The sequence below is a fragment of the Pelodiscus sinensis genome, chromosome 3 (assembly GCF_049634645.1).
Source record: "Pelodiscus sinensis isolate JC-2024 chromosome 3, ASM4963464v1, whole genome shotgun sequence".
NCBI classification, from domain to species: domain Eukaryota; kingdom Metazoa; phylum Chordata; order Testudines; family Trionychidae; genus Pelodiscus; species Pelodiscus sinensis.
In genome coordinates, this window is record NC_134713.1 from 86999645 (window position 1) to 87071733 (window position 72089).

At 42.6% G+C, this 72089-nt stretch overlaps 2 long non-coding RNA genes across 2 annotated transcripts; both read right to left on the reverse strand.

Annotated features, from left to right (window-relative positions):
- Positions 1-4034: 4034 nt before the first annotated feature.
- On the reverse strand, positions 4035-46135 carry LOC112547256 (uncharacterized). The gene is made up of 3 exons (XR_003090993.2): positions 45665-46135; positions 22326-22445; positions 4035-4739 (listed from the first exon to the last, which is right to left on the reverse strand). It is a non-coding gene; the product is annotated as an uncharacterized LOC112547256 (long non-coding RNA).
- Positions 46136-46615: 480 nt separating this feature from the next.
- On the reverse strand, positions 46616-58319 carry LOC142827625 (uncharacterized). The gene is made up of 3 exons (XR_012902321.1): positions 57878-58319; positions 57136-57199; positions 46616-47669 (listed from the first exon to the last, which is right to left on the reverse strand). It is a non-coding gene; the product is annotated as an uncharacterized LOC142827625 (long non-coding RNA).
- Between the last annotated feature and the right edge of the window lie 13770 nt (positions 58320-72089).

Consider the following 72089-nt stretch of genomic DNA (forward strand, 5'->3'; position numbering starts at 1 on the left):
CTACCCCCTGAAACTTCTTCACAAAGTTGACCATTCTTAAGAATCTTTGTCATCTGGTATAGCATGCATGTGATTGCCATAACTCAATTAGGATATATTTGGATTCCATGTTCTTTCTATCTTTCTCCCAACTATGATACCTCAGACACGAAAGTTACATTTCTGCTTATTTAATTTTAATCCAACTTCTCTAGCCCTTTTCTGTGTTCTCTGTAACCTATAGTCATGTTCTTCTTTTGTTTTTCCCTAAATCAGAATGCCACCAATTTATACGTTAGCAATTTCCATACCTTTGACATTAAGTAAGATTTGCGTCAGAAGCAGTTAAATTCTTTATAGTCTAAGCATAATCCCAGGCAGGGGTGGGGAACCTTTTTTGGGTTGGGGCTGCTGACCCACAGAAAAATCAGTTGGGCCCAGGCTAGTAGATTTTGTGTTCTCCAGCCCTATGGGGGGGAACAGCGAGGGGACTGGAGTGCCAACACAGGCTTCCCAATGTTGAGGGAGCGCCCCGAGTCTCAGGAGCCAAATGCAAGCACACTTTAGGTTCCCCACTCCAATCTAAGGTGTTTCCATCTTTCTTGTCTACAATTACTAATGAATGAAATTCATTCTATAGGCTCTTCTACTTTCTTGGTTATCTCTAGTGCCAATAATCTGTCTAGTTCCTCTTTGATTTTTTTTTCCTCCAGGGCAGGAGGAATATTCTTAGGGGAATATATGATAGGAAAATAAGGCTCTGTTAATTCAATCTGAAAACCTATTGGCAATTTTCCTTAGCTCTTAAAGACATCTTGAAACTGATCCTCAATACCTGAATCCCTTTATTCCTCTAATGAGTATAGTCTCTGTCCTAACACTAGAGCTTGACATGTTTTCAAGCCCAGGATAGGCACTTTTTTTTTCTTTGCACATATGTTTTATTATTTCCATCCTATTTTTTTAACCTCATCTCTATGTCATATTTGCCCAGAGTAGGAAGGTCTCCAATGTAAGCCCTTAACTGTACTCGTCTATTGTCAATATCCCCCATTTTTCTCTATGTCCTTTGCTTAAGCATTTGCTTAAGCAAATGTCTAGTTTAAAATTCACAGAAGTTCCATTCATTCCCAAGGTAATAGTCCAAACGCTCGGTGAAGTTACTTCATTCAAAGCTCCCCAAAAAAACTCTTGCATTGCTAGCACTGTTCTCCTCTTGGTACACAGGATGCTTACATTGTTTCTTTCTTTTTCTCCTTTTGTTCCTGCTTGCACTCTATTGCAAAATGATTGACTTCGTTGCACTGGTTGCAAAATATTGTCCAAAGGCAGGAAATTGCTCATGTCTCTATTTGCACCACACTTTGGGCACTTCTTTATGTTGTCCTCAACACATCCATTTCTTGCAAACTCAGTTTTTGCAAGCTTGTTGTACTGCCTTTCTCCTTTCTCTTTTCATTGAGGGTTTGTGATTCTGTCCATCAAAGCCATATCTTGTTTTCCCTCCGAAACTGATAAATTGTTCTTGTTCACCTTGGCATATTCTGACTGCTTTGCCCAGGTTCAAATCTGGATCTTCCAACTGTCTTTTTCCAATCTTTAAATCTCAAGTACCCATTGCTATTTGACCTCTGATTATTGAACCTGCAAGCTGTCCCTAACTATGTTTGGCTCAATAGTTTGAAATGTAATTATAATCTTTTCAGACGGTTCTCCTCACTGAGTTTTCGTGTGAAATGTATATCTTTCAAAAATGTAATTTGTCTTGGTGGCACAGTAGTCTTCCAACTTCTGCATAACTGTCTTACAGCAGGTTTGCTCTGCCTGACTTAATTATAACAAAATACAGAACTATGTAGCACTTTAAAGACTAACAAGATGGTTTATTAGGTGATGAGCTTTCATGGGCCCGACCCACTTCCTCAGATCAATATATGGAAGAAAATTGGCACAACCATATATACCAAAGTGATACAATCAAAAAAATGAACGCGTGTGAAATTGACAAATCAAATTTGAGAACAGAGTGGGGGTGAGGGCAGAAGGTTAGTGTCTGTGAGGTAATGACATTAGGGGTGATAATTGGGGAAGCTATCTTTGTAATGGGTAAGATAATTAGCATCTTTGTTAAGGCCCATTCGTAAAGTGTCAAATGCTTAAATTTGGGTGCACATTGGAAAAGAAACAAATCATGAATGTTTATCCTATGAGTGAAGATGAGGGTGCGAGGGTATAGCTTGAAGGCAAAGAAGACACCTGGCAAGAAAGTAAGCAGACAGCATTCATGAAAATGAGATCTCAACCAACCTTGATTGAAAATACAAAAGAGAACTTTGGGTGAGATAAACATTTTTAGACAAGAGTTAATTTGCTTGAGTTTTGTCTCCATGAAGCATATTATCTGTTTGTTTTATATGCAGTTATTGTTTCCAATATCCTCACTATCTCTTAAATGTCAAGACTTTAATAGTAAACGTACTCTTGTTTTCACTATAAACAGATCTCAGAGCTATGGTATTATGCAAAGAGAGCTGAATCTTACAAGCTCTTGTGCAGAGTTCATACAGGAACTGCAGGCCTGGCATTTCTGTAACTGTTGAATGGATAGGAGGCCAGACACCATAGGGAATGCTTGGAGAAGATTTGTGGTATGTTAGGTGCCATTCTGTAATCTGTACAGAGGAACAAAGGCTGCAGAGGCCTGGAAGGCAATGCTTGGTTTGCCAGAGGCTGGTGGTTTCAGGGAGCTGAGCTACAGAGAAGAGACAAGATTGCTACACAGGAAGGTCAAGGCCTCACAGCTATGGGTACCCCTGGGGAGCATCACAGGAATTACTGAAAAGATATCCCATCTGTAAGTCATGGGAACAAGCCATGGGGCCTAATACTTTGGTACAGACAAAAAATACCTCATGATGTTGTCAGTAGTGACAAAGCAAAAGAAAAACAGAGAGAAGGAAGAAAATGAAATTCCTTGCCATTTTGGTAAAGTTAAGAAAGTTTCACTACATGTCTTAGCTATTTCTAATTCCTGGGGATGTAATTTTCTGTTGAATGGGGGGGGGCAATCTCCCCCACACACACACACTCACACATTTTAGTTTGTCTCCAAAACTTTTCATATGTGATCTCTAGCCAGTGCTGCGGTGTCTCCCCCAGGGCCACTGTGGAACTGGACAAGTCAGGTCTCACCTGCCAGACAAAAAGCAGCAGCAGCAGCCTGAGCCAGGGCTGCCCCAGGTTGGCCACTGGTGAGACTCAGCCCTCGCACAGCTCCTGGGCACCTGAATGACTGCAGAAGTGGGTTGGTCACATCAGGTTGCAACACCCCTCAGTGAAATTTGGTCTGGCCATCCCATTATAATGATCATGGGGGGTGGCTGGACCAAATTTGAGTGATGCCAGAACCCTGCAGATCTGGTTGCCGTGTCTCACAAATATATTTGGCACACCACATAACACCACTCAAATTTTGCCCAGACACCCATCTGTCAGGCAGATAAAGAGCTCTACTAGGGGGCCTACTTAGAAAATGGAAGTTATGGCTGTTCCCCTCCCCCCATCACCACTCCAGGCTTGTATCCACAATCTCCTCCCCCCTCCCCCCGGCCTCTCTCCATCTAAGATAGGACAGACATCCCACCTGTCTATCCCCCTCCAGGATGGAACCAATCCACTGACCCCCCCCCCCCCCCCCAAGAACAGCTATGGCCTCAGTGGAGAGGCAGAAGTGGAGACACTGACAGAACCTTGCTGCCTGTTCTCCAACTTTATTTCTGAAATGATGCCACTTTCTATCAATACTGGATGAAATGTTAATAATTGCACAAAGTTACTCTATATTTTGTCTATGCTAGTAAGCTCTGTAAGTCTGTACTTAGTCTGTGCTTTGTGTAGTGCTTTGAGATGTATGGAGGAGTATACTGGCAGAGTATACTAGCAGAAATAGGGAGAAATCAAAGAGGATGTGATCAAAAATCACGGACAGATGAGATTTATTTCAAGGTACTCGCAAGTCTATGAATTTTACATTTGACTCCTTTTTTACAGGACCAACTCTCAGTCCCAGTGAAAAAATTAGTTGAAGTCAGACTTCAGTATTTCTGAAGTCAGCAACACCCTTACTTACAATGTGGCAAACAGTAAGCCCAACCGGCCAATAAATTTGTTAAAGAAATTATTTAATCTCCATTTACAGGTCACTCAGTCGTCTGTGAAAGTGCATGACATAGACCAAAGGCAAAGGAATGAAAAACAGCAGGATTAAAGTGTCACTTTCCCATGCTACTGTGCCCAGGTGATTTTTTTACACCCAGGAAAAGAGGCAGTCCAAGGTCACTTGGTATTAAACCTGCACACTAATGACCTTATTGATTGCTCCAAGGAGCCCAATGATTGGGCAAAAGGCCAGGGCACTTCAGCGAGCAAAGCATCTCAATTAGGTACAAGCTCTTTGCCAAGTTCTTCAGGCTGCTACACATGATGTGACTCCTTCTTACTTTTGATCTCATTCCCTCAAATCCTCTCGAAATCTTAACAAATGGGACCAGGCACAGAGTGGGTTAGAGCAGAAACTGAAGGAAACAGATTACATCATACAGCAGTTCTTCTCTAACAAAGCACCAGTCATTCTGTTGGAGTTGGAGCTTTTTCTTCTCCAGTCAACTTGCAGGAGAGAGAAATTTTCACAGAAGTTTAATTAATGGCATCAGGTGATAGACCTCCAAGGACAGCATGTGTTTATGAAATCAGGTACTGTACTGTTAAAAAAAAGCACAAGAAATGAGTAAAGAATTACAATGTATCAGATGTATGAACATTTGGGAAAGCGAATGTCACTTAGAGTAAAAGGTAGCACTTTTAATAACAAAATGTTAACAACTAAAACTAAATTATACAGTCTCTGTCTTTTATGTCCAGCTTTTGGGTGGGTAGGTGTTCAGGTCTTGCCTTTTCTCCAATAGCTCCATATCTGCTCAAAAGCCCCACAATGGGCTACACAAACTTTATCACCAAGGAGGAATAAATTATTTTTTAACTTTTGAACAGCATAAGACATTTGCACAGCTCTTTATAACACCCTCCCCCCCTCAAAATCAAACACATGGGTCCCTGGCCCAAGGAGCTTACAGTCTAATCATGCAGCTCACCCATTGACCCACAATAATACTCCCATCTTGATTAGATAGTGTCACTATAGAGTCATGCTTTGCTACCACAGATCTCCTTATCCAGAAAACAAAGAACTAAGGTTAAAATTCAGCCCACATGAAGACGGCCAGATTAAGCATTCCTTCCCACTTAAGCCCCCTGTGAAGGGTCAGAACTACTAGTTGAGCAGACACGAGAGATGACTAATCCCCATATGTGCTGGTTTCTATGCAGGCCTATGTGGGACTGGTACAAAAGGGTGCTCTGCAATCTAGTGTTACCTGCTTTATATATACTGGGCTTGATTCCAATTTTCTGTAGTAATGCCACTGAAGTTAGTGGAGTTATAATGGTATAAGAAAGGGGAGACTGCTGGTGACATTTTTCAGTCATATAAAAAGTACATGGGGCCTACCATCTATGATTCCTTGAGCTGTAAAAATGCAGCAGAAGCTGCTTATTATGAACTCAGATACATCAGCTTCTTTACCTAGTAAAGCTGGGCCAAAACCAGACTTTGTATCAAAATCTAGATTCTGATTTTTCCCTCCATTTTGCTACCTAAAGTTTGGGGGGTATTCAAGATTATGGTGCGGCCCCATTGCAATTTACAATGAAGTAAAGTTAAAGATCCAAATAGTTACTAGATTTGCAAAATTGAAATGCACTGTGAAAGCAAGTTTCTGCTCACAATAAATATCTTGCATGGAAAAAAGTTATTTCACTTTAAGTAGGTTCCTCTGTACACTAAAACTGTAAACACTGTTGCTTGTTACTAAGTAGAATTAAGAGAATATATACATGAAGCAACTAGTGTTCACAAAATAGTCCATACTAGGTAAATCTATTAGAGATGAGTAGTGTCTTGACTTGTTTTGACATGAGATTGATTTTTGTTCACTGTTTTAAGTGGGCTCCCATAAGTCAACATAATGTACTAGTTTATCCAATTCCAAAGGACATCAAGAGATGAAAAAAGACAGGCTGCTTAGTAATACAAAATACATGTTACCATTTCTAGCCAGCATACAATTAGAAGACCTTTTCAAATATTTTGCAGTTGGTTTATGTCTTTACATGCCCAAATTTGGCCATCAGTTAAGTGTGTGTACGTAACAGAAATTGTGTTAATGCTGAAATATTAAGGACAAAATTTTCAGCCAGATGTCTTTTGGCCATCAATTGTGTTTGTGCACAAACATTTTCTCTTACATACCTGAACTTGGACAGAGGCAAAGTTTAAAGTTCTAACACCTGCAAATGTGTATGTCCTGTGTATCAGTATACATAAAATCCTTGTACTACATTTTATAATGAAAATTCTAGCACAGATACTAAACAGCAGTTTGAGTGTGCATGCAAATGTTTATACCTCCAGAGAGTAATCACATATATGTGACTGTACAATTCTGCATATGCACATGTGAAGAGTAAGAGCCGGAAAATTATGTCCCATATATTTGAGTGACATGAACAGTTAATAATGTTAATTAAACAATCAAGAGACTGGCTGGAGGGAAAGAAGTTTCAGCTCTTTTATTTAGCACACTGACTAACCTGACTGTGCTCAGGCTTCTGGAAACATCCAGCTTACATTGGACATGCTCAGACCATAGCTATTAGCGTAGTCACATGCGTACCACTAATGCATAATCTCATCTCTATAATTTGCCCTATACTAAATCATACATATTTTACAAGAGTCAGCAACTCACACAAATTGCATCAGTGGAGGTTGAGGTCTCTTGTTGGAGAGCAGGAGGCCTAGGGAATTCAACCAATAAAGACAACAACATGAAAAAAGAGAGGCTTCAACAAATATAAAAAAGAGAGGGGTCTCTGGGAAAGAGAGGTGGAAAAATGGGGAAGGAGATGTCCTGAAGGCTAAATTGAACTAGTTCAACAGCTGAGATGGGGGCAAGTCTACACCACAGTGCTCTCTCTACATTGGTGCTGCTACATTGTAGCTCAGCTGGGGAAGATGCCTTGTGTCAACAGGACAAAGCTTTCCCATTGACATAATTATTCCAGCTCTGCGAGAGGCTGGAGTTATGTCAGCAAGAGAGCATGCCCCACTGAAATAGTGCCAGAGTGAACAGCCCTCAGGTCGATGTAACTTATGTTGCTCAGGGGAGTGTAGGCCAGCCTGGAGAAAGCTTAGGAGCTGGAATCAAAAAAATGGAAAATTGGAAAATGAGAGAGAAAGGCCCTGTCACCTGGAAGAAATAGTGAGACAGCAGAGAGGGAGAGACATGACTTTGACAATGGAAATTTGTTTCATGTACCATATGTTGGATAAGAGCATGAAAGAACTCCATGCCTGCAAGCAGAGCCGGTCTTAGGAGTAGGCTGAGACTGCATTTCAGTCCAAACTCCCTACTCCTCCCCCCAGGTTTCCCCAACCCTTTTTTTTTTGGTCCGGTATTTTTTTAAACCATCTGGCAACCCTACGGGCAAGCCGAGTGGTCGCCCAGGGCTGCCAATTGGTTAGGACTGGCGCTGCTTGCAAAACTAAACTAGCTCTTTATGAAGACAATTGTTTGCAGAAGTGTTGGAACTACAAATAGCCATGTGTATTATAGAATTAGATTCCAGCCATCTCCTTTCATCTGCCTGCTGATTCTGTATGGTTTTATGAGAACAATTCCATTCCAGGTACAATCAAATCCTTACCTTGCTTTAAGTTATGATAAGAGGAAGCTGCACATCAAATTTGGTGGTCCTAGCTAGCTCTTACCATTTAGGAGGAGTTCTTGAACAAACAGACACACAGAGAGATGCACAAACACTCTCAAATATATACAGGCAGTACCCGGGTTACGTACAACATAGGGACTGTAGGTTTGTTCTTAAGTTGAATCTGTATGTAAGTCGGAACTGGCATCCAGATTCAGCTGCTGAATCTGGACACCAGTTCTGACTTACATACAGATTCAACTTAAGAACCCCAGGCGTCCCCAAGTCAGCTGCTGCTGAAACTGATCAGCAGCTGATTCCAGGAAGCCCGGGGCAGAGCAACTCTGCCTCGGGCTTCCTGTAGTCAGCCGCTGGTCAGTTTCAGCAGCGGCTAACTTGGGGATGCCTGGGGCAGAGCAGCTCGGGTGCTGCTGGGTTGCTCCAGTAGCGCGGCTGCTCCTCGGCGCTACTGGAGCAACCCAGCAGCACCCCAGCTGCTCTGCCCCAGGCGTCCTGATTGAGCCACTGCTGAAACTGATCAGCAGCGGCTGAATCAGGACTCCTGGGGAAGAGTAGCTGGGGTGCTGCCGGGTTGGTCCAGTAGCACCAAGGAGCGGTGCTGCGGGACCAACCGGCAGCGCCCTACCTGCTCTACCACAGGCCCTGGGCTTTGCTCCACATTTCCCTGGTCTGCTGAGGGGGGCACTAGCTGCGTCCCCCCCAGCAGACCAGAGAGACGCGGAGCAAAGCAGAGGAGGACCCAGGCCGGACCCGCGGCGCTTCCAGATCAGCTGGAAGCGCCAGGTCCACCGGGTCCTCCGCGGCTTTGCTCAGCGTCTCCCTGCTCTGCAGACCAGGGAGATGCTGAGCAAAGCCGTGGAGGACCCAGGGCCGGACCCACGGCCGCTTCCAGATCAGCTGGAAGTGCCGCGGGTCCGGCCGGGTCCTGCGCGGCTTTTCTCAGCATCTCCCTGGTCTGCAGACCAGAGAGACGTGGAGCAAAGCGGCGCAGGACCCAGGGCCGGACCCGCGGCGCTTCCAGCTGATCTGGAAGCGGCCGCGGGTCCGGCCCCGGGTCCTGCGCGGCTTTGCTCCCCGTCTCCCTGGTCTGCTGGCTCCCGCAGCAGACCAGGGAGACGGGGAGCAGCTTTTCTTGCCCTGGAGGAGGCGGGCGGCGGGACCAGGCGTTCGTATCTGCGGATTCGACATAAGTCGGATCCGCGTAACTCGGGGACTGCCTGTAGCAGATAATCTGTAACATATCCAACATTAAAAGTCTGTTAATTAACTGAAGGTCATCCATATAATATTTTATAGTTAACATTTAGCCAATAAGAGAAATAATAAATATAAAAATGTATAAAAACTCAGAGATATGCTGATTATATTATTTTCCTTAAGAATGACAATAAAATGAAGGCAGGGTAAGGAAATCCCTTTTTTAATTTGGTTAGGAACAGACATGTACAATTTGAGCAGAAAGATCTCTCACCATAAGGCTTCCCTAAACCAGGTATTTAAATGAATTTTCAGATAATGTATTTTAATCTGAAAATGTTTCAAGCAATTCATCACTTACACATGAAAAGACCCTTGATTTTGTATGGCAGATTTTATTCAAGACCCTAAACTGAATTAGCTGTAAATCTGGTAGTTATCTGACAAGAATGGCTTTCTGCCGAAGATTATGCAAGTTGGTGACATCAACAGAGGTTCAGACTCCTCTAACTATACAATCTCTGTCTCTCTTAAATCCTTGCAGAAGTCACAACAACCATTGGCAGCACTCATTTAGCTTGATCCTTAAAATTTGAACAACAGTAAAAACCACAATAGAAAAAAAATGTGCATTTCATTCAGATTTATAATGTTAAGCCTCAATTTATTGTATTTTTGCTTCCAAACTTTCTACAAATGAAGCAAATATTTGTGGAACTATAATTCTTTCTAGAACAAATTTAATTATTTGCCTGTAAAGAGTTGTGATCTGCTTTAATTTTTGTATTAGCTATTTTTAAAGAAGGAATTGCAAAAGGAATGTATATTGCATTTCAGATTAGATGGATTCAGTGGTGGATTTAGATTTTGTGGATTATCCCTTCTGATTAATTTTACCAAGACAAAATTCTGCTCTTAATACCATCCTTCAATTCACTCCCTAGAACATACTTCCTACAAGCACTGAATCCACTAATCTATAACAACCCTGCACGTTGCAAGCAAAATGTTGCATTCTTATGAACAGTGTAATACTTCACTGCAGTATGCTACTACATATCTATATAGCCTGTAGATCTATGATATTCATGAGAGAATCAACACATAAGAGAGAGTGCATTATAGGATGATTCTGAGAGCAGAATTTTGTCTTGGTTAATTTAATCAGAAGGGAGAACTTGAATTTTTTTTTCAAAATATACAGAAAGGAAGGCTGCTTTCCTGAGTTTTGTTAGCAAACTCCTTTGTATAAAATAAAATTTTAATCAAAGAAAATGTGATCTCTAGACTCTCTTCTAAAAATGTTTTCCATTCCCATTTTCCTCCAAATTATTTCCATTAGCTTTAGTCATTTATAAAATCAGACATTCAATTCAGTCTGTTTTCCTGAACTCTGTGTTTCATTTTCAACTAATAGTTAAAAAAAAAAGATCAGAACAATGTAATGTGGTATGAGGAGGAAAATCTCAACATTCAGATTTTGGATTCAGTTTGACTAAAAACTCTGAAATTAATTACCTAGATCTTCAGCTGGTGTAAACTGGAATAGCTCCATGGAATTCAGTGGAGGATATACCAGTGGAGTATCTGTTCCATAATATTAATGTGAGCCTTCAAAGCTTTCAAATCCAGTAAAAAATTATTTTTCTGGACCTACTGATTCTAATTCATCTACAACAAGTCTCCCTCAATTTATATTAATTTAAGACGATTTTTGATGCACCTTCTTCTCAGGGCCTTCAGTGATATCAGTGGAAAGATTCCCCTTAACTTCACTGGAATTTGGATTAGGGCCATAATGAAGTGTTGGGATTTTTGGTTGGTTTGGTTTGGTTTGGGTTTTTTGAATGGGTGAGGTTGTCATATGTTTCAAAGAAATGTAAGCATACTCATACAATTTTTATAACTTCCTCATTCGCAGCTTGAGAGCATTAGCTTTCATGGTATTTCTGGCTACTCTACATCTGGTTAGAAGCAGTTGGAATGAAAAACATTTACCAAACTTCTTTGGCTACAACATACAGTTGTATGAAAACTGAAGTATTCAACACTGCTTTCACGTTGGTCGTTTGGAAAAAATGGAAATTTAAATTAAATTAATGGAGATTGCCTATCTCCTAGAATTGGAAGGGACCTTGAAAGGTCATCAAGTCCAGTCCCCTGCCTTCACAGCAGGACCAAGTACCATCCCTGACAAATTTTTGCCCCAAATGACCTCTGCAAGGATTGAATTTACAACCCTGGGTTTAGCAGGTTAATGCTCAAACCACTGAGCTATCCCTCCCCAACTCATAATGATTTTACGAAGTCTAGAAATGGAACAAAACTTGGACCGTTTATCCAAATCCACTGAACACAGATGGAATGAATACAATGCAGCCCAGATTTGAACCATGCCTTGTTTTGTAAGATGAAAACGGAACGTTGTGTATCCATAGTTCTTCATTTATTTGTTTTAGGTCACTGATCCACAATAATTGCAGAACATGTGATCACTGGACACAGTGCTGATGCTTTCCTTTGATTATGAAATAATAGTACTAATACCAATGCCACCAGAGTGATAATGAAAGCTATATTTTGAGGCCTAAACCTGCCAGATGATGTGTGCAAGTGAAAGTCCTTGAACACAAACTGTTTGCAATATGAGGTTGTTATTGAAGTATCCGATGGCCTGATGTACTTCCACAAGGGGGGAAAACCTTGTTATTACTAGTATAAGTAAATATGAAAGCAAAATAAGAAAAAAATCATTTTCATAGGCAATTAATGTCCAGAATTTGTGTGTGGGGGGGGTTCATTTCAAAATACACTTATTTAAAATGAAAAGTAAAGGTAAATTGAAAAGAATCCTAATCAGTGGTTTATTTTAATCTCTAAACAAGTATAGAAGTCTTATAGAAGAAGGAAACAAGATATGGGAAGCCATCTACCAATGAGAAATAATGTTAATTATAAGCAGTCATATAGACAGTGGACAATAGTTTATATATCCTGAAGATGGACTGATAAGGAGTTGACTCATTTTGTTTTATGGTCAGATCATAAGGGTTACTTATTTTTTAAAGATGTGCCTGTGCATCTATGTCCAAGAGAAATCTCAATGCAAGATAAGGTGGCTATGATAATAAAAATAATCAAGAAAAGAGATGACTACAACAGCAAATGTAATTAGAGAAAGAAGAAAATGAAATAATGGATCAAAAGAAAACTTCTATTCTGTGCTCTATGGTCTAATCAACGAAGTCTGTGGCTTCCATGTTTTAGTGATACTTTAATACTTTATCCCTCAATTTAAAAAAGAAAGTTTAAAGGGAATATTTAAATAAATAGTATTTTAAATGTGAGGTCTAATTTACATGCTGGATTCAGGTCTGCCTATGGGGGGCGGGGCAGGCACAGGGGCAGTTGCCCTGGGGTCTGGAGATTCAAAGAGGCCTGAGGCTCCAGATGCCATTGCTGCTGCAGTAGCAGTACCAGTGGATGGAGGACTTGGCCCTTTTAAATCACTGCCAGAGTGCCGTACTGGAGTGCCAGGCTGCTCGCTCTGGGCTGCATTAAGAGCTAAGGTCGCTACCCTCAGATAACACTGAGCTGGCTGCCCTCCACCCAGTCCTTTCCACCATTGGCCCCACTCTTTCTGGGAGCACAGAGCCTTCCCCCTCCTCACATTGCTCAGGGGCTCTCAGAAGTTGTCAGCCCTGCTGGCTGGATTCTGGAAAGTAGTATCTAGTCCCAGAAAATGTACACTCCAGTTAATTATTGAGTTCTCTCTAATATGTTTGTATTGATTTTTACAACAGTATCATATTTTTAAAGGTGTTTTAGTACCTCAAAATGCAGATTGGCACCTATGTCTACACAGAAAAGAAAACCCTGTGACTGGCCTGTGTCAGCTAACTTCGGTTTGCAGGGTCTTAGTGCCTGGACTATAGCTCAAGCCCGAAAGTTTACACAGCAACAAAACAGCCCCACAATCTGAGCCCTCTGAGCACAAGTCAGCTGACATAGGCCCGCTTTGCTATGTTGATTTACCTTTTGCGGGATTTTCAGAAGCACTAGGGTCTGAACTTCCAGTGAATGATGAAAAATAAGTTCTTAGACACTTTTGAGAACCCCACTGGGCCCCATTCTGCATCTTTAAACACCTACGTATTTTTTTAAAGATCGAGGCAGAGACCTTATTTTACTGCACACGGTATCTACAGCAAAACAGTGTCCAGTCCTTATATACCCTTCTATCATCCTAATACAGATAATAACTAACCAAATATAATCCATTCCAGGAAAATACATGAAACTCTGTGCACAATTGTGCTTAATAAAGATGTATTTAAAACAGAAAAATAAAATCGTGTTACATAGTGAATACTAGCTTAGGGTATGTCTACACTACCCCCCTAGTTCGAACTAGGGGGGTAATGTATGCATACCGAACTTGCTAATGAAGCCCGTGGAACGAGGCGTACAGATAGTTCGGATTAGGAAGCCTAATCCGAACTATCTAGTCCGTGCCGTGTGTAGCCGCGCGGCACGGGGTTCGCACTAGCCAGCTTTTAAAAATGGCGGCGCTGGCTTTATGCTAATGAAGCCCGGGAAATTCAAATCCCGGGCTTCATTAGCAAGTTCGGTATGCATACATTACCCCCTAGTTCGAACTAGGGGGTAGTGTAGACATACCCTTATTGTCTCTGTTTTATGTTCTGATTTTATGGAAGTCACCATGATGTAGTACAGCATAGCCTACACTCAGGGTATGTCTACACTACAGAGGTTTTTTTTCGGAAAAACAGCTGTTTTTTCAAAAAAAAACTTCAATTGCATCCATACTGCAGTCACGTTCTTTAAAAAAAAAAAAAGAAAGAATTGAGGGGTTTTTCCGACACTGGTAAACCTATTTCTGCGAGGAAGAAGCCTTTTTCTGAAAGAGCTCTTTTGGAAAAAGGCGTGTGTGGACAGGGAAGAGGGAGTTCTTTTGCAAGAGGAGGAAAGAGGGAAAAGCACAGGTGCCCTGGTGGCCATTCTGCCTATAGAAATCACAGCTTACATGCGAGTTAGCATCCATTTAGTGTGGACGCTATCTTTCGAAATAGCAAATCGCTTTTTCGATGAGCTTTTGTGTGTGGACACTCTCTTTCAGAAGAAGATTTTTCAGAAGATCTCTTCCAGAAAAGCTTCTTCTGAAAGAAGCCTGCAGTTTAGACATAGCCTCAGAGGAAATGGAATGCGGTATCTAACAAACACAATGTTCCTTACCTGAACTTTTACACCTCGCTATCTGCAGAGATGGGGAGAGATGTTTCTTAATGACATATTTCATAGTGACATTCTATTAGCCTTCTCTGCTGTCATTTAAATAAAAATAGGGCTCTCTCTCAGTCTCTCTTTTATTTATTTATTTATTTATTTATTTATTTATTTTGTTTGTTTGTTTGTTTGTTTAGGAAAGGGAAAGAGTTCTTTCCTGTCCACTGTTTTATCAGATTTTGTCTGATATTAAATGGCAGTGCTTCATACACTTTAAGATGGATGTAAATATTTCTCTTCAAATGCTCCACCAGTTACTGACATTTCATGACATTTCATGGAATGTGAAATGTCAACTGGAAGATCACTTGTGACCTCAGAAATGAGAGAGAAGTTGACGCCAGGAACCAGAGTCCGAGATTTAATGAGGGAAATCTTTTTGTGAGATGACTAAGCTGTGCTGAACCAAGTATTGCTGATATTATAGTGTGGTTGTATACAAACCCCACACTGAGCAACAAGGGGTTAAGGAGGTGCCTTCAGCTTAGCCAGCCCCACAGGACCCTGTCATGCACCTACTAAAGAAGGAGGAGAAGGGAGGACAGCAGATATGCTACCAGCAGCTTCAGGGAGATGAGCTGAGGAAACACAGACTCTCTCTCGAAACAACTGCCCAAAGCCCTCTTCCTCCGGGAGGCCTGGGCCTGCTCCAGAGGCAATCTTAAGAAGGAAGCATTGCCTTCTGGATTGTACTGATCTCATTTATTTTTGTTCAGACTACCCCATGGGGTTGCCATCCCTCCAGGACTGGCCTGGAGTCTCCTGGAATCAGCATCAATCTCCTGGTCACTACAGTACTGACAGCAATCCTGGAGATTTTAACAGGCTATTATAACAAAATGACATTATGTCATGCTAAGGAAAAAATCTCCTTGAATAGTTTTAGTCAGAGCTGGCAACCCTACTACTCCAACAGGGGAAAGCATTGGACTGAGCTGGCCCAGAAGGAGGAAAATGCCCTCGTGCTTCCTTACACTTTACAGCCTTGTACAATTTCAGGGAGGTAGTAGGGGCCATAAATTCCCCAGGTGTCAGATTACAGACAGCCCTCAAAAGACTCTGGGTCAGAGCCTGGAGGAATGGGAGAGCCCCAGCTTTCCTGCTAATAAGCCCCTGCATGTCAACAGACTAACTTCTAACCACTAGGCTGCACTCCAGTACCAAGCAACCCTGAATATGGCCATCACATAGAGATATAATTTTAGGACAATATCCAAACCTGTGTAAGCTTGTGCCAACCTTTGAAGCTGTAGTGGTTCAGTCATCCAAAGAGACATCAAAATACTACCCATTTTAAAAAGACAACACAAATAAGAAATCATCTATTTCCAAATTTCAATTTCCATCTACTTCCAATTTACAATTCTCAGTAAATTGCATACTGACATTTTGAATGTTCCTGGTTTATTTCTGATGCATTATACTGACAGGTCCCATTTCCTGACATGCACTGGACTAGAAAATTGTAACACTCCGTGGTTTCCTAAAACCCACATCTAAGCATCGGGGAGAAGGGGATTACTAAAAGTATGTCTTTGTAGTTTGTTTTAAAAAAAATCTGTTATTGTTCCTATTAACTCGTTGACATTGCTTAATCAGGAATTTTGATGACCTGTAATTGGGACGTACCATATCTCCTGCTAGCTAGATGATGACATTTCAGAGAAACAGAAGAACACTATATGTCCTGATGCAGGGGAATACGACTGCATTTTCTTTTATCAGAGTGTAACATAATGGAGATGACCTCTATTGTTCATTTTATTTGTCAAGAGCACACACATTGGGCCCCTAATGGGTTAAGACAACAGTGAATAACTCAGGGAATTAGACAACATTAGCTATACCTCTACATATCTAGATCACCCATTTGAATCCAGTTCAAAATAGTTACATCGAATGACTATTTAGTGGCTTATATTAAACTGGACATGTCCACATCACCAAAGCCACTGTAACACAGAGATCACTTATTGGTATTCTTGTGGAAATTCGTAAATGAAATGTCATTATTGATGAGTAGAACCCGAACAAGAGAGACAGAGAAAGAGGGATTTTGTTACATATCAAACGTATTTACAATGCCGATCAAAAGATAACAGTGAACTTCTTTGCATAGGGAGAAGTTTAAAAAAGTAGAGGAGCCATGACAATGGGTATTATTGAACAGTGATAATGGGTGCTACAGACCACCATGATTAGGAGAATGGTGGGGGGAAGGGGAAATCCTTAAAAAACACCCACTGTGTTTGAAACTACAAGACATTTTAACTTTCAGAAATCTGCTGAGTAACAACGGAAGCCAAATGAACATAATTAAACAGATTCCTAAATTATATACAACATAACTTTATAAATTCAGAATATACAAATCTAACCAGCAGAAATGTATTTCTTCTGAGATGTGTTTATCACCAGCAGGAATGTAGTACTTTTGTATATGACAAAAACATATTAAGAAACTTGATGCAAGAGACCACGAGATACTTTAATTCTGCCTCCTGTGAAGGTCCCCGTTTTTAATCAGTTTTTACTGTAATTAAAAAACAGTTGGTATCAATTGCTGAGGACTTATGAGAGCTTCACAGTGAGTTAAGGGAAGTTTGATCTCTTCAGTAGATAATTCCACTGGTCATCCAGCAGGCCTTTTGAAGTATGGGCTTGGGGTAAAACTGCTCCTGGTATAGCATGGCCAGATAGCAAGTGTGAAAAATGGGGACAGGGTCAGGGGTAATAGGTATCCCAATAAAACAAAAGCCCTAACTATGGGCACTGTTCTTATAAAATCAGGACATCTGGTCACTCCTTCCTGAAACAGCATAATTATCTGTATCATGAATCTCATGCTATTTCATGTGTTTCTTAAAGGCCCAGCTCCTACAACCAGAGACGTCCCATCCATATAATGGCTCAAGGTTACAGCCCTGGACCCCATGCTTTGGGGACACCTGCTAGTTCCCTGGCTGTGTCACTCATGGAAGGAAGCTTCGGGGAAGGGTGGAGTATGGGTGGGGTGGGGCACAGCAGGAGCAGGAAGAGAAGGTGTAGGAGCAGGACCTGGGATGAAGGAGAGGTGTCCCGGGTACTGCAATCCTTTAGGGATGGGCCTCCCTGAAGCCATGTGATTATGGGAGGATCTCAGCTAGCTCTCCTACTTGTAGAGAAAGTTTGAACATGACCCAAATGCGCCCAAAGGCTCAAATATCAGAAGGAAAAGAAAAAAAACACAATGTATTCTCTTAAAAAATCTCATGATTTTAAAATCATGATTTTCTAGTTCGGGGGATTGGCAATACTATGGACTGCACTTCTATTTCAGTTACCATGCACAAAGAATCTCCTCTGTCTCTCTCAGTATTTCAATATTTGTTCATTTCCCTCCTGGCCTCATAGTTTAAGAAAAGCTTATAATTCCAGCACAGCACTAGGCCTCAACTCAGTGAAATTCCATAGATGAGACATTATATTTTCCATACAATAAAAATGTTGGCTAAGATACAATTCTCAAATGCAAAACAGTTTACAAAAACATATTACTGTGTGGTTTGCACATATGATGGAAGTCCTTGAGGACTTTCAAAATATGTAGGTTGGGTTCAATTAAGTATGTTTTGATTCAGTATTAACCTTCACATTCAAGATTAAATGATTCCCTACATAGTTCATTGTTTCCTGTTAATGTCCTTCACTGTCTTATTGTGTAATTGTAGTTAGCTCGTCGTATTGACATTTCACATGAGACAGATGACTAAATTACAACTAGAGAATTATTACGTTTTCAAATAATAATGTCCTGCCTAAAACTATTATAAAAACTCCACTCTCTCTTGTTAGACAACTCCTGAAAAAGAGTGGTATTGGTCGCTATTTCAACCATGATGGAAGGATTTTATTTGAATATGCCTATTTGACTTCGGCATTTATAAAAGTACATAACTTGACATTTGAAAATTTCTGTTTCAGTTCTTGCTAATGATGAATTTATTGTGATATGACAGTTGTACCATCAACAACACATATTGGATCTGGGGTAACTAAAAGTCCTCTATGGTCTCCAATGGAGACTTTACATTAAGAAGTGTACCCGCAAGATACTTTTTAAAAATTAAGGAGAAGAAAAATCTATTATTTCATATGGACTGTTTCTATTTTCTCCCAACTGGCATATTGGGGGGGAAATTAGAATTGCATAATCACTGTATAAGCCAAACTCTATTCTTTGAGGCCCACTGACAGGGGAGGGCAAAGAGAGCAATTGCGATTCAAAAGGGCCCACTGCTCCTAGCAGCTACCGCTGCTACTGTGGCAGCAGCAGTGGCTGTCGCTTTGGGCCCTTTAAATCACTATACAGAGCTTAGTTTTTGTAGAGTACACAAAATAAATTAACCACATTTATTAAAAGGTGAAACAGGAATCTGGAGGGAAGGGGGGTGGGAGCGGAAGAGAATGTTCCATTCATCTGAACTGCATAAAAGCACTCAGAGCTAATGTTCCAAAGCACACTATGTACTCAGAATATAGTTGTGGGTTAAACCAAAAGTGATCATTCACACTTGCCATTCTATTAGATTTATAATTCACAACTGCATTTTGTTCCTTAACAATTATAGTAAATATAAAGAGGAGGTGGGAAAAGGGGGCAAATAGTTAAATCTTCTGCATCTTTTCATCTTTTTTTTTTTTGTAGGCTTGCCACACTGAATATCATGTGGAAAATTGGTACTTTTAATGAATAAAAATTAACAGGCAAACTAAAAAAAGGGGAAAGGGAAGGCATGCTGCTGAATACTATTAAGCTTGTGTTCTCTTGTTGGAGAAGGACATGCGTGAATCAACTGATATAAGATGAACTACACTTAAATATCTTAGGGAATGTCTACACTACACCGTTAATTTGAGTTAACTTAATTCGAAATAGTTAATTTGAATTAAGCTAATTCAAATTAACGCATCTACACACAAACCCTATTTCAAAATAGCATTTTACTATTTTGAAGTAGTGTGTCCACACTGAGTGGATCCTGAAACTAAGTTAAGACTGGCCAGAACCAGTGCTGGCAGGGCATCAGGTTAGGACTTAGTGTGTGGGGCTGCTGCCTAAGGCTAACTGAGCTCCGTGTTTAAAGGGACCCTACCCCCACCCCGGACAGACAGTTCTTAGGGTTCTTCTTAGGGGAAGAGTGAGGGTGAGAGAGGGGAAGGGGAAACCTGGGAGAAGGGAGCTGGAAGGGGGAAGCAAGGAGAAGAAGGGGGAGGAGAAGCTCAGGGCACAGGGTTGGGGGTCTCGCCAGACCAAGTTGACTGCTCCTGGGGAGTGGTGGAGGGCTGGCTGCCTGGCTTGCTGGCTCATGTTTTGGGGCCACTGGGTCAGGGGCCCCGGTGGCCACTGCTGGCTCTGGGCTGGTCGGCTTGGAGCTGGCACAGGCACTGTGGCCAGGGTCTACCCCTTTAATGGCTCCGGGGCAGAGGCAGAGGAGAGTAAGTTTTCCTGGTTGTGCCCAGAGTGGCCACCAAGGCTCTACACAGCCCTTAATTCTAAATAGCTATTTCAAATTTGGTATAACTCCTTGTAGAATGAGGTTTACCAAATTCGAATTAAGTGCTCCGCTATTTCGAATTAATTTAGAAATAGTGGTTTGAATGTATAGACGCTATTAAAGTTAATTTCAAATAACTGTTATTTCGAATTAATTTTGCAGTATAGACATACCCTTAGAGGGGTAGCTGTGTTAGGCTATGTCTAGACTACACTGATCTGGCGGAAAAAGGTACACAAATTGCACTCTGCAATTCACGTATCCTTTTCCTATAGTTTTTTCGCAGAGCCTTTTCAAAACTTTGGCCGATCTACACTGGGCCAAATTTGAAAAAAGCGTCATCTTTCGGAAGACAGGGCTTCCAAAAGAGCGCATTTGCTCTTCCGCAAAAAAAAGGTGGAAGAGCAGACGCGTTCCCCGGACGTGGCAAAGTTTTTCCGGGCTACCTCCAGTATACCAGAAAATTCCTGCAGTATAGACATAGCCTTAGTCTAACTGAAAAAAACCTAAAAAATAATGAATAACCAGCAGCACCTGTTATACCCATGAAAACTCATTTATCTATATTTTTTGTTAGTCTGTAAGGGTAGGTCTACACTGCCACCCTAGTTCGAACTAGAGTTGCCAATGTGGGCATTCGAACTTGCAAATGAATACCGGGATTTAAATATTCCGGGCTTTATATGCATGTTCCCGGGCGGGCACCATTTTTAAATTCCCGTAGTTCAAACTACCTGCCCGCGGCTACACGCGGCGCGGACTAGGTAGTTCGAATTAAAGCTCCTAATTCAAACTACCGTTATTCCTCCTTCAAGGAGGTTTAATGGTAGTTCAAATTAGGAGCTTTAATTCGAACTACCTAGTCCGTGCCGCGTGTAGCCGCGGGCAGGTAGTTCAAACTATGGGCATTTAAAAATGGTGCCCACCCAGGAACATGCATATGAAGCCTGGGATATTTAAATCCCAGGCTTCATTTGCAAGTTCGAATGCCTACGTTAGCCACCCTAGTTCGAACTAGAGGACTAGTGTAGACATACCCTAAGGTGTTGCAGAATTATTTGTTGTTTAAGTTTTTCCACTTAAATGGTTAGCTTCTGTTCAGATAACCTAGAATACTGATGCCAAGTTAGTTACGTTTGAAAATTATTTTGTGATTTCAGGTTTCAAGAAAACGCTGTAAATGTTCCACATAATGCATTTATAACATGCCCCCTTACCATGCAACAGAGGGGAAACTTGCTTCCACTTGTTTTCATTTTGGGAAGCACTTATGGGAGAAAAGAAAATGCAAGTAGCCAGTGAAGCAACAAAAGCATCGCCAGTGTTCTGGCTTTTTGAGAAGCTGCTAATCTGAGTTTATCAAAGAAAACATTCCTTATTAAAAACAAAACAAAAACAATCTTCCCATATTTAATATTCATTCTATTAAATCAGTTATGTGCTACCTTCTTAAATGTGATTGAAGTATTTTCCAAATCAGTTAAATAGTAAACACACTTTCACTTCACACACACAAAAAATCTGTATCCTTAATATATGCTCTAAGTCTAAGGCCAATAAAGCCAGCTGATTGCTTTGGAATTTTTTAGGAGGTTTAACAGCTGTACTACAATACTTACTGATAAAGAAAATGTATACTTGCTTCTTGAGAATTTCGATCTGTTCATAGTGAAACAAAGTAGAATTGTCCTAAATTGTGTCATTATTTCCAATGAAAATTATGGTATGGCATGCTTAAATAATGAGAACAAAAGAATGACCATACTGGGTCAGACCAATGGTCCTTTTAGCCCAGTATACTGTCTTGCAACAGTGGTAGGTACCAGATGCTTCAGATGGAGTGAAAGAATGGGGCAATTTATGAAGTGATCAAACAGATATATGAACAGAATTATGAGACACATAGATGAACATGATTTGTTGGGGAAGAATCAACGTGTTTTTTTCTAAAAGGAAATCATGCCTCACCAATCTACCATAATTCTTGAGAGGGTTAACAAACATGTTAACAAGAAAGATCTAGTGGATATAATATACTTAGATTATCAGAAAGTCTTTGACAAGGTCCATCGCCAAGCAAAGTAAGCTGTCATGGGGTAAGAAGGAAGGTCCTCTCCTGGACCAGTAACTAGTTGAAAGATAGGCAACAAGGGGTAGGAATAAATTGGTCAGTTTTCAGAATGGTGACAGGTAAAAAACAGTGTCTCCCAGGGGTCTATACTGGGACCAGTACTGTTCAACATATTCATAAATTATCTGGAAAAGGTAAACTGGGACATGGCAAAATTTCCAGATGATACAAAACTACTTAAGATAGTTAACTCAAAAGCAAACTGTGATACACTACAAAGGGATCTCACAAAACTTGATGACTGGACAACAAAATGGCAGATGAAATTCAATGTTGATCAATGCAAAGTAATGAACATTTGAAAATATAATCCCAGTTATACATACAAAATGATGGTGTCTCAATTTGCTGTTATTGCTGAGCAAAAAGATGCTGGAGTCATTGTAGATAGTTCTTTGAAAACGTCCACTCAATGTGCAGTAGCAGTCAAAAAAGCTAACAGAATTCTGGGAATCATTAAGAAAGAGAAAATAGAAAAGTATCAGTCAGATTGCATATAAAACCATAATACCCCCACATCTTGAATACTGCATGCAGATGTGGTTGCCCCATCTCAAAAAAAGATAAATTGGAATTCAAAAAGATAGAAAAGGGCAACAAAATTGAAGGCATAGACGAGCTTCCATATGGTTCCTCACCATTGACTCTTAAGCAAGAGAGATTAATAAGACCTGGACTTTTCAGCCTGAAAAAAAAGAGATGACTAAGAGGAACAGGACAGTTGTCCATAAAATCATAACTGGTGTGGAGGAAGTAGAATTTTTTCTGTAAGCAGGGGCAGAGCTACTACTTGCTAGCAGCCAGCTAAAAGGAGAGAGCTGCCCCTGGGGTGGGTATCCTCACTCAAATTGTTTAACTCTGCGAGATAATTAAATGTTAACTGCTGATATGTAAATACAGCTCATGTCAGGATGGGGAAGGAATCCGAGGTGTGGTTACATAAATCCAATTCAGCCAGGACTGATGGAGGATTGGTTGTTAGAATGGAATGTGATGTATTGTATCTAATTTGGACTGTTGCGGGGGTCACAAGTCATGCTACCCCTAAATGTGAGAACTGTAAAATATGACACCAGTGCTTGCAGGAGACACACCATCATTGTAAGAGGTCTCAGATGAACAAGCTTCCCCCTTCCAGAATTGAGTGAAATGTGTTGGGGGTGGCAGGGGAAGGGCTTGAGCCAGCCTGCTTCATGCCTGCCATGTGTGAGCTGTAAGACTGGTTCAATTTGCCTCTTTCCCCCTTGTTTTAAGGATAGACCTGAAACAGACTCCATCAGGTGTCTTTTTGCTAGTCCAGTGGAAGCTGGAATCTTTTGGCAGCCTAGGTGGTGGCTCAAGAGTGAAATCATTAAGAGCTGAAGTCACTGGTTTGTCCTGGAACCAGACCCATTGCAGCCAGCAAGATTGGATAGCCAATAGGAGCAGTGGCAGGTGTCCAGCAGAGCAGCTGGCGGGAATGACCAGCGGGGAGCAGGTAGCAGCAGCAGACCACAGGAGCAGCACAAAGGTGGCATGGCCTTAGGCTCAATGAGTGGAGTCATCAGGGTGATGTGTCAGGGTCCGCACTGACTGGACAGAGCGGTAAGTGGGGCATTTGAAGTGGTGCACTGCCAGCCGAAATGGTCAGGGCAGTGTGTGCGTATGTGTTACACCCAAGTCTTCAACTGCTGAGACGCAAAGTCTCGTTGCAGTGGGCAGCCTAGGAGGCTGGAGGGCACCCCGAAAAATAGTTTAATGTCTGTGACTTTACTGCTAGGACCGGGGTCTCGTCGCAGAGGGCAGCCAACAGGCTCTCAGACGCCCTGGTGTGTGTGTGCGTGCTATACACCCGAGACTTCAACTGCTGAGACCGGGGTCCCTTGCAGCGGGCAACCTGGAGGAGGTTGACGGGTGCCCCAATAAGTTTACAGGGAGAGCTTTTAACACCTCAGATTTTAACTGGTAGAATCCAAGATTCCTTCGCAGCGGGCAGGCTTAGGGAAAGACTGAGAGGTGCCCCAATGGATCTGCCACCGGGGAGTGACACAATCCAAAACGCCCAAGCTCTCCCTATACTTGTCCCTTATGATCGGCTGAAGTTCTTTTGTTTGTGTTCGGTTCGGGTACAGCAGCACGGGTTCAAGTCAGAAGCTTGACACGCACTGGCTTATTTATAGGAGAAAGAAAGAGAAAAGAAATAAAGAAACTTGGTTCAGTATATATATATCTATAAGTGAATGAGGGCACCCCACTTATTCCCAAAGTTTATAGCTAAATCACCTTACCAAAGGCAGTTTACAATAGAAATGAAGCAGTTTGACTTAAGAAAACTATAATAAAGTAACTAAACTTACAACAGAGTGACAATTAAAGTGTACACATAAAGAAAACACATTGCAGGTACAATTCTCACCCCTGAGTTCCAGACTTGGCGTGGCCAGCGTCTTTCTCTCAATCCCTCGGGAAGAAGTAGGGCGAGGTTGGGCATCCCACGGACCTCGGGAGACAATCAATACCTGCCAGCAGGTGTAGGTGATTGGAGCTCAAATGGGGTGGGAAACTCAACCCCTCTTTATACCCCTTGGGTCACATGGGCTTCTTCCTGGTCTCAAGTGGCCAATTAGGAAAAATGGCTTTGAACGCCAAGTTTCCCACGAAGGGTGCAAAGCATAATTCACACCTGGGAAGATGCAGACAATGGGCACCTCTGGTATGTGATGGGCGAAGATTCCTCTCCTGAGACAGTGCAGGCGTGTCAATTACTGACACTAGCCATCACGGCGACGGGTGGCCTCCCAGTCATCAGCTAGCCCATTTACTGTCTGGTTTCTGTTTATGGTAGAGTCAGGGACAGGCACCACACCTGCGTTCCCAGGGCATCAAAGGCTGACTGCCTTTCTCTTGCTCTCTGGGGGGGGGGGGGAGGGAAACAAGATGGGGTTTGTGTCTGGCTACAGGTACGGAGAAAGTTTGGGTAAATGAATGGAACCTTTTCAATGTTGGACTAGTAAGCCTGAGGGGCAAAGGACATTGCTCAATCCATTTGAGCTGGGATGGTTACTCGTGGGGGGTTAGGAACTAAGTTTGTGGTATTTTCCCAAGCTAATGCCATGTAACTTCTCTCCCTCTTTCATTAAAATTTATTTTCTACACTCAGATTTTGAGCTTGTGAGTGGGGAAGCATTGCTTTTCAGAGGCTCCCAAGGCTGTGTCCAGACTCCATGCCTCCGTCGACGGAGGCATGTAGATTAGCCAGCTCGGAAGAGGGAAATGAAGCCGCGATTAAAATAATCGCGGCTTCATTTAAATTTAAATGGCTGCCCCGATCTGCCGATCAGCTGTTTGTCGGCAGATCGGGAGAGTCTGGACGCGATGCCCCGACAAAGAAGCCTTTCTTCATCGACACAGGTATGCCTCGTGAAACCAGGTTTACCTGTGTCGATCAAGAAAGGCTTCTTTGTCGGCGCATCGCGTCCAGACTCTCCCGATCTGCCGACAAACAGCTGATCGGCAGATCGGGGCAGCCATTTAAATTTAAATGAAGCCGCGATTATTTTAATCGCGGCTTCATTTCCCTCTTCCGAGCTGGCTAATCTACATGCCTCCGTCGACGGAGGCATGGAGTCTGGACACAGCCCAAGGGTGTGTGAATTTCCCAGGCTACTGGGTAGGGGCTCAAGCCAGTTCTGTGTGAGATGGATGAAAAGGGACTCCTAGATATTGAATCCAGCCCTGGCTGCTGTTGTCACTACGTGGCAGAAGGGTTACATTTCCTTCTCATAACACAAGACTGAGGGGTCCCCAAATGAAATTAATAGGTAGCAGGTTGAAATAGCACACAACACAGTCAATTTATTGGAGCTACTTGAATGAGGATGTTGTGAAGGCCAAGAGTATTACAGGGTTCAAAAAAGAACTAGATGAGATCATGGAGGATAGGTTAATCAATGACTATTAGTCTGGATGGGCAAGGATAGTGACCCTATCCATTGTCTGCCAGAATCTGGGAATGGGTAACAGGGGTAACAGGGGATGGAGACAGGATACTAGGCTAGATAGACCTTTGCCTGACCCAGTATGGACATTCTTATGTATGACTTGTGATAGGGGGGGAGGCAGGCACAGCATCACCCCAGAAAAAATGCTACTAGAATTATCAGCATGAATTGTTCTTACTTTGCCAGATTTGAATGTCAGAATATTTGAATGAGCATCTGCAAAAATTCTTTGAGATGTAAAGGGCCTAGAAGTTTTATTTGTGGGTAAGGGAACATACAAGAATATAATAAACACACCAGTTTTCTGCAACTGCCGCAAGAAACAGAAAAATGTCTGTCAATCACCATTATTTGCCTTGTTTCCTTGATATTATTGAAAATAGTTCAAAAGAAACTTTTCATGCTGTTAGTGTGTGAAAGAAAATCATCTCCATGCTCTGGTGTGGCATGGGAGAATATGAGGCTCTGTTACAAACAACTGTTAAATCAGCTAGTTCAATTCTTCAGCTCTGTTTATTAACACAGCAAACTTACCACAAAATTTGGATTTCATAATACTTCTAGCAAATAAAATAAAGCTTTAAATATCCTTTCCAAGACTTGATGACAGCCTGAAAGTGACTTGAATTCTCAATATACCAATAACATCTCTGAAGTTCCAGGAAAACATCACTACTATATTAACTCTTTTAGGCTGTGTCTACATTGGCACCCCTTTCCGGAAAAGGGATGCTAATGAGACCAGTCGGAATTGCAAATTCCGCAGGGGATTTAACTATCCCCCGCGGCATTTGCATTTACATGGCAGCCGCTTTTTTCCGGCTTGGGGTTTTGCCGGAGAAAAGCGCCAGTCTAGACGCGATTTTCCAGAAAATAAGCCCTTTTCCAGAAGATCCCTTATTCCTACTTGAAAGTAAGAATACGGGATCTTCCGGAAAAGGGCTTATTTTCCAGAAAATCGCGTCTAGACTGGCGCTTTTCTCCGGCAAAACCCCGAGCCAGAAAAAAGCGGCAGCCATGTAAATGCAAATGCCGCGGGGGATATTTAAATCCCCCGCGGAATTTGCAATTCCGACTGGTCTCATTAGCATCCCTTTTCCGGAAAAGGGTGCCAATGTAGACACAGCCCTAATGTTTCGGGAAATACATACAGAATGTCCAGATCTCTCACACTTAAGTTCTGCCACAAATGTCTCTCCATGGACAATATGTTTTAGACTCTTTCATGTTCAAAATTTCTTTTAAAACAATAAAAGTCTCTCTTTACAAAAAGAATATTCCAGGAAGTGTTAAATGAAAAAAAGGGAAAAAAAGAAAGAAAATCTGCCTCAGTTTAGTCAATTGAGGAAGCCTGACAAGTCATTAATGAATAATGAATATACATCTTAGCACTTCTTGACCTCCTCTCAAAAATTTTCTCATCCTGGTTACTCGAAGAGACAATTCAACTAAATTAAAATGACATCACATGAGGTAGGAATATCAGATATTCAACACTAAGATACTGTTCAATCAATCATTACTCTAGAGCCAGCAGCAGCAACATTAGTAAGAGTGGAATAGCATGTTGGAACCTCTGTAGAGGGATTGTCAGCTTCAAGAACTGGAACAAGACTATGATTAATCTAACAAAGTTACCTTCATGCAATGCCAACTTCCATTTGTAGGTAAATACAATGGGCCAGATCATCCAGGGGACATAAGCACTATAGAAATCATGTTATATATAACATCAACCTTTGCAGTTGATAGGAGTAGCTCAAGAAATATTCCTAGCTGTATTATTATTATTGCTATTACTTTTTTAAAATTGATGTAATTATATATTATATATTATATTATTTCTATTGTTAACTGTTAAAATCAATGGCTTGTTGAACTTGCAAAACTTTAGATATGCAACTATTGTAATCTATTTAGTCTGACAATAAATCTATTACTTTGATATGAAACATATGCTGCAATCTGTCACCTAATGCATTTGATTAATACATTTTGTACATATTCCTCTTTTGTCCCTCATGGACTTCCAGAGATTGAAAAGCATTTTTTATTGCTTACCCACTCTTGACATTTTTAGTTTTGTGTCTCCATTGGGGATCTACATTGCAAATCACTCTGTTTTATTCTACATTTACTCAGAACAAAGAAAACATGACCAAATCTCTTTTGAGAACAAAATGTGTGTGTGTCTTAAAGATATAATGCATCAATCAAGTTCTCTTTGATATGTAATTAATAGGCTTGACTGAATACGAATTGAGGGCATCTCCATTGTTGGTACCCTGGTGAGATCACTTAAAAAGCAAAATTGTTAGTAAGGTTCAGCAAGATGCTAAAACACCCAAAGGAAATAGGATAGTTAAGATTTGCCTGTAAACCATTTTATTGGCTTTCTCTTTCTAGTGCATGCCATTCATAATTAACAGCAGTAGATGATGGCACAGCAAGAGAAAAAAAATTATCTGAAAGCCTCTATTCTTTCTACAGCGTGCATGAGAGTCCATTTTGTACTTAAAATAGGCCAGCATTTCCTTGTTTTTTTTTCAGAATAATAAGATTATCTCAAATAGTAGAGTTTCTTTGGAAGCTCAAAGATTAAACTTTAGCATAATAAACTTGTGGTGATCTTTGCTGAAATGGCTTCCAAACTACTAAGGGGCCCTATCCATCCTGCTCAGAGGACAGAAGTATGATGTGATCCAAACATTAATTATTAGATAGTCCAACAGCTTGCTTCCAAGGTGAAACTGTACAATTGAGAACCTTGAATTTTTCAGGGACAAAATAGTCATTAAGGGGCACTATCTACACTGTGCCAGCTCTAAAAGAAAGTAATTCCTTTATCAATTGGAGGCAATTTGGAGCATTTTGTTGTTTCTTGTTACTCCATATTATGTTATTGGAATCAGAGAACCTCTGGTCTTGTGCAGATTCTGTGTGTGGGAGAGAGTTTTCAGTATGGTAGATATTGTCAAAAATGTGTGTAGCATAGAAAAAGATAACACACCTCATAACAAATGAGAAACTTTGAATAGCTTCCACACTTACTTATAAAGAGCAGAAATGAATACAGAAGCACCAAGCATGCACAGCATTACTTAGCAGTATAAATGCTTCAACAAAAGCCATGCTAAATACTAAATGATCGTTTTACCACACAAACCATAGATTCACTGCTAGTTTTATTTACACATATTATTATTAGCAGACTGTGAGAACAGCACAGTTCTGAAGACTGGTAAGGAAATATTTGACTCTTGATGGTGTCAGGTCTAGCCTGGACCAGTGCAAATGACAAATTGTGGGCAGATGGAACCGGTCCATGTGAAAGCAATGAGTGAAATGTTTATTTAAAAATAAAGGAATGCATACAAGCTAACCATCATAAGTAAGAAAATAGTGAATAGAAAACTGGGAGGCTACATGTACTCTTTCTTTAAATTTGTAAGAAGAAGTAATGCCATGGATTCTCGTGGATCAGTAACTAGTTAAAAGCAACAAAGCATAGGAATAAATTGGTCAGTTTTCAGTGGAAGAAGCCTAGTAACATTTTGGCTACGTCTATACTGCACTGAATAGTTATTCCAAAATACAGTAGATTATTTTGAAATAGTACATCTACACTGCAGGGAAGCCTCAAAATGAGCCTGAGGCAGGCTTTCCTAATGTAGACGTACCATCTCAATTTGGAGCTCCAGGAGGAATAAGTTAGAATGGCCCTGGTGAGGGGCTATTTCTAAATAGTAGCAGTGGAGTGTCTACACACACCTTATTTCAAAATAGCTATTTTGGAATAGGCGTTATTCTTCGTAGACTAAGGTTTACAGAAGCTGGAATAAGCCATCCGTTATTTTGAAATAATTTTGAAATAACAGAATTGCTGTGTAGATGCTTGTATGGTTATTTTGGAATAACAGCCGTTATTCCAAAATAACTTTGCTGTGTAGACACACCCTTTTAGACAGAGACTTAATGTGAAGCAGAGAGAAACAGGATAGTTCTAAAGAAAGTTATTGTTTTCTTTATTCTAACAGATTTCCTTGTTCAGTGGTAGAAGAATTTAATTTTTTTCTGTGATTCTTTTCCAATGGCACATGCTGTGGATGTCTTTCAAGAGGAATCCTTGTTGTTTCAGTTACCAGGATTTTGTTTTTCATATGAAGGATTTCAATTTTTTACCGAGAATTCAATGTTTTACTTAAATATTGGACAGTCCTCTGTTTTGTTATACTTGTGATCAAATACAATAGTTTTCAGTAAAGTGAGTCAAATTATGGCTATCTTTACACTAGTATGATTATTTAGAAATAACAGAGTGCACGTCTACACAGCAAGCCCATTATTTTGAAATAATTTCAGGAGTAAGGAAAGTTGAAGGAAGAATGTTCTTCCTTGGACTTCCTGCTGTGTACAGCACCGAAAGCTAAATTAAGCTATTTTGACTTCAGCTATACAATTTACATAGCTGAAGTTGCATAGCTTAACTCAATTTTAGCCCACAGTGTAGACGTACCAGATGGCATAGTAAATAGTAAACACTGTGTAAAAATTCACCCATGGTCAAAGGGCCAGCACTCTGCTTATGCAATGATTACATCCTACTTAAACCTCAAAGTAAGATGGAAGTGTGATTTAAATAGTACAAAGGCCTTGTGTTGACCTCTGTATGAGAGATAAATTTCACTTTTGGCAAATATACACAAAATATATATTTGTGACTAGGCAGCATTTTTAACTGTATTTTTTCCAAGTAATCTGAACACTTGGTTTTTAATTTCAAATAAACACTAATTTTATTTTTTTAAATTGGATTTAGCAGAACATAACTTTAGTAGGCACAGATGTAGAATTTATTTTGATTTCAATTGTGTCGGTATTTATATCCACCTGAACTGTTATAGTCTATCTCATTAGTGCCTTGATCATCGACAAGACAGACTGTAGAGGTCCTGACATATCAATATATTACCTCAGTGAGAAGTTGCATGTTTATAAAAAGTAATGAATTACTTGAGTGTGCATAAGTTCTGCATCCTAAAAATCCCTAGGAAAAATCATTGTGAATGCAGCTGCTGTTGAAAACCAGAATTTCAGAATCCCTCCCCACCGCCCATGGCACACTTATAAAAATGACAACCATTTATATTGTATGAAAGCTATTTTGGAACTAAAGAAACCCAAATATTTGTAAATCTACAAACCAGTTCCCTGTTTGGATACCTAAAAAGCCACCGTGTCATGGTTATTCAAACTGAGTTTCAAATGATCATTTCTGCACCAAAGTTTTTTCTACTAAATTTTAGCGATTCTGGTTGGTTATTTTGGCCAAATTATACAACAATAAAAGAGGATTTATGGAGTAATATGCTTATAGACAATTGTTAACTATCACAGCCATAGTGAGTACTACTAAATTACTATGAATTCCACACACTGGAAAGTTTATCATCTCCAAGCTTTTGTCTTGATTCTTTCCTCGCTGAATCATTCAGTGATTTTACAACATGTCATTAAAGGTAAAAAGAAGTTGTTTTTTGTATGCTCAACATGTACCAAATGTTTTTTGCTTGGCTTACATTCCCACTTAAAAGACATGTGGATTCGGACTGTCCATTTAGCAAAGAACACCACCACTTACTGAAAAAGTGAGCCATAGCAAAAAATTAGTGAAAATTTCAGTATTGGGTTCTGTGGCTACAGAGTGCAGTAGCTACACTTAGCAAAAACAGAATTTTCACCATCTGAATAAATTTTAAAAACTACATCATTTTCTTAAAACATACGATGAAAAAGATTCTCCATAGCACAATTTAACATTTCAAAGACATATCTACCCCTCATGTTTTCTTCATTTTTCCTATCACATATAGTGCCAAGTAAAGTGAAGAGATCTGCTGAAGTTAAGGGCAGCAGATCAGTCAGGGCCCTATGATAGGTTAATGACCTCTTAGAATTGAGTAGTTTCAATCAAGTTCTTAGCTGATACATATCCAGTCTACTCTGCCAAAACTAAGGTTATATGGAGATAATCTCTCCATTGAAAGAGCAATGTAAGACCCGGCAGAAATGGTTGATCAAATACTAATGAAAGGACATATTCTATTCTCTTCTGCATATATTTTAGGGTGTGTCTAGACTACAGAGTTTTGTCGACAAAAGTGGACTTTTGTCGACAAAACTATACTGCGTCTACACTACCGCTGAGTTCTGTCGACATAACGTCGACAGAACTCAGCAGTTTTGTTGACGCTGGTAAACCTCATTTTACGAGGCATAATGTCTTTGTCGACAGAGTTCTGTCGACAGAAAGGGCAGTCTGGACGCGGGGGTTTCTTTTGTCGACAGAAAAAGTCCTCCAGGCAAGCCCCTTGCTGGACAGTCCTTCTTCAGGAAAAACCTCTTCTTGGTCCTGTCTGTAGCCATGTTTTAAAGGCACAGACATCCATGGCAGGCATTGTGACAGGAAGCTGGCCACAGACAGAGCCTGTCAGCCCAGAGCTCTCCCAGCGTCACCTGCACGTGGCCATGTGTGCAGCTCCAGCGCCACGAGGCCCCCAAGAACCTTTGAGGGAGCCAGCCCTGGTGCCCACAGGTGACAAAAAGAGAGCCCCATCCTGGTCAGGGACAGAGGTCCTGACCCTGCTTGAACTGTGGGGGGAGGAAGAAGCAGTCCAGGCCCTGCACACCTGGCGCAGGAATGCCAGCATCTATGGCCGCATGGCTCAGGGGCTGGCCGATAAAGGGCACCACCCCAGGACACTCCAACAGGTCTGGGCCAAAGTGAAGGAACTTCGCCAGGGATACATGAAGGCGCGAGCGCAGAGCTCGGCTTCAGGTGCAGCCCTAGTGCACTGCACCTACTATCAGGAACTGAACCGCATCCTGGGAGGCCAGGAACCTATGTCTGCACCAGTGCTCGTGCAGACAGGGTTGCACACACCAGTGCAGCAGAGCCGGCAGGAGGTCCCCAGGCAAGATGTGGAGGAGGAGGAGGAGCAGACAGAGGACACCCTGACCCTGACTCTACAGCCTGTCCCAGAGACGCAGGAAGCCTCGCAGGCACCCTCCGACGCAGGAGAAGGAACATCAGGTGAGTGCAGGCAGGGTCACAGACACAGCACAGGGGAGGTGGGAGAAGAGAGGATGCAGAGCAGTGTTCACATCTTGGTCCTCCCTCCTGGACAGCTTGCATCTCTCTGTGCATGTACAAGCAGGCGGGCAGATGGTGGGTATGTGGGTGGGGGGCATGGGAGACCCAAGGTGCAGCAGGCCCCTGTCCTACTGTGGCTGCACACTGATCTGGCCTGGGCAGCCACAGTAGAGGGCAGGAGGATCTAGGGGGTGGAGGTGGACATTGTCTTAGCCGCAACGGGTCCCCTGTGCAGCCGAGGTGGTAACAACATTCCCATCCCTTGTTGTATGGACTTGTGTGTGAATTGCTAACACTCATCGGTTCTCCCTCTTCTTCTCCACAGCTGGACCTGCTGCTGCTGTCTGCCGAGCAACTTCTGTGCCACCACCCACCCGGTCCCACAGCACCCGCAGGCATTGGAGGACCTACAATGACCTCCTGAGGAGGCATGTGGAGGCCATGGAAAAAATGGAGGGGACCATGGCCAAAATGCAAGAGACCATGGCTGAAAGAGCGAGGGAGGAGGCTCAGTGGCATACTCGCCTGCTGCAGGACTTCCTCCCAGAGTGGAGCACAATGTGTACCACCGTCCGGGAGTTCCTGGCTGTGCCAGGCCCTCTCCCCCTGGGGACTCCTCCTGCCCATCCAGCTCCAGCCCCTTCTGACCCCCCGTCCTCCCCCTCAACCCCCTCTGACCCCCCTTCTTCTCCCTCAGCCCTTGCCACCCCTCCAGCCCTGCCCCTCCCCCCCCCCCCCCCCCGCTAGAGCAGAGTCATTGTCAGCCCCCATTCGAACCCAAGGATGGCTGGGTCCATGGACCAGGGATGGCAAAGCCTTGCGGCCCAGGTGAGGCCGCCATTACCCTTAAGTTGTCTGCCCTCCCTCCCTCCCTCACTCCATGTTGGAAATCCCTTCTCCCTCCCTCCCTCCCCTCTCTCCCTCCTTCCAGGTTGAAATCCCCCATCCTACCACAATTATAAACACAGGTTATTAGTTTAAAAAAGAACTTTATTTTTCACAGTTGTTGAACAATTATATTTTGTATAACAGATCTAATTTCTTACGTTACTCCTTGATAAACATATTTTTACTGTTTAACATGGTGTGTGCGCCTTAACTGTTCAGAGGCTGATGCAGTGATGGATTGTGGGAGGGAAGGTTTTGGGATGGGAGGGGAAGGCCCACAGACCCCATTGGTGATACCTTGGGGAGTCATAGGCCTCCAGCTGAGAAGCGCTCATGCAGAGCCTCCGGATGCGAACCCCCGCCTGATGGGCTTGGCGCATGGCAGCTGTCCGAGGCTGCGCAAACTGCCTGCCCTCCACTTCAGCCATTGGCCCCCAACCTTGGAGGAAGGCCTCCCCTTTGCTCTCCACCAGGTTGTGGAGGATGGAACGAGGTGTACCGGTAGTTTGGAATAGGAAGCCTAGTGCGAACTACCTAGTTCAAGCCCCGTGTAGCCGCGCTGCACGGGGTTCGAACCAGCGGGGTTTTAAAAATGGCGGCTCCCCGCTTATGCAAATGAAGCCCGGGAAATTCAAATCCCGGACTTCATTTGCAAGTGCGGTATGCCTACATTACCCTCCTAGTTCGAACTAGGAGGGTAGTGTAGACATACCCTCAGTTTTCTGCCATTTTTGCTTGATTCTACAAAGTTGGCCAATAGGTTGTGTGTAAGGTTAAACCCTCTGAGATGCAAAATTCACCTTTTTTATTCATGTTTTAGATTTCCCAATGATTCCATCAAAACTCATCATCTGTTTTCAGTTAAACATTTTACGTTGCCTATCATTACTCATTGTTTTCTCTGGTATAGAGTATGGACCTGTCATAAAACATACCAGGTCTGGAGACCACTGGCTTACATTCCAAGCATCTATAACCCTGAGGCACTGTCACCATTCAGGCTATGTCTACACTACAGAGACCTCCGATATCCCAGAAAAATTCTGCCGCATCCAGGGAACGCGTCCGCTTTTTCAGAACAGTTTCTGAAAAAGCAGGCGCATTCTTTTGGAAACCCTGTTTTCCTCATTTTATGAGGAATAAGGGATCTTCCAAAAGAGGAGGTTTTTCCCACATTTGACCCCGTGTAGATGGAACAAATGTCAGAAAAGACTCTTCAAAAAAAAAAAAAAAAAAGAACACAGTGTAGACATTGCTTCAGAAAGTGAGAGGGAAGGCTTCTTTACTGCCTTAGCTTAGAGCCAGTTGTCTTTTAGTTAGTGTGGTAGAGAGTTTAGCCCTCAGGTGCTAATCTTACCTGCTGACAATCCAGATCTGTTGGCTTTTATACACCAAATAAATGGGCTTCATTTTTTAATGTACTGTCAGTGGGACTAGATGTATCTATATATATAGAAAACTTGTTCATCTTGGCCTCTGAGGATAGAACAAAAAGCAATGGGCTTAAACTGCAGCAAGGGAGGTTTAGGTTGGACATTAGGGAAAAGTTCCTAACTGTCAGGGAAGTCAAACACTGGAATAAATTGCACAGGGAGGTTGTGGAATCTCCATCTCCGGAGATATTTAAAAGTAGGTTAGATAAATGTCTATCAGGGATGGTCTAGACAGTATTTGGTCCTGCCATGAGGGCAGGGGACTGGACTCGATGACCTCTCGAGGTCCCTTCCAGTCCTAGTATGCTATGATTCTATATTTGTCCTAAATAAATGTAAATTCAAACAGGGTTGTAGAAGACTGTGTCTGAATCATTCTTTCCCGTGAAATCCTGCACGTCTATATTATTTTTTGAAGGACACGGTTCCATTTACAGAAATACACTGTATCAGCTCTTGATAGCACTTTACTGTTATGGAAAAGATACCAGGGCATAGAAAACACTTCTTCAAGAACATACTGCACATTCTGAAAGGGATTAGTAATAAATCAGTGTGGAGTATTAATGTGGATTTTCCCCTCCCTTACTACTCTGAGGAACCAAATGGGGGGCAGGGAGCTGATGGTAAACTAGATTAAAAACTGTGAAATCACACTGTCACTTTTATATGCTGTCATTGCATTGGTCAATGGATAGCCATAAAGATAAGTACCTCTGTACTGAGTATCTCTGCTCTCCCACATGCTACCACCCACATTCAAATTCTGACTCACGTGGAGCTTGATTCCCCTGCCTGCTCAGGAAATTGCTGCCCAGAGTTTTCCACACAATATTCACAATCAGTTCCACTGAAGGAACAGAAAGCTTTATGGGAGTTGGAACTGCTCTTTTGTTCAGTCTCTGAAGGATGCTTCAGTGATGTCCAAAAGGTTTTGGCATGCTATGATTACAGTAAATACACTGCTTGTGCACAGCTAACACATGCCTTTAAGGGACTAAAGCGAGAGACCATCTTCAGGAAAGTGAACTTATTAACATATGATGGATCTTGTGGCAAGTGATCTTGTGCTTTGCTAGGAATGGACAATAACCTCAGAATGTTTTCATTTAACATTGTATTCATCACTCCTACTGCTGCAGTGAAACTCTACCAGAAAACCATAAGAAATCTAGTATCTGAAGAGAATGCCCCAAATTGTTTCCAATTACATTTTGGGTGATACTGTTCCATCGCCCTATTAGAAGATCATCTTTCATAGGCAACAGAATGTTGTCAGAACTTGAGTGATCCCAACAAGTATTGTACAGACAAATAGAGACAAAGTACTAGCATAGAGGGCTCAATTAAGACAAAAACCAAAAGTGGCAAACACTGAAAAGTAGAAGAGGAAAGGGGTAAAACCACAAGATAATGGAGAAATTGAGAGGAAATGATACTTTTGGGATAATATTTTTCTTTTTCTATTTCTTATGTTAATTTAGAAGTGAAGGCTCAAGTATATTGGCCTGAAACAGATCATGACGCAAATGTTCGTTGTGTGACAGCTGCAAAGGAAGCACTATTTAATGTCTGCGGGGCTCTTTGTTGATGGATCTAGGGATAATTAAACAACAGCCTTGAGCTAGACAAGCATGGGTCCCCTCTTGGCACCCACCCAGCAGGCCCTTGTGTCCTAGTTTCTACCATAAACTAAGAAACTGTTCAACTCTTCAAAGAGCCAGACATTTGGTATAATCTGGACCTAAGTAACAATCTGGAATTGTATAGTAGTGAAAGGAAAATTGACACTAGTAAATGTCTGACACGGAGGGAGGGGGAGAGGAGGCACTATGATAACAACCAACCAGGGGGAATACTCCTGAGACTGCAATTGATCAGTTGTTGTTCAGATGATGATCCCTAACTGTAGATAGATATTTCAGTGACTGAGCTAATTTTCCATACCAGATGAGACCAATAGGATAGCCCATTTTGTCCAGTATCATATAACAGTGGCTAGTATCAGATGCTCACAAACAGGTGTAAAACCTGCGTAATTCATGCTTATGGAATAATAATAATATGCCTCTGGGGGAAGTTGCCCTCTGATGTTCTTTACCTTGTGGAAGCATCCAGTGACTCCCATTTTCCTCATTTTATATCATTGTGATCTTGTGTATAACGCATGCCTTGTAAAGTCCCAGAGAAAAGGTTATCATAGAATCATAGAAGGAACCTAAAGAAGTCATCAAGCCCAGTCCCCTGCACTCATGGCAGGACCAAGTGTTGATCAGCTGAAAGTCGGTTCTCTATTCGTATATGTATATGATCAATGAATCTGAAGTGATAATATTGCACTCTCTGGCTAGCATTAAAACATGCTGTAAGTTTGGGAATCAGCCAAGTTTGGGAATCACAGGAGACGAGAGCAAGGAGAGAAGCCAACACCCGGGCAGGGTGTCAAACAGCTATTAACAGCCATTGTCCAGCAAGGGGGCTACAATGCAATGATTTACCTGTATGAGGCCTAACCAGAGGAATTACTCAACGTTGCCTGAAAATTAAGCAATGTTCCCAGACATGCCTGGACTTGTGTTTCCTAAGCACATGGGACTGTGGGTATAAAAACAAAACACAGGGGCCCATACCGGGCTTTTCTCCTGCCCCATTGTGCTGCAAGCAGCAAAGACACTCCGAAGACTCCAACAGAGGGTCTGGCCCAGATTTCAAGGGTGAAGTCTGTGTACTATAGACTGCAATATCCAGTGGGGTGAGAAAAACTGCCTGTTCTAGTTGTTGCCCAGTCTAATAGGATTGTTAGTTTAAACTGCATGTTTATATTTTATTTTATTTTGGTAACCACTCTGACTTTTTGACTAACACTTACAACCACTTAAATTCCATCTTTGTAGTCCATAAAACTTCTTTTATTGTTTATCTTTCCCAGTGAGTTTGTACAAAGTGACAAATCTGCTCAGGTTTTACAAAAACTGGTGTATGTCCACTTTCCATTGATTACGTGGTGAACCAGTTAATAAATTAGATGGTACAGTCCTGAAGTGCAGTACTAGGAGCTGGTGGGGGGGAGGAGGGATTGATTGATGCCTTACTCTGAGAGATTCATGAATGGCTCTGGGAGCAGTCATGCAATCTGTCTGGGTATTGGGCTCCATATGCGGCTGTGTTGAATATAACAGTGCCTGGAGGGGTTGATGCTGGCCATTAGCAAAGTATTGTGAGAGAGAGTTAAGGGGGCAGAGCAGTCCCAGGCTGCAACCTTGGGGGGATTCCATCACATTCCCCCTAGCCCCAATTTTAGAGCTGCAAGGAGGGCTGCTATCACTTATACAGCTCTGTCTTACACAGTGGCGGAAGAGGAATCCTGGGGAACCAGGTGCTGGAGCAGTGCTGACTTTACGAGGGCTGATGTAGTAGAAATGTCCAACATCTGTGGGTTGCTGGAGAACTCTGGGGAAGCTAGTGCCTTCCAGGGTCCATCCCCAAAAGTCATTGACTGGTGGTGTCCAGAGGGTGGCAATCCTGCCAAGGACTGGTATCCCTGGAATGAGGCTCTTTGGCTCCAATGACAGAGCTGTGGGAGGGCAAACCTGGCAGCCCTGGCTGTCACTAGCAGCCTCTGAGAATGCTGGGTGATGAACCTGAGGGTTTGCTTTTGTAGGCTCTCACCGTGACCCAGTGTCCCTGGGTCAATGTCCCCTCAGATCTGGCAATAGACACAGGGAGAGTTGGCAGTTGGTGCCTGCTAGTGGAGAAGATCTCTGGAGAAGCGGAGGAACTTCAAGCTTCAGCTCCAGAAAGCCTTGAGGAAAGGAAGGGTGGAGAGAAGGGGGGCTCTTGTCAGGATTCAATCTATCTGCACGGGTTGACTTTGATACCAGTCGGGAGTCAAGAGAGCAGTATAGATTTATAATGACAATGCTATTTGAAAATAATTTATTTGAATAGCTTGATCTAATTATAAACCCACTTCTCATGGCTGTGATATCATGGAATGTCAGATCTTCATTTTCTTTTTATCATGATGCTACCCAGATGCCCTTGTTAAGCGCATATGTGAGCGCACAATTACCTATTAACATAAGAATAACCATAATGAGTTACCAGTGGTCCCCAACATGGCGCCATTTCTGTGCACCCGCTGAGTGATTGGCACTGGCCCTGCCCCCGGGCGCATGGTGCATGGGCGGTGCCGGCCTCTGGGCGTGCAGCGTATGGGCGGCCCCGCCCCCGGGTGCATGGCACAAGGGCTGTGCCAGCCCCGGGCACGCGGCGCATGGGCACTGCTGGCTCCTGGGCACATGGCACAGGAGCGGCGCCGGCCCCGGGCATGCAGTGCGTGGGCTGTTCCTGCCCCAGGTGCATGGCGTATGGGCGTCCCCAACCCGGGCACGTAGCACAGGAGCGGCAGGCATGTGGCGTATGGGCAGCCCCACCCCTGAGGGTGTGGCACAGGAGCAGCGTTGGCCCCAGGAGTGCGGCACATGGGTGGCGCCAGAACCGGGCATCGGCGTATGGTTGGCCCCGCCCCTTGGTGCCCGGCACATGAGTGGCCCTGCCCCCTGGCACCCGGCAGTCCGAAAAGGTTGGGGACCACTGAGTTAGACCAAAGATTAGCCTAGGCCAGAATGCTTTCTTTCAACATGGCTCCTGCCTGGTGCCCCAAAGGGAATGAACAGAACAGGTAATCATCAAGCAATCCCTTCCCTGTTGCCCATTCCCAGCTTCTGACAAACAGAAGCTAAGGACACCATCCCTAGCTACTCTGGCTAATAGCTAATGATGGACCTATCCTCCATAAATTTATCTTTTTCTTTTTTGAAACCCATTATAGTCTTAGCTTAACAATATTCACTGGCAAGAAGTTCCACAGGTTGTGAGTTGGGTGAAGAAATATTTCTTTTTGTTTGTTTTAAGCCTTCTGCCTGGGGAAAGCATCTCTTCTGTTTCTTTATGGTGTATATACAGAAACTGTTCAAACTTCTCTGCCATAATTCATATATTTTCATTTTTTAAAGCCTTATAAAAACAATGCAGTGCTCTGTAATACAGATGGATGTATACTATTTAGTCTGCTGACATGTATATGTATACATGCAAGCCACAATTAGCCTCCCAACTGTTTAGCTGCTGTTCACTGAAACTTTTGCATCTTTCTTAACAAGCAGGAAAATATGATTGCAATTTGTGAATGTATCTACCTACAATAACCAAAAGATGGCAGCATTCCATTCAACCCATATTTAACTTGTCATACAATCTATACAGCTATGGAACTGCAAAATTATATAGTGCTTTGGAAACAGACCGATCACTTTTATAATCAGCCAGCACATCTATCACACATCACTTTCCCTCCTCCCCCCATCCAATTTAAAGAGAAGGGTAAGGAAACACAGCACTATAACACTGCTAACCCCAGGGTTGTGAGTTCAATCCTTGAGGAGGCCATTTAGGGATCTAGGACAAAAAATCTGTTAGGGATGGTATTTGGTCCTGCTGTGAAGACAAGGGACTAGACTCAATGACCTTTCAAGGACCCTTCCAGTTCTAGGAGACAGGCATTTCATTTTACTTCACTACTACTTTCTCACTATGACATTCTAGACCAACAGCTGTACCAGACCCCAGCTCTAATCCCTGAACTCCCTTTGTGGGGCTAGTCACAGAAAAGTACTGGTCAACATGGGAAAACCAAGACTTCATTCCAAAATGTAATTTTCAGATAAATTAACACACCAGTATACACTTTTTACATTATCCCTGTAATTTTAGCTGGTATGTAATGCCTCACTTTCTACCCTAAGGTGTAGAGCAGATTCTTCATAAACTTTGCACCTTGTAAAATCATTTACCCCAGTGCAAAGTGGATATGCCACTCTGATCTGGTACCATTTTACATGTGCTTTACCCTGTGCATAGCAGGACCAAACGATTATCCAAAGTGAACAACAGACCTGGTGCGTGCGATGCTTTGGGATTGCTGGGGTTGAAAGCAGTTATGTGAAATGAATGGTTCAAATACAATGTGAAATCAGCCTCAGTTTGGCTGTCACCTGCCATGGCATACTTTAGTGTCCACATTTTGTTTTTACTTCAGTGTGACTATCCATTAAAACTTTGTGGAGTTCTGCGGCACCTTAAAAGACTAAGGGTATATCTATACTACCACCCTAGTTCGAACTAGGGTGGTTAATGTAGGCAACCGGAGTTGCAAATGAAGCCCGGGATTTGAATTTCCCGGGCTTCATTTGCATGTTGCTGGGTGCCGCCATTTTTAAATGTCCGTTAGTGCGGACTCCGTGCCCCGCAGCTACACGCGGCATGAACTAGGTAGTTCGGACTAGGCTTCCTATTCCGAACTACCATTACTCCTCGTCATCAGATGCATAGGGTTTTGTGGCTTTAACCCACAAAAGCTTATGCCAAATAAATATGTTAGTCTTTAAGGCAGGGTGAGGAACCTTTTTTGGGTCGGGGCAAAAAAATCCACATACAAGCAAGAAGCAAAAACAAACAAAGAATCCTCACTGATATAGCGTCCAAATGAGACGGAGAAAGACACTCCCTACATTCCCTTTACAAACCAGAGCCTAGGCAGGCCCAGGCTAATAGATTTTCTGTGCTCTAGTCCCATGAGTGAACAGTCGGGGGGGGGGGGGCGGGGCTGGAGCGCCAGCATAGGCTACCCTGCTGAGGGGGATCCCAGAGCCTCAGGGGCCAGATCCAGGCAAGCCCAGGGTTACATTTGGCCCCACCCCTGCCTTAAAGTGTCACATGACTTCTTATTGTATAATGTTCCCCCATGTGATCAGGAAGTTATTTTCACTTTAAAAAGTTCAAGGACAGGCTGGTGACATGTCTTCATGAGGGCTCACAATCTCCCTAACATTTGTGGAACTAAAATAGTTTGAGCCATAAATGTAGATAGAGCTAGAGAGTAACCACTACTACCACTCACCACATATTAAAAGAAACTTCAGTCTTTAAGACAAAGGTCTGGCAATGCATGTTGAAGAGCCCATCTAAATTTCTATTTAGTGTCATTGCTATAGCTAGTAGTTCAGCCTCCTCATATTTCAGCTATAGCTCTCGTCTCTCTTCTCTGTAGTCCAGTCATTTGTACATAAAATGCCCTTTCTCACCCATTCCTGGCAAAGCCTTGATGGCAGTGAGGTCTCTGATTACTAAGAATTCATCTCACTGTGTATGTTAGAAAAGTCTGTCTGTCTGTCTGTCTGTCTGTCCATCTATCTATGAGTCCATTTATTCAAGAGCTCCTCCTAAGCGGTAAGAGCTAGGATCGCCAAATTTGGCATGCAGCTTCCGCTTATCATAACTTAAAGCAAGGTCAGGGTTTGGTTGTGCCAAGACAATAGAATGTGCCTAGAACTCGATTGTTTCTCATAAAATGGAAAGGGAGGAGTTTGGCAGGAGGAAGTTATACTTCAGAGTGACCACAGCAGGGCAGCCAGGGGTTAGAGATGGGGACCAGGACACTATAACCCCATTTGGCTAGCAGGGGACAGGGTGGAGACAGAGAGTTTTTCTGTGTGTCTGTTTTTCTGTGTATCGGTCCCACAGCTGGGGTCATGCACTCCTCCCCCACATGTGGCACTGCAGCTGCAAATGGCCATGGAGAGGCACTTCTCACCTGTCCCTGAGCTGTCTTGGTGAGAGAAGGGTGGGGCTGTTCTCTCTCCTGGGACAGCCTGAATTCTGAATCCTTTATTCTCAGCTCTAACCCCATAGCAATGATTTAAATGAAAAAAACAAAACTTGCTTCAGTTAAAGACCTGAGCAACACTGGGTAAATCTTCTAACGATACATAATACAGTACAATAGTGATAGAAATGTAGCCGTGTTAGTCTGGGGTAGCTGAAGCAAAATGCAGGACAATGTAGCACTTTAAAGACTAACAAGATGTTTTATTAGATGATGAGCTTTTGTGGGCCAGACCCACTTCCTCAGATCAAATAGTGGAAGAAAATAGTCACAACCATATATACCAAAGGATACAATTAAAAAAATGAACACATATGAAAAGGACAAATCACACTGCAGAACAGGAGGGAGATGCGGGGGGGGGGGGGGGGAAGGAAGGAAGGTAAGTGTCTGTGAATTGATGATATTAGAGGTGGGGAGAGTGGGATGTTTGTGAGTTAATGGTATTAGAGGTGATAATTGGGGAAGCTATCTTGGTAATGGTTGAGATAGTTAACTATTACCAAGATAGCTTCCCCAATTATCACCTCTAATACCATTAACTCACAAACATCCCACTCTCCCCACCTCTAATATCATCAATTCACAGACACTTACCTTCCTTCTTCCCCCCCCCCCCCCCCCCCCTGCATCCCCCTCCTGTTCTGCAATGTGATTTGTCCTTTTCATATGTGTTCATTTTTTTAATTGTATCCTTTGGTATATATGGTTGTGACTATTTTCTTCCACTATTTGATCTGAGGAAGTGGGTCTGGCCCACGAAAGCTCATCATCTAATAAACCATCTTGTTAGTCTTTAAAGTGCTACATTGTCCTGCATTTTAATACAGTACAGTGTATCAGATGTACAGCATGAGGAACAAGCAAAATTACCACAAGGGTTAGAGGCCTCTTTTACACCTCACCTGAAACATAGCTTTATAACAGCACTGCTCACTCAGCATCACATAGGGGTATTGGGTCAGTATTGAGTGCCTGCCAGATTTGCCCAGGTCCTAAAATGGGTGTGTAAGGTTTGTGGAGGATTCAAGTAGACCCCCACACACTTGCCCTTCTGCACTTCCTTCTACACTCAACATAAGCCAGCCACAAGTGCCATTTCTGTGGTCAGAAAAGCACATGAAGTGGTCCCAGCAAGTGCTCAAGGGGAGGAGGGTGGGGGAAGCACCTCAGAGGTGATGCGGAGATGAAGGAGAAGGAGAGACGATGACCCTACTTCCTCTCTGCCCAAGCCTTCAGAGCTGGGAGGTGATGGATAGAGTCAATGGAAGCCATCCTTTGACATAGTTCAGTGCACAGAACAACTCATGCACACAGCAAACTGGTAGGAACTGAGCCTCCCGATGCCTAGTTCTTCCCTATGCCCTCTGCCTCTGCCCAAGGGCTATCATCAGGGCCGGTTTGAGCCATTCCTGCGCCCCGGGCAGCAAGCGTGCGACGCATGCGCGGCTCTGCCCCCAGGCGCATACCGCATGCGCAGCCCCGCCCTCCAGCGCGCTGCGCACCTTACAGCTGCAATCAGGCACACAGCACCTGATTGCAGCTCTAAGGGGCGCCACGTGGCCCGCAGCACCCCTTATAGCTTTCATCAGGCGCCTGCCATAGGTTGGCGCCCCGGGTAGCTGCCCAGCTAGCCCCACCCTTAATCCGGCCCTAGCTATCATTGAATCCCAGCATCCAGCTTTATCTTACAGGGAGCAGGCTTTTGGGCTGAAATATTGCTGTGGCTTTCAGAGCTAGGGCTCCAGACCAAATATGTTCACAACAATTTTTTCAGCGCTGGAGAGCTGAGCCCAGACAGCCTGAGTCAGTGCAGCCAGACCAGCCATTGGTTTTTTAATCCCCATGTAGACATATCCTAAGAGGAAATTGGAGAAATGAAGGTGTTAATGGAGGGTGGAAGTATAGGGAATTGATATTTTGTGGGCGGCAGGGGGAGGATGGAGTGGAAGGGAGGGAATATTTTAGAGAGACATGTCACTGACATTACAGAAAGGAGAAATCAGCAACATCTCACTATTTCCAGCATGGCTTCTTGACCAAAGAAGTTCAGATCAGTTCTAGATACCAAACTGTATATTTGAGCCATCAATTGCAAATATTTTAAAGTATATACAGCAGGGGGAAAGGGGAGGGGGGCAGGGATAAATATTCTAAACCCAGAAGAGGAGATTGCAGACTAATCCAAATCCAAACAGAAGTAAGTTATCCAAAGTTAAATTCTTTCTATAATCCCTTTATATCATTACAAGTTTGCCTTCCTTTAAAGTTATAAAATACAAGTATCTGAGCCAGTCCTGCCAACCCTTTCTCATATGAACAGTCCTTATGTGCACAAGACGACCCATTAGTTTAATCACACTGATTTGCAGGGCTGGAGTGAGATCCTGGCCCCACTGAAGTCAGTGAAAGTTTCCCAATGATTTCAATGAGGCCAGGATTTTAATTCATGTCCTTAAACACAGCAGTATAGCTACATACTCACAATTCCACGCTGAATGGCTTGATGTCTAGTTATTGGTTCTTCCATTGTTCAAGAAGTCACATTCCTTTGCTTTTAAATTCAAAAGTGAGGAGACTGGAAAACACACCTATTTCCTCTTTGTAAGAGCTGAGTCTTTTCATAAAGTATGGGAAATATTTAATTGCACGCACAACACCTTCCCCCCCTCCCCTCCTCAAATCCAGCCTCTTCCCTCAACCACCGATGATTTGGAAACACAGCTGCAAACCGCTGCTGCCTCAGCTCTGAAAAGGCACATAGCAATGGTCTGGCTGGAGGTTCAGAAGTGAGGCATGTAGACCACAAGCTGTTCATGTGGCTCCTGCAAAGTGGATGACCAGCCACTCTTAGAACACTGTCTGTCTGACATGCCTTTGGGACTGACACACTAACTGAAAACAGCAGGGCAGGCTCTTCATTTTACTACTTGGAGTGTGTCATATCCTAATCAATAATGCTTCACTGATATGTATCAAAGAACCTCCAATCATGTAACTATACTGAGGGATTTATCAGCCTTTCTACAAAGTCTGATTTTGAAGATTTTACAACTTGGCTTATTTTTATTACCTTGAGGTGAAACCTGACCTTTACAATTTCAGGCCAGCAGCTACTTATTTCTTGCCAATATAAAATCATTGAAAACAAATTTTGACTTTCGATTTAGGCACTCGCAGAAAAAAATCAATTAAATTCATTATTTTGATGTTTTAGGTGCATTGCTCAGAACTTCCACATGAAAATTAAAAAGATGAATTGCAAGAATTTGTCTTCAAAACTTCTGTGCCAATTTTTTTCCTAAGTAATGAATCATGAATATTCTCAGGAGACACACACGCATACACACACACACACAAACACACACACACACCGCACAATAAAATGACATTGGAAATATATGATTTTACTTTCATTACAAAAAAATAGGCACAGTTCTGACCCTCAGCTGTAACCACTAGAAAATACTCCCTCTTTAGTTCTTTAAAATAAATTCCATGTGGAAAAGATATAGATACTTTTTATGAAATAATTTCCCCCCTTATTTTATCTAGGGCAGAATAATAATTTTTCTATTCATAGACTATTCCTGAGGGCCTTCTTCTAAGTAAGTCTTTTGGAAAGCAAGCTACCTACTTAAAATCACGTATATTGCCTTGCAAATGTCTTAGTCAGCCCTGAAGCTGGAGACAAAATGACACTATTTGCAAGCAATAATTTAAGAGGGAGAGAGAGTTAAGCTTTTATTTGCTTCATTCCAAGAAAAAAAAAAAAAAAACATGATATACAGTTTTCAAATTTCTTCAGCATGATGGAACTCTTTCCAACTGTCAACCTTTCCTTTATTAACTGACAACTTTATATTGACTTATATTTCATTTTGGCATTTCCACAAACCATTTCCACTCTGTGATACACAGTAGGTAGCAGCTTAAGCTTCTTGGTATTTTTCCAGCTGTTACAGGAAAAGGTTTGATGCACAAAGGTTCTTAGTCTTTTTCAGTGAAGAAGCTACAAAGTACATTGATTCAGCCTTTTCGCACTGAACGTGTCTTCACATGTGGTTGTTGAAGGCAGGTCACATAACTTGTCAAATTGCCAAAGAATGGAGCATAAGAAAACAGCAGCCAGCTTCAAAGAGGTATACTGGCCAAGAGAGACAAGCAAAAGTTCTGCACTCATCTAGCACTGTCCAAGCAAATAACATTCTAGATTTTATGTACCTAGACCCTTCCCCTTTTTTTCAGACTGTTAAGAATAGCATAAACAATGCTAATAACAATGAATAAATCTGTTTTGTGTCAATTCCAGCCCCCTCAAATGTAGCTTCTTAGATTAATCTCTGACTGGCATGGATAATGTCATTTGTTTTCTCTGCTGTTAAATATCCAAAGCAGTAGTCTTGTCCCTGTGTTATTGATGGAAATACCTCTGTAAGCACTCTCCTCTTGGAATTTCCACTGAAAATACCACAGGATTACTGTCCAGCCTGAAAAATAGAAGTGGGTAGGAGGAATGAGATTGGTGTGTGGGGGTTATCTTCTTGCCATCATTACACAGATTTTAAGTTTTAATAGCACGCATGCTGACCACAGGGAAACCACTCATTCTGTAGCATTCCTGCCACTAATGAAACAATGGCAAAGCATATTTGGAGCTCATGACCTAGCTTCAAATCCTCAGCGTTAAATAACTGCACCTTGTTAGGACTCCACTCACAAAAAAGGTTTACAAGCTTTTTTTTCTGTATGGCAGCAAGCCTGGACATTTTTGTTTCTCATCCACCATAAACATTTGGCTCCCCAGTCACCACATCCGTGATTCATTTTCTTACAATGCCAGTGGGCACATTTTGGCAGGGAGTCTCCCATGTGCCAATAATGTGAAAATGGGGGCACAGAGGAAGTTTCCTTTTTTGACTACACAAGATGAAACCTTATGAAACCAGAACGTGGAACAAGCAGATTGTCCCTAGCTCATATAAGAGGTGAAGAGAACAAGGAGTCTTCCTTCCTCCTGCTGGCATGCCATCCTGACACTGGGAAGAGGACAAGCATTAAGGCCATGCATATGCATAGTGCTGCAGTAGCACAGCAGTATCATCAGCATAAAAACCCACCTCTGTGAGTGTCACAAGCTATGTTGCAAGGAGATGCTCTCCCACCAATATAGAGCATAAGAGTGCTTATGTTAGTATAATTTATGTCACTTAGAATATTCACACTTCATAGTGACTAGTTTTGCTGACCAAGGGTATGGTGTAGACATAACCTAAGGGTGGACTCTGTATAAACCTGAGAGCTTGTCTCTGACCAACAGATGTTGGTTGGTTCAATAAGAGATATTATCTCCTCAAGCTTGACCCAACAATATGCTGGGACTGCATACAATAACATGAAAGAAGGCATATGAGAAAGTTTGGAAAGAGAAATAAAAGGTATTTGTCCATGTAGATGGCAGAGTTAAGAAAGGAGAAGACAGATCAGTGGCAGTGGGAGTTATATGTTGGATTCAATATCTCGTGCGTGCACTACTGCAAACTCCAGAAGCAGATGAAGACAGCAATGCTTTGCACCAGTGGAATATACTAGTGCTTAGAACCAGTTCAATTTGCTACAGTTGGGATTTACACCTGTGCAGCTACACCAACTGATGAACTGAGGCTAATTCCAAGTAAAGACAAGGCCTTAGTGTGGCCCAAGACTTTCTACAGAAGACACAGCAGCAAAGGAGCAGGAGTGGAGGAAATGGATGTAAAGGAAGAATGAGGCTGTGAATTGCTGGAACAAACCTAACTGTTCACCTAACTAAGGCCAAGTCTACACTGGCTCTTTACAGCGCTGTAGCTTTCTGGCTCAGGCGTGTGAACTCCCCCTTCCCTACCACCACCATCAAGCACAGCAAGTGAAGCACCAGTATAAACAGGCTCTCAGCACTGTTAGCCACGCGCCTGCCTCACAGAGGTAGTTTACAGAGAGAGCTGCCCCAGCACTCGGGTCATGGCCACACGCTGGCTACGTCTAGATTGGCATGATTTTCCGCAAATGCTTTTAACTGAAAAGTTTTTCCGTTAAAAGCATTTGCGGAAAAGAGCGTCTAGATTGGCATAGATGCTTTTCCGCAAAAGCACTTTTTGCGGAAAAGTGTCCGTGCCAATCTAGACGTGGTTTTGCGCAAGAAAGCCCCGATTGCCATTTTCGCCATCGGGGCTTTTTTGTGCAAAACAGTTTTCAGCTGTCTACACTGGCCCTTTTGCACAAAAGCATTTCCAGAAAAGGGCTTTTGCCTGAACGGGAATGTCAAAGCATTTGAACAAGAAGCACTGATTTCGGACAGTAGAACGTCAGTGCTTTTGCGCAAAATCAAGCGGCCAGTGTAGACAGCTGGCAAGTCCTTCCGCAAAAGCAATTGCTTTTGCAGAAAAACTTGCCAGTCTAGATGCAGCCTTTCAGTTTAAAGCGCTGCCATGTCTGCACTTTAAATGGCTAAGGGTAGACAAAGCCTAATACTTGTGGATGCTGGGGGAGAGGGGAAGGAGAGCAAGGAGAAGCTTTCTTTTGCCCCTTTCAATCAAAGTTTGGGATTGTCCCAGTTGGGAATAGAAATTTCTTTGATGAAGTTTTGTTTATTCGCAAACTCCTGTGTCTTCGGCTCTAGAGTAAATCAACTGGCAGGAAACAACTTCTTTAGCTCATTTCACCAGGGGTGCTCTTTTAGTCTACACTCTAGCCCAGAATATTTCCTCTCAAATTCCATCTAGGCAGGGCCAGGGCATCCAACACGCTAGGTACTAGCCACATGTGGCTATTTGGCTGGTTGAGTGTGGCTAGTTCACTATAAGAACTACTGCTTAAGAACTGGTTGGACACCATAGATAGGGTCAGCCACTTTGCTTTCAGTTGCTTCCTCAGGCTGTCTCTCTCTTGTGGTCTGTTCTTATCTGAGTTCTGTCTCACACACACACTTCCAGCCAAAAGCGGCGGGGGAGGGGGAGGGAGGGAGGGAAGGCTTCATACATAGCTTTTGTCATAGGTCTCACTTATGGGGTTCTGTTAATTGTAGGGTCTGTTCATACCTACTAATCTCAACCCATAACAAAGTTTCACCCAGCTCACAACAGCTACCTTGGGTAGCTATGAGGCACCTATCTCCTCAGATAAAAGGATGAAGCAGCCTAAAAGTCCAGATCAAATGGTATTTTTCTCTCTTGATGAAGCACTGCTAACTAGCCCCATGCTCTGTCTTTCTACAGGCATTTCACAGGCCAGCTGTGAAATATCACAAACACTTGTCAAATGTTTAACAAGCCAGCCCTGGTGTGTTTATCCCTTTCAAACAGTACTCTGCTAGGGGCCAGCCTCCTGGGCAAATGTGTGGAGGGGATGTTGATGGGAGGAAAACCAGAGTGTTATAAAAATATAGACATGCTAGGCTGTGCACAAAGCCACAAGCAGGTCTCTTTAGTTCCCTGTAAGCCCTCTGATATGCAGCTGCAATTCCCAGATGGCAGAATTAGCACGTTTGGCTTTATACATTGCCTTGACTCACAAGTTCATTCTATCATCCAAGTGCAAATGCTGAATCAAACTATTTAGGAAATTAATTAATTAGAAAGTTGTAGGACTGTAAATGGTTGCCCAGGGTCATGTAAATTGCTACCCTGAGAGCTAATGAAAAGGATTTATGCTGGATAGTCCTGCTGTGGCCTTGTTTCAGACCAGCAATTATTATAGCACAGACACAATGGAAAGCTTGTTTCACTAGATGGCCAACATACAAACACATAAATATTTGGCCTTAGCTGTGTGATAACCAAAGACATCAGATTTTATTTTTCAGACAATAAATTATAAACTGCCTGCCATCTCAATAATTCCTATCTTTAACCCTGAGGGTACGTCTACACTACAGCGCTAGTTCGAACTAACTTAGTTCGAATTAGTTAATTCGAACTAAGCTAGTTCGAACTAACGCATCTAGAACTAAAAACTAGTTCGAATTAGCGTTTTGCTAGTTCAAACTAGCAAGTCCACATTGAGTGGACTCTGAACAGGGCTTAAGGATGGCCGGAAGCAGTGCCGGCAGGGCATAAAAGGAGGACTTAGAGCATGGAGATGCTGTCTCAGGCTAGCCGAGGGCTGCGCTTAAAGGGTCCCGACCCCCACCCCGGACACACAGTTCTAAGGGGTGCCCCGCTTGCAAAGAAGTTCTGGCTTGGAGTGCCCTGAGTGCCCACACTGGGCACATCACACCACTCGGCCATCAGCCCAGCTGCACTTGCCGCAGGCTGCCATCTGGGGAGAGGGAGTAATTGGGGGGCTGCAGGAGAGCTTCCACCCCCAGAAGCCCGCAGATCCAGCCCAGTCCTCCCCATCGGGGGCTTGTACCCCATTCCTCCCTCACCTCCTTCCACTTACCCTTCCTTAGCCCCCCTTCTTATTGATGTACAAAATAAAGATAACATTTCTTCCAACATTGACTCTGTCTTTATTGAAAAAAAACTGGGGGAGACTGGGAAAAGGAGGTGGGAGAGGGGAAGAGAAAGGCTGGGAGAGGGGAGGGCAACTAATATGATCAGGGGTTGGGAACAGGTCCCAGATGAAGAGAGGCTACAGAGACTGGGACTGTTCAGCTTAGAAAAGAGGAGACGGAGGGGGGACAGGATAGAGGTCTCTAAAAGCAGGGGTTGGGTGGAGAGGGTGCATTCAGAAAAGTTCTTCCTGAGTTCCCATAAAGAAGGACTAGAGGACACCAGAGGAAAGGAATGGGTAGCAGGCTTGAAACTAGTAAGAGAAAGTTGTTGTTCTTGACAAAGCAAATAGTTAACCTGTGGAACTCCTTGCTGCAGGAGGCTGTGAAGGCTACAACTAGAACAGAGTTGAAAGGGAAGTGAGATCAAGTCATGGAGGTTGGGTCCATGGAGTCCTATTAGCCAGAGGGTAGGAGTGGTGTCCCTGCCCAAAGTTTGTGGAAGGCTGGAGAGGGATGGCACGAGACAAATGGCTTGGTCATTGTCTTCGGTCCATCCCCTCCAGGGTCCCTAGGGTTGGCCGCTGTTGGCAGACAGGCTACTGGGCTAGATGGACCTTTGGTCTGACCCAGGACGGCCATTGTAAGCTCAGGGCTCAGTGTCGGGGGTCTCAGTGGACCCCCTTGATTTTCATGCACACCTGGTCCTGGGTGGCCAGGCTGGCAGCTCTCCTGCCCTAGACGGCCACTTTCCTGTGCCTAGTGCGGAGATCGTGGACGAGGTCCACGATGTCCGCAGTAGCCCAGGAAGGTGCCCGCCTCTTGCGGTCCAGGGCAAGCTCCCAGGAGCCGCCAGCCTGGTCCCGGCAAGAGGGGGTGGGCTGGGGGGCATCGGGTGGGTGGCTCTGTGCCGTGCCAGGTGCAGGGTCTGCTAGCTGGGTGCTGGCAGGCTTGCACCTGGCACGGGCACCGTAGCCAGCCCGTGCCCCTTTAAGGAGTCCGGGGCCGGGAGGGGGGCATAGAGTTTCCCTGGTGTTGGCCAGAGTGGCCACCAGGGAAACCTGGGGAGGGCTAGCCTCCCACTAGTTCGAACTAAAGGGCTACACAGCCCTTAGTTCGAACTAGCTAGTTCGAACTAGGCGTTAGTCCTCGTAAAATGAGGTTTACCTAGTTCGAACTAAGCGCTCCGCTAGTTCGATTCAAATTCGAACTAGCGGAGCGCTAGTGTAGCACCTATTAAAGTTAGTTCGAACTAACGTCCGTTAGTTCGAACTAACTTTCTAGTGTAGACATACCCTGAAATCTTCATTTTCCAAGCTACTTTAAAGCTGCCTACAGAAACTTCATGTTACCTTTATTGTCAGTGATTTTAGACAGAAGTTAAGGGCAGCAGATCAGCCAGGGCCCTGTGATAGGTTATTGGCCTCTTAGAATTGAGTAGATGGTTTCAATCAAGTTCTTAGCTGATACATATCCAGTCTACTCTGCCAAAACTAAGGTTATATGGAGATAATCCCTCCATTGAAAGAGCAATGTAAGACACGGCAGAATGGTTGATCAACTAATAATGAAAGGGCATATTCTATTCCATTTTGCATATATCATAGAATCATAGAATACTATGACTGGAAGGGACCTCGAAAGGTCATCTAGTCCAGTCTCCTACCCCCATGGCAGGACCAAATACTGTCTAGACCATCCCTGATAGATATTTATCAAACCTACTCTTAAATATCTCCAGAGATGGGGATTCCACAACCTCCCTGGGCAATTTATTCCAGTGTTTGACAACCCTGACAGTTAGGAACTTTTTCCTAAAGTCCAATCTAAACCTCCCTGGCTGCAGTTTAAGCCCATTGCTTCTTGTTCTATCCTCAGAGGCCAAGATGAACAAGTTTTCTCCCTCCTCCTTATGACACCCTTTTAGATACCTGAAAACGGCTCTCATGTCCCCCTTCAATCTTCTCTTTTCTAAACTAAACAAACACAATTCCTTCAGCCTTCCTTCATAGTCATATTCTCTAGACCTTTAATCATTCTTATTGCTCTTCTCTGGACCTTCTCCAATTTCTCCACATCTTTCCTGCTACCCTTCTTCCCCAAGAGAAGTGGCTGAGGGCATTAGTGGCCTTGTGGGGGGGACTCTGCTTTCCACCACCAGTAAGTGCAGGTCCAGTCCCTCCTCTTTCCCCAAGTTCCCTCCTGCGAGTGATGTGTCTGGGAGCTGAGGGAGTGGAGCAGGCTGGGGCAGGGTCACTCTGCTTCCCCCTTCTGCCAGTGAGTGTGGGGGAAGACCCAAACCCTGCTGCTGGTGCAAGGTCCCCCATTAGTCTCCTGGGCTGCCCTGGGTCCTGTGGGGCCCCCCAATGCATGGGGTCTGAGGCTGTTGCCCCAAACTGTCCAATGGATGGGACAGTTCTGCCTTTGCTCAAGGAAGCTCTGGTAGTTTCCATCTATCTATCAATATTAGGTTTACAGTATCTTATACACAAGATACTTCTGCTGATTCAACTAAATTTATTAAAATACTAATTTAGATAAATATATTTTGACATAGACCTACATGACATTTTGGAAAGTAAGCTGGAGAAATGTGTCCTCAACAGAACTACTACTAAGTGGCTACATAATTGGTTATACAACAACAAATGGGTAACTATTAGTGGAATGATGTCAGATTGGAGGGAAGGCTTGAATGGAGTTCCACAGGGACCTGTTTTGGGTCTGGTGTTATTCAACATCATTATTTAATTACCTGGATGTAGGCATGGAGAGCATACTGATCAGATTTGCAGATGGCACAAAGTGAGGGGGTTTGGAGGATAAAACTAAAATTCAAAGGGTATTGATAACTTGGAGAACTGATCTCTAGACAATTCAGTGATATTCAGCAAGGACAAAGACAAATCAAATGCACAAATATAAAATGGGGGATAATTGACTTGGCAGCAGAACTATTCAGAAGAATTTGGGAACCCTGATGGATCACAACCTTACCTTGGTCAGTCTTACCTCGGTTCCTGGAAAAATCATGGAAGGGATCCTTAAGGAATCCGTTTTCAGGCACTTGGAAGAGAGGAAAGTGATTAGGAATAGTCAGCATGGATTCACAAAGGGCAAGTCGTGCCTGACCAATCTGATTAGCTTCTATGATGAGGTAACTGGCTCTGTGGATGTGGGAAAGTCAGTGGATGTGATACACTTTAGCAAGGCTTTCAATAAGGTCTCCCACAATATTCTTGCCAGCAAATTAAGGGAATGTGGATTGGATAAATGGACGGTAAGATGGATAGAAAGAGGCTAGAAGGCCGGGCCCAGCGGGTAGTGATCAACAGCTCAATGTCAGGATGGCGGTCGGTTTCTAGCCGAGTGCCCCAAGGTTCGGTTCTAGGACCGGTTTTGTTCAATATCTTTATTAATGACCTGGATGAGGGGATGGATTGCACTCTTAGCAAGTTTGTGGATAACACCAAGCTAGGGGGAGAGGTAGATACGCTGGAGGGAAGAGAGAGGGTCCAGAGGGACTTAGCAAATTGGAGGATTGGGCCACAAGAAATCTGATGAGATTCAACAAGGATAAGTGTAGAGTCCTGCACTTGGGACGGAAGAATCCCAAGCATTGTTACAAGCTGGGGACCAACCAGTTAAGTAGTAGTTCTGCAGAAAAGGACCTGGGGGTTACAGTGGATGAGAAGCTGGATATGAGTCAACAGTGTGCCCTTGTAGCCAATGGCATATTAGGTTGCATTAAGAGGAGCATTGCCAGCAGATCCAGAGATGTAATTATTCCCCTTTATTCGGCTCTGGTGAGGCCACATCTGGAATACTGTGTCCAGTTCTGGGCCCCCCACTACAAAAAGGATGTGGACGCATTGGAGAGGGTCCAGCAGAGGACAACCAAAATGATTAGGGGGCTGGAGCATATGACTTATGAGGAGAGGCCGAGGAAGTTGGGTCTGTTTAGTCTGCAGAAGCAAAGAATGAGGGGGGATTTGATAGCAGCCTTCAACTTCCTTAAGGGAGGTTCCAAAGAGGATGGAGAAATGCAGTTCTCAGTAGTGACAGATGGCAGAACAAGGAGCAATGATCTCAAGTTGTGGTGGGAGAGGTCCAGGTTGGATATTAGGAAAAACTATTTCACTAGGAGGGTGGTGAAGCACTGGAATGGGTTACTTAGGAAAGTAGTGGAGTCTCCATCCCTAGAGGTGTTGAAGTCTCGGCTTGACAAAGCCCTGGCTGGATTGATTTAGTGGGATTGGTTCTGCCTAGAACAGGGGGCTGGACTTGATGACCTTCTGAGGTATCTTCTAGCTCTATGGTTCTATGATTCTTTGAACCTCAGTATGAGTCAACAGTGCGATGCTTTTGCAAAACAACCCCCCTCCCCCCAAAAAAACCACCCCCACACCATTAGGTAGCATTAACAGAGGCCTTGCATGAAAATCAAAGGACAAGATAGTGCCATTCTATTCAATGCAGGTAAGGTCTTAGCTGGAGTACTTTGTCCAGTGTTTGTCACCAATATGTAGAAAGGATGTAGAGAATCTGGAAAGGATACATAGGTGAGTGACAAATATGATCTAAGGGATGGGGAATGCAGGCCATATGAGCAAAGGATGAAGTGGAGATAAAAGCAGGGGACATTGTCAGAAGATGGGATATTTTTCTGACCCAGTGTGGTCATTCTTATATATGACATGATGGCAGTTTTCAAATACTTAAAAGGCTGCCATGAAAAAGATGGAGAAAAGTTTTTCTCTCTTGCCTCTAAGGGTAATGCACAGTGGTTCAAACTACAGTTTGATAGATTACTGAGGAGACTCACGCCTGCACAGGAGGGGGAACAGAGTGAGGGCACCCATCTTCAACAATTAATATCTAGGGGGCACATGACAATCTAAGGGGTTGTGTCGCCCCCCTACGAGTCACCTTAGAAGAGTTATATTAAATCTCAGGATAACAGGAGAACAGCAAGACAATGGAACAGATTGCCCTGGAAAGTCATGGAAGTTCCTTCACTGAAGACTTTCAAAAGGAGTCTGATTTGTCATCTGTCTTGGATGGTTGACACAGAATAAATCCTGCATCTTGACAGGGGATTAGACTAGGACCACCCTTGCAGTCTCTTCTAAACCTATAATTCTACAAAATCAAAGTAGTCTCCTAGTGTGGTTTTCATTTTGGTTTAGGAATGTTTTATATCAATTTAGCTTCATCCGGTAATGCTAAATTAAGGTCTACTAATCATCTGATATCCACTATTTTTAAACCAGGATAAGATAATTAGCTTGAAAGTGCTGCATGGTGTGGACTATCTTCTACTCTGTATTTATTCAATGCCCAGCCCACTACATTTGAGGCATCAAGATGTTATGCAAAGGCTAATAATAAAATAAAACCAACTTATTTCAGTGGAGTCACTTCTGATTTATACTGAGGTCACAGAATCATATTAGACCCTTAACTTCTGTCTTACCTGGACTTACCCTCAATTAGCTAACCGTCATCCAAAACTCTCTCTCAGGCAGACATAAGGTAAGTTGGTCCCAACTGAATCAGATAAGGGAAAGAGAAAAAAAAGAACTAAATGTTAGGAAGACACTGAAAACACCAAAGACCACATCTCATTATCCCTCAAAATGACCTCACATATGCAGTGCTCAGAAGCAGCCATTATATTGAATTTTGGTACCCAGCCACCGCAAGTTTTGAGGCAGACTATCAACTGTCTGACACTACCCCTACAACTTTAATAAATAAAGCACCAAAGACACACAGTTCTTATCCATCTCTAGTTTAAGCAACTGAGACAATATTGCTATGTAAATATGCAAATATTTCAATATCAAACCCTGATATTTCCATGCGGAAGTTTTTTTAAAGTTTCTCTGCAACTCAAAAAAGGACAATTCAGAAGCTGAATAAGGGGTGTGAAACAGTAACTTTACTTATTTTGCATTACAAAATTCAACTTTAACAAAGTTCCCTAAAAGAACTTCAGAAGAGTCCTTTTAAAATGTCACAGGATGCTCACATTTAGGCCAATTAAGATCAGCTCCATAAGGGTGAAAAAAAGCACAATGCATTCTGTAGAAACAGATGAAAGAGTAAGAGAATGTGTCAGCTTTTGATTTGACCTTTACCATATTGGATGTGTTATAACAGGAAGAAAACTAATTGCTACAAAACAGAAGCTGTAGTAATTGCTGGAATTCAAAAGTTACTAACCTTCAAGAAGGTAAACACAGACGAGGAATCATGTTGAAAGCAGCCTATTTTGCTTTGTTCTGCAACAAAACTCTGTTCGTAATGCTGAGGAATTTGTGACTTCACTGAAAGCTAGGTCTTGTAATTGGCACAGTATGTTGCCAGTTAATTTGGATGAGCCTCCTCATTTCTTTCTGTCTGATCCCCATTATTTGTGTTTTGAAAAGGAGCTCTTCCTTTTCTAGACAATGAGAGAAAAATGTATCTAATATGGCAGAATATAGAAGGAAACTTTAAGATTGAAGGAACTTTGTGTAAACTGTATAAGCATTTGGACCCAGATCTTCAAAAACATTTATGCCCCTAATCTCTATGGATTTTAACAGGAGGTAGGTATCTAAATACCTTTGAGGATTTGACTCTTAGGACATAATCTTTAAGAGCCTGCTCAAACATCCACAAGGGTCAGTAAAAGTCTTTCCGTCAATTTCAGTGAGTGCTGGATCAGGCCCTAAGACGACAAACTTCTTTGTAAAATGTCCAGAGCTTCCTGTTTCAGATCAAGAAAAAAATGCTAGCTTTCTTGCAGTATTTCATTAGGCACATGTGGAAAAAATAATCATTTTTTTTCAATCTTCAAAAAGGTGCCTAGAAAACTAGAATCAGGCTCTTGTCTATGTGCATGTGCCAGCATTTCTGTGGAAACACTGGAATTTTATACAAAAACTATAGAGTACAGGAGATAAGATTTACAAGTGACTTTTTTTTTCTATTTAGGCTTGATCCTTCTCACACAGAAGACAATCACATGGCCTCCAGTGGAACTAATGGTGCAGGATTGGGCCCTACAATCAATAACAAACAAGAACAAAAATATTTACCCATTATGCCTTCAATGAGTCTGGGCCTATAGAATGACACTGTCTGGTTCTACAACCTACACATTTACTCATTTGCATAGTACACTCATGTCCAGTGTACCCAATGAACCATATATATTCAGAGGCTTTCTCTGTAATACTTACATATTCACAGAAATTACTTGGTACAGACTCATTTGAAAATCATTTACACAGTATTACCACTTCAGTTTAAGCCAAACTGAAGTATTTGAATGCTCTGGGCTTTGATGCTCTTTGTCAATTGATAACTGTATCATGTTTAAAAGTCTCAGAGGGTAGCTGTGTTAATGTGTAACCTTAAAAAACTTTAAAAATTAGTGGTCCTGTAGCACCTTAGAAACTAACCAAAATATTGTTTTTATAGACTGTGTCTTTGCATTTGTAATCAATCATGGGAAAAAATACTTATTTTCTGTAAGATGTCAAAAATATTCAAGCTGCTCTGCTCGTTACAATAAAGAATTTCAGAATGATCTTGAAAATCTCATTTATTCATATGTTCAAAATTTGGCAGACCCATGCAACCAATGCTTTACCCTTCCTTAGTTTGATGGAATGATGTACATCTTTAGAGTGATTTTTTTTTTAAGAATCCCTCAGTTTTCAACAAAGCGGAACAGTTTAGAGGCCCATTTTTCTTGAAATTAATACTGCCAGCTATGGTACTTGCTTTTTCATCCACTTTGTATTTTTCATCTTGTTTGAATTGTAGGGGGAAAATTGGACTGTAAACAGTTCTTATAGCTTTTACTAAAATGTTAGCAACTTAAAGGAGTATTGTCATCCTAGCCTCATACCATTTTAGGCCAGTTGTTGAGAGTTGCCTGTTTAACTTCCTGACATATTCTCTAGAATTGAGCTACCCTTGAGATGCAAAAACTGCAACTATTACACACTTTACTGTCAGGAGTTAGAGTCCTGCTGAGAATTTTTCATTCAAATCAATTTGCATTTAAATCAGTTCTCTCTGTGCTTCTCATATCCAGTTGTATTATATTCAGAGTTTTGCTGGGATTTCAGAATTTTGAGAATGGGACTCTAGAAACTGCAGCCTGATATTAGTACCATAGCCTAGTAGGCGTTATTAGAGCATTTAGCATGATTAACTTTTTTGCTGTTTACTGTGAACTTCAGGCAAAATTCATTCCTGTACAGAGTGTCAGGCAGGGCCAGTGCATCATTTGTATCCCAAATAAGCAAGCCATAACGTCTTGGTCCTGCAATAATGGAAATAAATGGGATTTCCACCATTCATTTAACTGGTGTCTGGGTCTTCCTTGGACCTTAAGATAGGGACGAGTTTCCCTCTATGTGAATATTACAACAAAAGGCTGCCTTTAATGATTGTAAGATTACAAAATCAAGCACTCAAAAGTTAGAAAATACCAGAATGAAGGTTGCCCATATAATAATGTGATTCTGTGTGTAAGTGAAAAAATCAAAATGTGCTAGGACCTTCTTAGTAATGTCCATTAAGTAATGCTCTCATATTAGAACATCTATGGTACTGTGATCTTTGCAGTACTTGAATACCAGAGGAAATTAGAGTGATGGGAAGATGTATTAATTTGAATGACTTCTTTCCTCCAGGAAATAAATATTTATCTTTTAAGAATATCTTATTTATCTTAGTGGTGTCACTTTTTATTCCATGTGGCTCTTGACATTCTCCCTGAACATGTTTATTTCAGCTCTGTAATGACATTCTATACACTGCCTCTCTGTACAGCCATGATTAGTAGCCCAGTGCCTTTATGTTGCCTAGGAAGCTATATGTTATTTATCATTCATGCTTCAGCTACTTTATGTGACCCTATAACAAATGATAAGATATGAAAAACTCCAAAGCGTGCGAGTGAAGAAAAAAACAAAAGAAGCATTTATAAGAAAAATAGGGAAGTTGTTCAATACCAGCCTTATTTCTGTTAATGTGCATGCCCATCTGAAGGGTTCCATGACTCTCTGTAAGTCCCTCCCAGAATTCAGCCTTTGTTTATTAAATCACAGAAATGTAGGCCTGAAAGGAACTTTGAGAAATCATGAAGTCCAGTCCTCTGTGCTATGGTGATAGTGGTGGCAGCCAGAGCTCCAAGCCCTTAAATAGCTGCTGAAGCTCCACTTTGTGCACCTCAAAGGGTGGGGGGAAGGGAGCCAGTGCCATGCTCTGTGCAGCTCTGCGGTCTGGCTGATCCCAGCCCTCCTTCTTCCCCCCTCCTTCCACCCCCCCCCCCCCCCCACCTCCCAGGCCTGCTTCTTTCAGGAGCACAGAGCCTGGACTCCCCCTCCTTGCCCAAGAGCCCCAGGGAGGCTGTCAGCACTCCTGTGTTCTGTTATTAATACCTAGTACTAAATTCTAGTACTTGAGACACAGTTCCATAGTAGGAGTATTAGCAGAGATCTCTTTAGGCACAGAGGGACCTCTCCGAGATATTATTTTGGAGGAAGGCAAAATAATTGTGAATACAGCAAGAACAAGGGCTGCAGCATGCTTCTTCAACACCCTTTCACGGAGTGCACCATGGACTTCTTTTTTTTCCTTCCAACATACCAGGCCAGTCCTATTGATTGATGTAAGGAATTAACCCTGTCATAAGAAATACTGAGCGTCAGTGAAACAATGGAATATTTATTGCACTAGGACTAGGAAAGTATAGGACAGATTTTGAGTTGCTTACTCTTCAAGGGATGTAAATAGGGCTGAAGGCTTTTTCACCTTTCTTTCCCTGCATTGCTTAAGGCTAAGACCATTCAAGGCCACAGCAGCCAAGCATTCAAATGTGTTCATTCTTTACACACCCAGAACGTTTATTTATTTCTTTATTTATTTCCTGGTCTGAAGCTGTTCAAAGCATTTAAATTTTCCATCTTCTGTCTAGTATATTATAGATATTGCTGGTATCTTTTCCGGTTTTGAAGCACTCAGCAGTATTCTGATTACAGCACCAGCTCTATCACTTTCCAACATGTTACTGCAGGGAAAGTATTTTGTCTTTGCAGAAGCCAAACAATAAAGCCATGAGGTCTCTCACATGAGGGCGATATAAGTAAAAGTAGGCCAGTTGATCCTGATCAAGAGGTAGGTCCTTGGTCACTTCATGATGGTGGTTGACAGTCACCAAGGCCAACATTTTCAAACACGGACATGTAAAAGTAGGCACCAGACTCTAGATTTAGGAACCTGGACCAAGATATTCCAAGATGACTGGAGATTTTGGTTGCCTTGTATTTTTCTTGACACAGCAAAGGCTCCTGCTTAAGAGAGGGTGAGTGCTCTGTATTGGTCCCTTCCCCTGAAAGTGTCTCCAGTTGGACACTCAAATTCTGAAGCACCCCAAAAAATCACTGGATGCTATTTTTTTAATTGGGGGTTTAAACAGCCTGATTTTCAAAGATTCTAAGCATTCAGAGCTCCTCCCATACTTCATAATCTAAAAGTCAGACCAATGTAGGTCTAATTTCAAACATAGCATTAAGTGCCTAAATATACCTATTACCAACAAAAAAGATTAATTGGAAATAAGATTTTAACATACGTCCTCTTTTAGTTTGATCAATCAAAAGGCAATAAAAATGTTCCTACAGGAAAATTCTAATAAACATCAGTAGGAACTCTATCCATTTATCCTAGGCTAGGCTACGCCTAAAATATAGATTAACATAGAAATGTTGCTCAAGAGTATGAAAAACTCACACCCATGAAGCATTGTGGCTAAGCCAGCCTAAGCTTCGGTATAGACATCTCCCGTTAATTTCAAATAGAAATTTTATTGGATGAAAGAAAGAAGACTGAGACTTGAAAATATTATGTTAAACCCAAATAATGTAAAATTTTCCTAAACTGGCAATGTGTATTAAATATGGCTAATGCCCACGGAGCCTCCTGCCACCTTATTTTTATTAAACAACATGATATCACTGCCTCAAGATAGGACACACAGTGATAATTATTTAAGGGATATAGTTTGTTTTCAATACAGCACCATCTATTGGGATAAAATAATAGTGTTAAGCTTGACATTATACCAGTGGTCCCCAACCTTTAGAGGCTGCCGGGCGCCAGGGGGCATAGCCGTTCGCCTGCCGGGCGCCAGAGGGTGGGGACACATGCACACCCAGGGGCGGGCGGGTCCCCCCATAGGCACGTGCTCGGGGGCGCAAGCAGCCAATTCGCAGCGCTCCCGGGGCCGGCGCTTACCATGCGCCCGGGCTGGCTCCGACACCATGCATGCACCACGTGCCCGGGGCCAGGCCAGCCCCGAGCACTTGGCGGGCGCACACAAATGGCGCCCGCCGGCACCGTGTTGGGGACCACTGCGTTATACCAAAACAAAGGCTTATGAGTTTAGAGCAGTGACTCTCAACTCATTACCCATGTCATCTGGGTTGCATGGGCCAGGTGGCAGAGCAGCAGCAGCCCAAAGCGTGACCCTGACCACCTGCTGCACTGGGCTGTCTGGCTGCCCTCCCTAGACCCACTGCTGCAAGGCTGCCCTGGAACTCACCACATGGGCCAGCTAGTCACCCTAACTCAGACTGGGGATGCCCACCCACCCTGACCAAGCCCAACCCAGATGCTTGCCGCACAGCTACCCAGAGCTTGCAGGGTTAGGCAGCTGCCACCAACTCCAGGCCCCTGACCCCATGGGACCAATAAGCACTGCCAACCCTAGATTCATGCCAAGCAGAGTGGGCCCACATCCCCAACCCCAGGGGCTGGGTGGCTGCCCCAGACCCTATGGGGCTAGCTGGACAGCTGGGAACCCAGAATGCCAGTGGGCCTTTACACCCAGTGTGAATAATTATTTCCTGGTGGGGCAAGCACTGGTGCATTTCTCTCTCTAATGAGAAAGAAGGTGGACAACATGAGCTTACTTTGTATAAAGCTTTATACAGAGTAAAACAGATTTATCTGCAGTTCAGGTCCCACTGAGGATATGTATCTGGATGCAAGTCCCTTTGGCTGAGCCTTCCCAGAGCTGAACTGATCTCAGTGGCTGTATAATACTGCAAAAGGCTGTGATACTCGCTCTATGCAGGGCTGGATTACCCAATAGGCAGACTAAGCACATGCTTAGGGCACCAGCAAAGCAGGGGCCCCCAAAAAAATGAGATTTTACGATATAGTATTGTTTTTATTTTGAATTAGATATGGGGGGGGTACCATAATCTTTTCAGTGCTTAGGGCAGTGGTCCCCAACCTTTTGGGGCTGTTGGGTGCCAGGTGGTGGGGCTGCACACGTTCCGCATGTCCGGGAGTGGAGCCGCGCCTGCGCCACGCGCCCGGAGCTGACACCGCACATGCGCTGCACACCCAGGGCCCAGGGCAGGGCTGTGCATGCGCCGTGCACCCGGGGTGCAAGAATGGCTTGGGCCAGCCATGGTCACTTGGTGGGCACACATAAATGCCCCGGTGAGCGCCATGGCACCCGTGGGCACCGCATTGGGGACCACTAGCTTAGGGCCTCTAAAGGTCTTAATCCGGACCTGGCTCTATGTTAGTGCTGGTGAAGGCCTGAGTGCCTGGCTCAGCAGGACATAGTAGAGTGGTGCCCTCGTGGGCAGGAAAATGGGCTCAGTGGTATTTCAGCACATCAAGTGACAGTCTCAAGGGGGCTCAAAGACTGAACCCGTCACACCAGTGTCTGCTTATAACCTGAACAACTTGCACCCATATAAGCAATGATATCTCCCACAATATCTGCTAGGTTTTGCAGGCTCTGCCTAAACTGATCCTTCCGTGCCTCAAATTAACCCTTATTCTGTGGTTTATACTGATTATACAAAAGTAATCTTGCACACCTATTATTACCAGAAGAGTAGTGGAGCGCAGTTCCTAGACTATAATTCCATCCTGCACACAGAGTTTATCTATGTTTCTTCAGACCACTCTCTTGGCCAACTCCATGCCATTTCCTATTAAGGACAACATACTGTGAGTAGCAACTCAGAGATCTGTTAGGTATTTGTTTCATGAGTCTTAATTTTCTGGTAATTCATCTGTTAGGTTATTCTTCTCAGCTCTGGGGAGATGGACCAGTGCTAGCCACTGGGAATCCTATTGTCTCAGAGCTGCCAGACTTTAGGATAGTTAACTCCCAGCCTAGGATCAACATCCCTCCTGTCATTGCAAGAGCTGCTGGAAGGGAAATATATAGGCAGGACTAACCAGTCATCAAAATTAGTAACTATTCCCAGTCCTTGGGTGCAAACTGAAAAAGAACAAAAGTTCAGGGTGTCACCTGCATAATCTGGGTTTCTCTCTGAGGTGGCCTGACAAAACTGGTGACAGTTTTAAATATCGTTTTAAAAACTTCTCCATAACCATCCACCTGAAATTCTCCCTTCCATTTTCATCTTGCAAGCTACAATGAGCTTACAAAAGGCCACCAAAAACACTTTCAGAGCAACTATTCTTCATGCATTCTACAAACATGCTTGAGAAGCAAAACTTGCACACTTAAGTGGTAATGAAAAAGAAAACAGGTGAGAGTATAAAGAGAAGCATAGTAAATTGACAGTTTTCTTTCTTTCACAGGACTTTCATTTTGTTATGCAGTTATAGCTTAATGTCTTTCCTACCTCAATAGTTTTTACATTACATCAGAGTATAAATGGTTAAACCTCTAAACCACGCTTTTTTTTTTCTTTGATTGCTCATATACTTTTTCTAAAGGTATTTGAAATAAATATCCCCCACTAAATCTTTAACTTGAATAGGCACATGATCTTGGCAATTGATATAGTATCCAGAAGGAAATAGTCTGTCAAGTTAAATTTTTGTGGTTAATGATTTCAGCAGACTATCTAGATACAGTTCAATATTCAGTAGGAATCCATGGAATATATAGTAGTATGCATATGGATTTAGGATAGCTAAATATCTTCATATTCCATAATCTTAATCCTGTATTTTGATCTGTTGAAGTTACAAACAAAAAACAAAACAAAAAACAAAAGAAGCCTTTTCTACAAGCTCCTTCAAACCATTGTTCCTATGTTTTACAGATATCATTGGTAGAATTAGGGCTCCGTTTCTAATTACTGATGTGACTGTTGAATGAGGGAAACATCTGCACATTTACAGCTTTGACAGATGAGGATTTTGTCTCTGGTAGCCTCCAGCTTTGAACAGCCTACTCTCTTTTTTGATTTATTAGTGCATTAACATAGGGCTGGGGTTTTTTTTTGGGGGGGGGGGGGTTGCTAAGCTTAGAAATGCTTTTAGGAACTTTTCTGCTTCCCTTCCAATTTAAAATCTTCCTTCTGAACTACAAAATTAGAGCCAACATTTTCAACCCTAGGTACCTGAAGTTAAACTGCTAACTCCAGATATAGGTACCTAAATAAAAGTTGCTTGATTTTCAAAGGTGCTGAGCACCTGCAGCTCCCATTGATTACAGTAGGATTCGTAAGTGCTTCGAACTTCTGAAATTCAGGTAATTTAAATTCAGATGCCTAAAGATGGCATTAGGAACCTAACTTTTGGCAATTAGGAAATTTTAAAAAATTGGTATAGACCCTTTCTTTGAGAGGTCCAGTTAACCCTTGATTTTGCTTCAAAGTCCGTTTTGTTGTAAAAAAAGATTTAGGGAAACTGGTGATTATCCCACTGCACAAACTTCTACTCAGTGAGGCCATGCTGGGTTTTTTGTTTTTTTTTTAATTGTATCATAGCACAGAGAATTTTTCCTATGAGAATTTCAAGTAATTTTAAGATACTATTGAAGTAACAAGATTTGTATCTTTTTTTCCTGATTTTGCCCTCTACTTTTGGCATGGCTTTGTTGAAGTTATATTAATTTGTGTATTTATTGTAATTACATTACATGGATGTATTTAAGCATTAGTTATTGTCATGTGCTGTCATAGATAGTAAAGTTATTACATGTGCTTCTTTTTCATGTCAAGTATTCAACATTCACCTCAGTTTTTCTGAATCATTGGGTGATCTGGCTTGACTGTTCTGCACTATTGTAACTCAGCACAAGAATTGTAAGATGCCATTATTATGGGACAGAACTGCATCCACACTTACTCCTACTGGAATGAGATTCACAAGGCAGAGACAAAGCTAGACAGTTGCTGACAAAGAAACTGACCCAACTGACCCCTGTTTTGGGAAGGGAGTCCTGAAACATAGAATAAGAAGAGACTGGAGCAGCAGGCCCTGACTACTGACCAAACAGACAACTCTTCTATACCTAAATATATATGTGTTGCTTATTTAAAAGTTGATATAAAATAGGTATTAAAGAGGCATAGTTAATAATAACACACTTAACTTCATGCTATGTACCTTCCTTCAAATTTGATAATACTGATGATAAATGAGCTGTGCTGTCTGTTGACAAACTAGCTGCTGAAATTGGCTATATGCTGTTAACTATGCATTTGCCAGATCTCGGATCTTTGCCCAATTTCTTTTTGCTGTGACATTGGTATAAAAAAGGGTGCAACTTTAACTGTGGTTACAGTGGTTACTTAGGCACCTGAAAACCAAAGGTCTGGTTTTGTTGACGTTGTTGATGTTTGCAGATAAGTTAGAAATTAGCTGATAGGAACACTTTATCTAATTCCTATACAAAGAAAGAAAAACATATACGAACACCAATTAAAGCCCTATTTTAAGTTTACATAAACATTTAGAACAACTGGTAGATGATACAACAAAATATTCTCTATCCAAACCTTGAGGTTCTGGAGCTTTAATACAGATAGAAAAAACACACATTTGATACTTCGTATGCTAGCCGTAGTAGAAATTAATACTTTCTCCAACACAAAGAAAGACTATGTTAATGCCATTAGCTACATTGATTTTTTTCACTCCACTAAAAATGTATCTCCTTAATGTTAACACATACACTTAATGTTTTTTCTCTTTTATCAATAATGTGAACTTTTTAAAATTAATTTGGCATTTATATTTACTGATCAGAATCATATGTGACTAACATTTGACTCCATCATTGCTAATAGTATCATATTTGGAACTGCATTAATTTTCACATGAATTTTAATTTATTTTACAGGTGTAACTAAATACAATTTGAAAATAAGTGACTTCTACCTGTAGTGTCGAAAGTTATGTGTTTAAGTATTTTTAAAAAAACTGGCTTTGCTAAGCTAAGCTAAATTTACATTCTAGAAGGACAGTTTTATTTGATTGTACCATTTTAGATAATGATTTGCAAAGTACAATATAGTAATAAAAATGATAATGATAATTACTTCAACCAGGACAGATTAGGCATTTTAGAACTCACTACTCAAAGAATTAAATGTAAGCATAAGAGGAATAATAGAATGAAATGTATAGAACAATCAAAAAAACTAAAATAGCACTGGAATCCTTAATTACCTTTAAAAGAATAAATTTACAGAGAATATATGCAAAAACAACAAAGAGTCCTGTGACACCTTAAAGATTAATAGACTTCTTTGGGCATAATCTTTTGTGGATAAAAATTGGATGCATCTGACAAAGTGGCATTGACCCATGAAAGCTTATTCCCAACTATATCTGTTAGTCTTTAATATGCCACAGGTTTTTTCATTGTTTTTGCAGATACAGATTACCACAGCTACCCCTCAGGGAACATATGTACATTGCATGTTTTGAGAGAAAGTGCCAACAAATTATTTAATATTTATTATTAACAATAATAAATGTCTGGGGAATACAAGTGAGACAGTGTGTGAGTACCACTATGTGCTGTGTGAAGAAGAACTTCCTTTTATTTGTTTTAAACCTGCTGCCCATTAGTTTCATTTAGTGGCCCCTAGTTCTTATTCTTTTTAATGTTAAGTGCCAGCAGTCTGAATCCACTTTGGTTTAGGTGGAGCCCATCCTTCCTGTATAGGCTTTTCCTATCCCAAAAGTTTCCCCAGTTCCTTATAAATCTAAACCCCTCCTCCCTACACCATCATCTCATCCACACATTGAGAATTTGAAGCTTTTCCTGCCTCCTGGGCCCTGCACGTGGAACTGGAAGCATTTCTGAGACATCCACCATAGAGGTCCTAGATTTCAGTCTCTTTCCTAGCAGCCTAAATTTGGCCTCCAGGACATCTCTGCTACACTTCCCTATGTCATTAGTACCTACATGTATCACGACCACTGGCTCCTCCCCAGCACTACACATAAGTTTATATAGATGCCTTGAGAGACCCACAACCTTCGCACCAAAGAACTATGATTTGATTGGAATAACGGAGACTTGGTGGGATGACTCGCATGACTGGAGCACTGTCAGGGTATAAACTGTTCAGGAAGAACAAGCAGGGGAGAAAACAAGGAGGAGTTGTGTCGTATGTAAGAGAGCAGTATGATTGCTCGGAGATCCAGTATATAGAGGGAGAAAAAACTGTTGAGAATCTATGGGTTAAGTTTAGAGGTGGAAGCAACAGGGGTGATGTTGTGGTTGGTGTCTACTATAGACCACTGGATCAGGTGGATGAGGTAGATGAGGCTTTCTTCGGACAACTAAGAGAAGCTTCCAGATCATAGGCCCTGGTTCTCATGGGGGACTTTAATCACCCTGGCATCCCTTGGGAGACCAATACAGCAGTATACACAGAATCCAGGAAGTTTTTGGAGAACGTTGGGAATAACTTCTTGGTACAAGTTCTGAAGGAACCGACCAGAGGCCGTGCACAGCTTGACTTGCTGCTCACAAACAGGGAGGAACTAGTAGGGGAAGCAGAGGTGGGTGACAACCTGGGATGCAGTGATCATGAGATGGTAGATTTCAGGATCCTGACCAAAGGAAGAAAGGAGAGTACAGACTTTGACTCCCTCAGAGAACTGATGGGCAGGATTCCCTGGAATGCTTACATGCAGGGGAAAGGAGTCCAGGAGAGCTGGTAGTATTTTAAAGAAGCCTTATTAAAGGCACAGGAAGAAACCATCCCGATGTGCAGCAAGAAAAGCAAATCTGGTAGGCAACCAGATTGGCTTACCGGGGAAATCCTTAGTGCACTTAAACACAAAAAGGAAGCTTACAAGTAGTGTAAACTTGGACAGATGACTAGGGAGGAGTATAAATATATTGCTCGAGAATGCAGGGGAGTTATCAGGAAGGCGAAAGCACAATTGGAATTGCAGTTAGCAAGGGACGTGAAGGATAACAAGAGTGCTTTCTACAGGCATGTTAGCAACAAGGGTGTGATTAGAGAGGGTGTGGGCCATTCCTGGATGAGGGAGGTAACCTAGTGATAGATGATGTGGGAAAAGCTGAAGTACTCAATGCTTTCTTTGCCTCTATCTTCACGGACAAAGTCAGCACCCAGACAAATGCACTAGACAATGCAGTATGGAAAGGAAGTGGACAGCCCTTGGTGGAGAAAGAATAAGTTAGGAACTATTTAGAAAAGCTAGACATGCACAAATCCATGGGCCCAGATTTAATGCATCCGAGGATACTGAGGGAGTTGGCAAATGTTATTCCGGAGCCTTTGGCCATTATCTTTGAAAACATGTGGAGATCGGGAGAGATCCTGGATGACAGGAAAAAGGCAAATGTAGTGCCCATCTTTTAAAAAAAAGAGAAGTAGGACAATCCATAGAACTACAGACCTGTCCGCCTTACCTCAGTCCCCAGAAAAATCATGGAGGGGATCTTCAAGGAATCCATTTTGAAGCACTTGGAAGAGGGGAAACTGATCAGGAATAGTCAACATGGATTCACGAAGGGCAAGTTGTGCCTGACCAATCTGATTAGCTTCTATGATGAGGTAACTGGCTCTGTGGATATGGGAAAAGTCAGTGGATGTGATATATCTTGATTTTAGCAAGGCTTTTGATATGGTCTCCCACAATATTCTTGCCAGCAAGTTAAGGAAGTATGGATTGGATAAATGGACTGTAAGATGGATAGAAAGCTAGCTAGACTGTTGGGCCCAACAGGTAGTGATCAACAGCTCAATGTTGATGCTGTTGGTGGTCGGTTTCTAGTGGAGTGCCCCAAGGATCTATTCTAGAACTGGTTTTGTTCAAAATATTTATTAATGACTTGGATAAGGTGATGCATTACACCCTCAGCGAGTCTGCAGATGACACTAAACTAGGGGGAGAGGTAGATATGCTGGAGGGCAGGGATAGTGTCCAGAATGACCTCAACATATTAGAGGATTGGGCCAAAAGAAATTTGATGAGATTCAACAAGGACAAGTGTAGAGTCCTGCACTTGGGATGGAAGAATCCCAAGCATTGTTACAGGCTGGGGACTGAATGGTTAAGTAGCAGTTTGGCAGAAAAGTACCTGGGGATTATAGTGGATGAGATGCTGGATATGAATCAACAGTGTGCCCTTGTAGCCAAGAGGGCTAATGGCATATTAGGGTGCATTAGGAGGAACATTGCCAGCAGATCCAGATATGTCATTATTCCCCTTTATTCAACTCTGGTGAAGCCACATGTGGAGTATTGTCCAGTTCTGGGCCCTCCACTATAGAAAGGATATGGACGCATTGGAGAGGGTCCAGAAGAGGGCGACCAAAATGATTAGGGGGCTGAAGAGCATGACCTATGAGGAAAGACTGAGGTATTTGGGTTTGTTTAGTCTGCAGAAGAGAAGAGTGAGGGGGGATTTAATAGCAGCCTTCAACTTCCTGAAGGGAGGTTCCAAAGAGGCTGGAGAAAAGCTGTTCTCAGTAGTGATGGATGGCAGAACAAGGAACAATGGTCTCAAGTTACAGTGGGAGAGGTCTAGGTTGGATATTAGGAAAAATTATTTCACTAGGAGGGTGGTGAAGCACTGGAATGGGTTACCTAGGGAGATGGTGGAATCTTCATCCCTAGAGGTTTTTTAGTCTCAGCTTGATTTAGTTGAAATTGGTCCTGCCTGGGGAAGGGGGCTGGACTTGACCTCCTGAGGACTCTTCCAGCTCTATGATTCTATCCCAACACAGCAGAGAACAGGTACACGGTGGGGGTGTGGTGACAGCCCAACATCAGCTCCCTCTCCACAGTGCACAGCAGAAATGTGAGTAGTGGTCCCAAGCAACTTGGCCCGGGGCATCTCCAAAATGAGGGGGTGGGAGGCAGGAGGAGAAAGGGCTGCAGATAGCAACAGAGCAGAGCAGCCAGGTGAGGAGGGGCACCCCTGTTCCAGAGGTGCCTGTAAGGCAGGCCCTGCTCAGAGATCCATAGACAATGCACTAATTAATACTAGCAATAATACTTGGCAATTTTGTCTGCTGTGCAAGTTCATTCATTGATCAGATTCTGGCCTAGTGACTTGTGTTGGCACATACTGTGCTCATGCCTCTTTGTAAGATGACTGGACCATCTCTGGATCATATTATGCTCTTATTTACACTATGGTCTG